At 38.5% G+C, this 65,285-nt stretch overlaps 3 protein-coding genes across 3 annotated transcripts in view; 1 reads left to right on the top strand and 2 right to left on the bottom strand.

Moving 5' to 3' along the window:
- Positions 1-1,515, top strand: part of tasp1 (taspase, threonine aspartase, 1) — a 25,057-nt gene extending 23,542 nt beyond the window's left edge. The window contains exon 14 of the mRNA XM_055030203.1: positions 291-1,515. Within this exon, the coding sequence (XP_054886178.1) occupies positions 291-383 (93 nt within the window). The 3' untranslated portion in view covers positions 384-1,515. The remainder of the gene's footprint in view (positions 1-290) is intronic.
- A 5,887-nt stretch (positions 1,516-7,402) lies between these two features.
- On the bottom strand, positions 7,403-23,782 carry ism1 (isthmin 1). The gene is made up of 6 exons (XM_055030204.1): positions 22,981-23,782; positions 14,969-15,187; positions 11,121-11,361; positions 8,878-9,021; positions 8,700-8,789; positions 7,403-8,417 (listed from the first exon to the last, which is right to left on the bottom strand). The coding sequence occupies exons 1-6, from the start codon at positions 23,116-23,118 to the stop codon at positions 7,900-7,902; spliced, it is 1,350 nt and encodes a 449-aa protein (XP_054886179.1). The 5' UTR covers positions 23,119-23,782; the 3' UTR covers positions 7,403-7,899.
- Positions 23,783-28,470: 4,688 nt separating this feature from the next.
- On the bottom strand, positions 28,471-58,493 carry sptlc3 (serine palmitoyltransferase, long chain base subunit 3). The gene is made up of 12 exons (XM_055029983.1): positions 58,344-58,493; positions 54,433-54,609; positions 53,634-53,788; positions 51,653-51,801; positions 44,595-44,719; positions 43,183-43,276; positions 40,167-40,272; positions 36,740-36,959; positions 33,424-33,550; positions 29,680-29,815; positions 29,195-29,324; positions 28,471-29,101 (listed from the first exon to the last, which is right to left on the bottom strand). Exons 1-12 carry the CDS (start codon positions 58,437-58,439, stop codon positions 28,988-28,990), a joined length of 1,629 nt encoding a protein of 542 aa, XP_054885958.1. The 5' UTR covers positions 58,440-58,493; the 3' UTR covers positions 28,471-28,987.
- Positions 58,494-65,285: the final 6,792 nt, after the last annotated feature.

Here is a 65,285-nt window from a genome sequence, read left to right as displayed (position 1 = left end):
TTAGAGACTTCACCCTTCCACCTCACTTGAACCAAATGACTGAATTCTCTCATCAGCAGCTCATTCGGCTCTGCAGAGTGTTGCTAATGAGCCATTCATTTGGTTCAGGTGTGTTGGAGAAAGGAGGCATCTAAAGTCACTCGCGTTGGCTGGAGTTTGGCTCCTTTATATTCAGCCAAATTAGAATTGAAGCCTGGTGTGAGTCACTCTGTTTTAATGTTTTTTTTTTCCCTTGTACTTAAAATATACAGAGACTTTTAAAAGTGTTTTGTGTTTGTTGTTGTCTGCAGACTCACATATCCAGATTGCCTCCCGGAACGGTTCCTGGCCAGTCTTTGGCCATCGAGGGAGGAGTGTGTCGGCTGATGGGCATAGTGGATTGAACCGCTTTCCCTCTTCCCTCTCTCTTCTTCGGGGCTTCCTTAGCAATACTCCTATACATACTCAGACAATGCACATACATGCACTCACACATATGAACAGCACCCCCAACTTCCCACAACCTTTGCGATGCCAGAGATAATAAGCTTTCATTGTTTGAACAGGTGTTCAGGAAGAAGTGATGAGCGATAGCTATTACTTAGTGCACTTATAGGACTTCCCTTTGCCGTTGCCGGCCTCCAGTATGCATTCTATGCCAGTTTACCCTCCAAGCTCTCCAGTGTCACCTGGAATAAACTTGATGCATTGTTATATTCATGCACCATCACTTTTCTTTGATAACCCTCCCCAGCTAATTAATACTTCTCTGCATTTTGTACATAAGCTACAATCTAGGAAAACAGGGTGGATGTTATATTGTGTTGCAGAAGAGATGTGACTATTTTCACATTTTTATAAATTAGAAATCCAGAATATTTTTTGTTTGTTTTCAAACAACAATAAATTAAATATGTAAAAGTGCACCTTTTCAACTCTCTGCTACTCAAGATTTTTGCTTGCAGTAATTTAGAGCCTTGGGGATTTAACAATAATAAAAAATGCATTAGTTGTTATGTAACCACCTGTACTGTTAAAACTCCAGCATTATTTAAAATATAGCATAAGGCTTATTTTCTGTCATTTCAGGCATTGAATGTTTTGCTTCTTTTATAAAATGTTCATATATACATACTGCATGTTTCTCTTACCCTGTAATTAGAGAGTTGATCTGTAAGGAGGAAGCCAAGCACTTCCAGAGTGACGACTGTTTCTTGTCATTTATAAATCACATTTTATTTTTCCACAGCCCCACAGTTGTATTTTCCTGCTGGAAGAATCCAGCTTAAACAAATGTTTATGTCAGGTCCATGAAATGGGGCTGTTGAATTGTACTTGAAAAAGGTGACTGTCTGAACTAACTATATTGGGAAAATGGGACGAGCTGATGTGCTGATATTACTTTATTACTTAGTAACATGAAAAAACTCCTGTTGATTTCTACATAGAAATTATATTGAATTGTATAAACTTTGCAAACCATATATGTGCAACACTGCAGTGCTGAGAAACTGAATAAAATCTACCTTGCTACACTTTTTCTTGTGTTTCACACCCCAGTATGAAATGGGCTTTTCCAACATCCATCCATCAAACAATCAATCATGTCCTGCTTAATGAATGGTACAGGGTAAATGTCACTTTATTTGGGAGAAACAGATCTAGTGTTTAACATATAACGGGGCTCTTTATTTCTGAGAGCCAAAGTGTATCCCAGATGAGAGCTGAACATTGAAGTAGGTGAGGTGTTTGTGATGTAAAAGCAGTGAAGAAGCAGCTCTCTTTCTGTTTAAAATCAATGTAATATTCCAGTGCTTTCTCCTGTCCTGTTTTCTTCTCATTGTTCTGAAACTTTTTACAGGCTGGGAAGTCTTTCTAGCAACACTTTGTCCAGCTGCTGCTGACTGGATTGTGGCCATTGTGGTGTCTTGAGTGGAATTTGCAGCAGAGCTGTGAAAAGATTCATATTCACCGTTTGAAAGTAGAAATGCGTTAGTGTCACTGTCTCATGCCAGATTGTGAGATCAGCCAACATAGTGATGATATGCAGTCAGTCTGCCCCTAAAGTGTAACATGTCACAGTTGTTTGGTGTCACTAAGGTGCAAAGTGAATTTGGGAGGTCATAAGTGTTGCATGTTAGCTAAAAGTGTGCTGTGTGTTGTTCTGCAGCCACCTGTCCTCAGTATGATGTTAAAGGTCCATCTAAAGGGAGACTGACGTAACTGCTGACAATAACCCTCCCATACACTCACAACTTTCCACTGACATGATTAGCTGTGTGTTATTAGAGAGCAAGCGATTTTCATCAGGGCTAATCTGTGCCACTGGGGAACCTTCCTCTCTACTCACCGTGGATTTTTTGTCTTCTCTCTGGATCCCCTCAGCTTTGAAAAAAGATCCCGGCTCTTTAAAACGTGGGCCGATCCTCCTGAGCCATTTTTCCTGTGTCCAATGCCTTACGTTCAGCAAAGCTCTTAAATGCAAAACAGACATGAAGCAAATAAAGATCAAAGGAAGCAGCCTTGCCTGTCTGCCCTGCTGTCCTCAACATGCCAAACGGTGCTGTCACCGCGGAGTCACGGCCACGCAGCTTTTTGTTCCTCATGTTCGCTACCCCTCACCACCTCCAAGACACCATTCCGCCTCAGCATTGTCATACCAGCCACCCTTTGTGATACCCTGGTTAGTCAGTCAAAATCAAGATTTAAAATCAAACCATGTTTTGTTTTATGCTTATACATATGTCTGCAGCCAACATGGCATAGTGTAGAAGACATATGGGTTATTACTGATGATATTGACTCAAACAAAAAACGTCTGGAAACGATGCATTTTCCTTTGAGCCCGAGAAAGTTAATCTATACCCTGCAAAATTATATGCAATGTCTTGCAAAAGTATTCTTGTGCCTAGTTTATTTTATATTTGTCATATTACAATCATAAAATTTTCTTTTTGAGTTTTTATGCTATAGAACAAAATTGAGCCTCGAAATTTTTCACGTATAAAAGTAGATAGTAGAGGAATAGTGGAAGCAGAAAAGTGTGTTATGTATTTGCATTTAACACACATTTTCTCTGAAACCACTAAATAAAATGCAACCATTTGCCTTCAGAAGCCGCTTGGCATATTTAAGAGTAAGACTGAGAAAGACAGTTGAACATTTGCATCAAAAGGTGGTGCCAAATATTCATCACCAGTGTGAAGCACATAAAACTTCCCAGATTTTTCTATTAGTGAAGTCCCCTCCCACTTCACAATTAGGAACTACTTTGTATTGGTATATAAGATGGAAATCTTAGATTGAGAGAGAATTTCTGCAAGGACCTGTAAGTGAAAGCAGGTGCATGCTTTTATACGGGACCTGCCAGCAGCAGGTGCCTGTAAAACCAACCCAAACATCGAACAAGTCAAAGTAATTTGATTTGCCATTTTCTATGTTTCATTGTGGAGCAGCAGAGCTGTTTCGCGTTTCGTGCCCTCTCAGGTCCTACACTTGTACTTGTCCCGTTTGCTCAGCTGTATGCCCATATTTGCTCCCCTAACCCCCACAGCTTACTCCTCCCCTGTGTTGCCGTGCCAAAGATGCGAGCCGATGGCACGGTGCCTGCTTTTTTTTTTGTTTTTTTTGCCAGTAAAGTGTCGGGGTTTGACGACTGGGGGTGGGCGGATGAAAGATAAGCAAGGTCCGGGTCCAGGACAGCCCTTTCAGATTAGAAGCCGAAAGAAAAACCTTTTAATTAGGTTTGCCGTGGAGTTAGGGCCCTGCGGTATTGCGGCCCAGACACTTCCTGCATTGTGCCACGCCACCCATAAAGCAGCAGTGTAAGAGAGCGAGTGAAAGAAAGTGAGACTAAAAATGGCTCAGCCACATCTGCAGCACACCCAAAACAAAGAGATGTCTCTGCCCCTTTACCTACAGAAGCCTTGAGACTGAGAGCCTAAAACAAACATTTGCTTTTCTGCTTGTACAATGATGAAACAGAGCTTTAAGAATACTCCATGTTGAATTTATTACACCAATTTAGAATTATGCTTAAGTTTGAAGAGAATCTAAGTTAAAGAGTATTAAATCTACAGGGGGATTTTAACATATGCTTTGATCTCAACTAATCCATTGTTCCTCTGGCTGTATGAGTATGGTCGCACCCTTTACATTTTTGTGTAAGCTAATGTCAAAATCCATTTATTTAAGCTGGTTGTTGAAGTTAGTTGACTGTCTCACTGTGGCTCTGGGGTGTAGATCTTTTGAGAAATCCCAGGGGATTCTCTGACGAGCTCAATCTAAAGCTGTGTCTGCACATTGGACATAATTCCTTTCTCATAACAAAAATAGAGGCAAAATACCAAAACCCATATCATAGTGATGCCTAATGAGCCCTTTCAGGTCCTTGACAATACACCACTAATGTGCAGCCTTTGAAACATACCAGAACGTCGTGCTGGAAATAGCAACACAGCAGCAAGGCCTCACAAACAGTCCAAGCAGCGAGGTTTCTTTCCTCTGGCGGGCGTAGACGTTTTCTGCCCTCCTCTACAATTTCACATCAGTTACCCTCTCCAGCCTTCTATCTGTAGTCCTTCTTCTTATTGAGTTTATTGGTGGTTGGCAACAAACTTCTAGCAGCATTACCGCCACTTACTGGTATGAAGTGTGGTTCATATTGGTCTAACTCTCTCTCTCTCTCTCTTTCTCTGTCTCTCTCTCTCTCTCTCTCTCTCTCTATATATATATATATCTATATATATAGATAGATAGATAGATAGATATAGATAGATAGATAGATATATAGATAGATATATATATAGATACATTGACCAACATACCTACTATAATCAAATTCTACTAAATAACTTAGTTTTCTTTAAAAATCGAATAACTATTTGTCTACGTTTACTTTTAAAATTCTTCCTCAAAATATCTTCCAAATTAATTTTTTCCTTAATACTTTCAAACTCTTTCCTCATATAACTTCTCTCTCTTTCATATTTATTACATTCTAATATAACATGTTCTATTGTTTCATATTTTCCACAATACTCACATTTACCAGTTGCATGCTTTTGTATTCTAAAAAGTGTGTAGTTAAGTCTTGTATGCCCAAATCTTATCCTTGTTGTCACTCTTTCCTCTTTCCTATTTCTTCTTCCCTTTCTTCTTTCTCCTACCATCTTCTGAATTTTATAAAACCATCTTCCTGTTATTTCTTCATCCCACCTTTTTTGCCATTTTTCCATCAGTTTTTCCTTAATCATACTCTTTCCTTCAGCTTTACTTGTTTTAACTATTTTGAATTGCCCCCTTTGCTACTTTATCTGCCCTCTCGTTTCCTTCTACTCCAATATGTGCTGAAACCCAAACAAAATGAACTATCAAACCCATATTTTGTAATGTATGAAATATTTCTAATAAAATGTCCATCCTACTATCCGATTGCTTATTTTTTACACTTATTAATGCAGAGCTTGAATCTGAACAAATTATTGTTTTTATCTGTGTTCCTATCGGTTCCTTTGCACAATAATCACAGCAGCAGTCGCAGGGGTGTGCGGCGTGCATACGAGTAACTGCCTGCTCTGGAGCCACAAGGAGAGAGGCTGCCTGGAGGGGAGAATCTGAGTGGGGGTGGGAGAGACGTGGTGGAGTGGAAGGTATGCCGTCAATTTGAACTTGGCGCTAATGTTACAAAATAAAAGGTGAACACCTCGCTTTGATCTCTAAACCTGCTCTGCAGACGCCACGCCAAGATAACGATCCACGCTGCTCTCTTTAATCTCTGCAATAAACCACGCTTTAACTCGGGGGACTGACAGAAGATTAAGCAAACTTCTTGTTCAATTTTTTTTCAGTGAACACGTTGAGAAAAAGCAGAGACGCGGATAAATGGGTCGGACGATGCCCGTGGAGTTTTCCATGAACAGAGAAACAACTAGGTGGTTGCAAAGAGAGCGCCTCGGGGTGTGTAACGTGCCGGGGCCTGCTGCTTTATGAAGACAAGCCCCTGCACCCGGCCAGCTGTGCAGCACACGAGACTGCAGGAATGAGGGCATCATGAATGGCTTTCTCTGTGTGACAATGACTGCAGCACTCAGCGGAGAGGGAACGGTCAGAGGTCCTCCGCCCCCTGCTACGGACAAGCAGCAGTGAATGTGTATGTGTGGGAGTGTGTGTACACTGAGAAATTACTCAGGAATGTGAGGATACATGCCAAAGAAAGAATCTGAGTCGCATTCAAAGGAACCTTACTCTCCTCACCCTCTGAAGAAATATCACAGCCCCATCAAAAGGCCTGGCCTGACAGCCACTCTGGATGGAACTAATGGAAGTCTTGTGCACTGGCTTAACTCTGTGGAGGAGTGTAATTGATTAGATGAGATTTTTTTTTTTTTTTTCTGTTCCTGGAGATGATTTTTTTTTTGTTTGGCAGCAGGACAGAAATTTAGGGGCAACTGATGAAGATGTGGGAAAATGACAGTACACTTTGCACATTTGCTTTTTTTTTAGACATTTCTTACTCAAATGTTTCTCTGAACGTTTATTTCTTGCGTCCTCCACGTTCTGTTGGTGACGGTGAGGTATGAACTAGAGACAAAGCTCCGGTTTAGTTTTTGTCAGTGTCTCAATGTATTCAAACCACTTGAACTTTTTTACATTTTGTCACTTTGGAACCACAAACCTCAGTGTGTTTTATTGGGATTTTATGTGGCAGAACAACACAAATTAGTGAATAATTAGGGGAAAATGTCAGGAAAAGGATCAACAGTTTCTTTTTTTTCATCACATAAACACCTAGAAAGTGTCCACATTTACGTCCTTCTATTCTAATACCACTTAATAAAATCCCCTGGGGCTCCACATGTCTGAGTGGTAGAGCTGGCACACAACCCCGATTCGATTCAGTTGATACATTTACATCATATCTTCCCCCTCTCAGACTCCTTTTTTTCCTGGCCAGCTATTAATGAATAAAGGCCACTATTTGCATTCAGAAGTCACTTAACAGAGTCCACTTGTGTCTAATTAAACACTGCACAAAATCATGTTGTGAACCTCTTTTCTTCAGGAGGAGTGAAAGCGGAGTCAGAATTAACAGAAAGCTGAATGGAACAAAAACATGGGAAACGCCAAGAAAACCTTTTAGAGGTTGCAAAATAAAAGTTCACATTTCAGCAGGATAAGCAAGCAGGATACTGCTCATTGAGGTTGAACCCAATGTTCACCATTGGGTTGGAGCAATGCATATTCATTTGATGGAGTGTACTAGTCAAAGTCCAGACCTAAATCCAAATAAGAATCTATGATTGCAGGCTGCCTATATTTAATCTGCACTGAAGCCGTGTTTTGCCCTTAATATTACATCCCAATATAATAGTTTGAAGTTTGGGCTTGTCAGAGTAGAAGAAGTGTAATGCACAGACACCCATCACAATCACAGCTACACTTTAATAAATACTTTACAAAACTAATGCAGGCTTTTTACAATGAACTGCCTCACAGACAGAATATTACAGAGGTAAATTAACAAAAAAGAAATGTGCATGCTAAATATTCATACCCACAAGCTTACATGGATAAAACCTGCACAGAAAATTATTAAAATTGAGCCGCTCTGTTCCTTGGCCCCCTTCTGACCAACACATTCCTGGGAGAGGGCGTCTCATTACTCTATCACTGCAACATCGACAGAGACAAACTTGGACACGGTCTAACCTGACACTTCTTTAATGGTAACTTTCCCTTTTTAAAAAATAAAGACATTTTTCCCTTTTTGTGACCACATTTTGCAGCAATATTGTATAAGAGTATCTTTTAAAAATGGAACTTGTCACCAAAGCAGAAAAATGGATGACAGGTTTATGACAAGTGTGCTTCTTGTGAGGATGCATGAGTCTCTGAGTCTAGTTTGAACTGCACAGTGGGCTAGAACTCCCTTGCTTCTTCAAACTGTTTGTAATAATCCTCATCCTGAGGATTTTCTGGACACTTCTGGCCATTGTTTGGCGGCCTGGCCTGGTTGTAGCGGCTCCAGTCTCCTTTGCAGATGATCCAGGGCAGGATGTCCACCTTGTAGTGCAGGTCTGCGGAAAACTCTGTGCTGATGAGGTTGGGCGTGCCGGCCCCTTTGCCGCGGGTGATGAGCTTCATGCTGTCGTCGTAGCAACAGTGCTGCGCGGCCAGCGTGGTCGACTCCAGGGTCAGCATGGAGCGGATGCAGTAACGGGCCGTAGGCTTGTAGATCTCCAGCTTCTCTTTCGGCCCGCTGGCGTCTTTCCAGCGGAAATCGCGCCGTGTGAGGGGGTCGTGCACGTCCGCCGTGCTGTACGCCACCTCAGTCGGGTAAGAGCAGGGGCAGCTGGGAAGGTCGTTAGCCACTTTCGTCATGTACTTCTTCAAGAACTCACTCTTGCAGTTCATCCATCGCTCACAGCTGTCTGTGTCTGGAAGAAATAATGTTTGGTGGCCAACATTAAAGTTGAAATTCAGAAGTGTGAGCAGGAGTAGCTTTTTCCATAAGCGTGTGGTTTTACTGAAGACTTTAGGAACATTGGGATAAAAAGTGGAAAGATGAAAGCTGTGACATTCATGCCCTGCAGCACTTTCACAGTAATGGTGTTAAATGGAAGCATAATAAATGTGTACAGGAGAATTATCTGCCTTAAAGCAGTCGCATCTATAAGTAGGATGGGATGGAGAAGAAAAGTAAACGGACAAAATCTTACCAACACCAAAGAGCTCTGTGGCATTGAATTCATTTTTCCCAGCCAGCAGGCTCACTTCAGTAGCTGCTGTCTTGAAGGCATCTTCAAAACCTTAAGGGACAAGGATGGAATGAAGAATGAGCGACTATGAATAAGTGGGTTTTGTTTTGCTCCTTACAAGAATAAAAACAGAGATTACCTGGACAATTGGGCATATCGCAAGTCCGGGACTCTGTGGCCGTACAGGCATAACCACAGGACCTGGTTCTCTTCTGGTTGCCGTTTCCACAGGTGACACTGCATGCTGACCAGCTGCTCCAGTCTCCTTCACCATCCATGTAGTCTTGGATCAGAGAAAGGAAAGACAGTAAGATTTTTAGCTCAAATGGAGACAAAATCCTAGAATTACAGTGCACTTCAACAATGTTCATGTATGTATTTTTCACAATTTATAGTATTATAAAAGCATACTTCAATGTATTTTGCACAAAGTAGCAGAAGGACAGTAATACATGTGGCATTCATTTTACTGCTTCCTTTTTAACCTCACTATTCTTTTATCAAATCTAGTGTAAAACCTTCCTTCATCACTACATTACTAAATAGACTACATTACTAACAAAGGTTAGAGATAATGTGGAGAAACCTAAAGCTGGGTTGAGCCATAAAAACAATATTCCAAACTTTAGACATCTCAAAAAGCTCTTGTCAATTGGAAAAAATGCAAACTTATCATGACATGGCTGCCTGAACTTGGGCTGGTGTAGGTAGAAGTCGGAGGTCAATGGTAACTTTGTACAACTTGTACACTAGTCATGTATTCCACAAAACTGACCCTTATTCAAGAATAGCAAGAAGGAATCATTGTTGGAGGAAAGTCAGAAGTAGTATCATTTATAGTTTGCCGCATGAACTCAACAAATGTGCAGAAGGTTCTCTTGGCAAATGAGACCAAACAAAACTTTTTTAATCTACATGCCAAATGCTATGTGCGGTGGAAAACCAACATTTGGGAATGCTTTTTTCACCAGGGACAGTTAAATTGGTCAAAATTCATGGGAAGAGTAAAAGAGATAAAAAATCAGAGCTGTCCTCAAAGAAAATCTGTTAGGAGCTTTAAACTAGAAAACTAGGGAAGTTCTACTGTTTCTGCCAAGTTCCGTTTTTAAAAGATACTCTTTCATAATATTGCTGCAAAATGTTATTCAGAGTTCGTCACAGGCAAAGGATAGTAACAATACAGCCAGCTAAATAAGTTTAAATCAGATCCTATTCAATTATTCAAATGGATAGTTACATTATTGATAATTTCCATCCAAACATATGCAAAACTTTTCAGATGTCCTGTATGTTTTTTATACAGAATCCCAATAAAATATATTTGTATGTATGGGTTTAGTATGAGAAAATGCACAAAAGCTTTCTAACAAAGGTTTGTTGACAAATTTTAGCTTTCAAATTGAACATCTGTATGTTTGACTCCTTAATTTCAAAATTCAAAGTGAAATAACAGCAAATGCAAGCAGAGAAGCAGTAACATGAGGGTCACCTCGTCCCACCATCTCTGTCAATCTGCCACACACACTGATCCACGTTTGAAAAGCCATTCAGAGAGAAGCATTAATGTGGCCATTTTGGGATGCAAGTATTTCTGGCAGGCGCTCAAACCACGCTATATATCCTCCATCTGCCCTTCAGCATGCGCATTCAAACCACATTAGCCATATTAGGTTAAGACAAAAATCTGAATTCAGGAAGAAAACAAAAATTCTCAGGCCACACATCAGTTGAATAATTGTTCCATCGGTGGATCATTAACTTTAAGACTGTCAGTAATGCAGATAAAATATTTCATGTCCATTACTGTGGTGTGAAATACAGGAAGAATGATGGAGATGACCGCAGCGATAGTCCCAATTATCTTCCTAGAGGCATTTAACAGGGGTTATGGTTTCCTAAATATCAAACATCTTTTCACCAAACACCCCAGTGCAAGTGAATAAAACGACACAGAAATTCCTCTTTGACTGCCTTGGTTCGGGCATGCTTCAACACGGGCCGCACTGTATGACAGTAAGCATAAATTCTTTCACGGCAGATTTATCTGTGGGGTTTGCTTTTGGAGAGCGTGGTTCAAGTCCCTAAGAGGCCCTAATGGTGCTTCCAGCTCCTTGACTGTGTCTGAACTTTGATGCAACGACGCAGCTCGCTTTGCACCACAGCGGAATCTGTCCCATAAAAATGCGTTAGGGCTTCAATCAAGGCTTGCCTAGGATGACTGCCCTTATTATTCTGACAGCTTAAATCAGTAAATCTGCAAATTACAGATTCCACATCAGACTGCAGCCATATGGGAAGCAGTGCTCAAATAAGAGCCCCGTTGGAGCCGATGACATATCATGCAAACACAAACAAATACCCACACCCTGCTGTCAGTCTCACCATATTCAGTTTGAGCTTTGCTTCCTCTCCTGTCCCAGTCTGATGGTGGCCTGAGAAAGTTGCTGTCCTCCGTTTTTCTCCCATAGGAGCGATCATGCTCTTCCGTTTGATGAGAGGATGAAGAGGAGGTGTGAGGCCACCAGTTTCTCCAGTTGGGGGAGGCCCAGTTGGGCTTGCTTTCCTTGCGAAGTCCCCTCTCAGGTTCATGGCCTTCTAGTCCATCCACCACTTCAATGGTCACCTGTAGAGATAAATGATAGCTCATGATAGTCATATTCATTGTCATGTCATGAACTTGAAAGATTAGATTAAATACAAGTGAGCACAGGGAAGCCAAAAGTTGATAAGTGATGACAATGTGTATAGCTATCAAAACATTTCCAAGGACACTATTTCTCACACAACTTACCCTTGACTTTCTTAAAACAAGTTGTTTGTCCCTGAAAAGTCAATTGAAATTAATGCTACACCTGCAGTGGTTGCAAGTGAAGTCAAAACAGTGAAAGAGCATCTGCTGTCAAATGTTCTCATTCATTTGGCTCACACACTGAGAAAGAAAACAAGCACAGGTCCCAATTATCTTCCTAGAGGAATAGTGTGCCCCCATCCACAATTTCAGTTGTTTCATACGCATAAGGTAAAAAAAAACACGTTTCCAGCAGACATTTATCCCTCCCTGTGTTTACTTCTTCAGATTCAGTCACCTTTTCTTTTGCTGATGATTTTGGCTAAAGCACTCGTCGAATCCTTTTTACTGTCACCATTAAGCATTCGTCTTACATATTCCAGTCAAAGCTGTTTTTTATGCAAACAATTTGTTTTTTGTCTCCAGCCATACAGTGGCATACTTCAAGAAGGTACTATTATTCTCACATATGGGGGTGTTTTCTTGTTTTGGTGGCCATGAACTAAATGGTTCTTTCAGTTTCAGTAAAAAGAGTTTCAGAATGATGCCAAAAACTACCAGAAAAGCCAACTAATTTTTGCTTAACATTTAAGATTTTTATGTTTTTTGTCTAAAATTGATATATATTCCTCTTAAAGATACAAATGATAATATCGGATGCAATAGGGGGGCCGTTTCTGTCGCCCCAGCACACAACATCACTCCCTCCCCCTTTCTGTCCTAACACATGTGCCTCCCATATGAAGAGGGGGGGGGACACCACCCCTGCCCTCCCACCTCTCTGGCTCTCTCCACCTAAACACAGAGTTCAAAGGGCTACTCGGCCTCCTCCAGACCATGAAAGCCAGATGAATCCCAGGATCAAAGACACCCCCTCCTCCTCCTGCCTTGCTCCCACAGCCTCACGCCCTTGCTCAATTGGTTGCTTTCTCTCTTCCCACATCTTGAGATGTTAATACACTTTGTTCATGCTCATATTTAGCAATGATGCCCTCAGAAATGCAAAGAGCCCCCTTTGGTGGATTAGACAGGAGAATGATTTAAACATGGCAGCCGTTATTCAACCATCTGCTTCACTGAGGGATTTATGACCAAGGGCCTGCCACACATTTACATAAGGCTACCATCCATCTTCCGGCACATGGGTTAGTGCAGCAGTGACGCTCTGTTGGTTAGTCTCTGCCTTTCAGCTGTCAGCATGATTGACGTGGAGTCTCTCCTACGCTTTACTGGGATCCAGGAAGTGTGAAAAGGGGCAAGGGTAGAAGAGAAGGATGGAGAAGGAAGAAGAAAAGGGTGCAACAATGTGCACCAAACTGTTCTCCTTCCTGTTACCTCTTTTCCTTCATTGTTCCATTGCCATAGTTTAGAGGGGCACTTTTAAATTCAAAGGTTATAAAGAGTTAACATCTTACCTGCAGTAGATAATCTTCTTGTTACTTTAATTCATATCATAAATCCAAATTAGCTGGACCTGGTACCTAAAGCTAATGTGTAATCCAAGAGGGCTCAAGACTAAAAAGGACTAATGCTGTTTTAAGGCACCATCTGCAACACAGAGCTCATGAGATGATCTGATACACAATGCGTCTCAGGTGTATCGCCTATATTTGCAGTTCAGCATTCACAAATTTTTTTCCAGTGGAACGCAGCTTCAAATTATTTATGGAAGATCAACATATTCATTAATGCTTTACATAGAGCAAATAAAAAAAATATTTAAAAGCTCAGATGCCTATGTTACTTTACATGCAAAGCAGCCAACCTATGAGCATGATTCTTGTCCTCTGGTACTGATTTGCACCCCCCAGCAAATCAGGGTTTGGGGGGGTACTTATTTGTTGTACACTCCTGTTTAAAAAACCCAACACGGTATGTGGGCTGTTGTATTATTTGCATTAATCCAGTGATTATTTACAGAGAAAATGTACACCAGAGTTGAGAGACTGCTACAATATTTTTTGTTTTACTTTTGTTTAGATACTTTCTCTGATCTCAAGATCTGTACATGATTGTTAGTGTTTGTTTCACACAGGAAGATCATTAGTGGCGCACCACATCCTAGCTCACTTCCCTGTGTAAACAATCAATCCTCTGTGTAAATACCTGCCCAATGCAAACATGATGACAGTTTAGAAGTTTTCACCAAGATAAAGTAAATTCTAAAAATATAAAAGTGGTTTGAGTAAATACTGTTATATTGACCTTTACACAACCTCACTTTAAATTGGAATGGTCATTGGCGGTGCACCACATCTACCACAGAGTAAATAATTTAAAGATTATGTGTTAATAACAACTTGGGGTCAACATAGCCATGGTTTTAAGGCTCCTTAAACAGGATACCCAAGTTATTTAGCATTTTAGAGATGAAGAAAATCTGCTAGGACAATCTGTTAGCTTTGGCCTCTGGGAATAAAGTGAATTTGTAGCAGTTAAAGTGAAATTTATTGATTTTTACCCTTCTTTAATTTTTTACAAGGTAGATACTTTGACTAGAATACAGGTTATGTTCCATGCTTAGAATGCATTTCACAATTTGGTGATGCTTTTTCTCCTACAATCATCACTTTTCGTGGAAAAAAAACATCCAATGCAGTCATGATAGCTGAAAGGGATAAAAAACAAAAAAAATCTGCACTCCAATACATCACCATGAGGTTTTTGACTGTAATAGTTTTAATGTCTCTGAAATCCATTTTGATTTCAGACCATATAAAAGGGGCGTAAGGCTCCAAGACCACCTCACAAAAATATTAGTGGTTAGTGAAAACTTTTGTCTCACTGACCCAAAATGGTTTATATGCTACATCCGCAGTTCATGTTTCAAACAAGATGATCATTGTGGAGGGCAACCTCCGGCCATTGTAAATGTAAATTGTAGTAAAGTGTTAGTAATCACCTAACGCCTATGTGAAAATACATTGAAGTTGCATAAACTGCTATTAAGGTATTTTGGTATAGCCATTTGCTTTAGTTTTCCACAAAAAACTAATCAGAGCAGTCTGGATATAAAAATACACAAATGTCAAGTAAAATCTGATTGAGGGACGTTCTATTCTCATTACGTTTGACATTGGAAAATTATTGGTGCTGCACCACCTTCTCACAATTTCCTGTGTACATATTGAACAGTTTCTATGTAAATATGCAATAGATGCAAATTGTTTTAAAAATGTATTTTGATTTATGACATTTTTTAGATTAGAGTTGTAGAAGTCTAGTTTTTTCTTGGTTGCTCTTAAACTAGCTGCTGATTTAAAACTCTGGGATCAATGCTTCTGCTTTTATTGCTGAATGAACACGTTCAAGAGAGTTATCTACTGCAGGCAGGACATTAACTGCTCATTAAGAGCCTCACTACAAAAATCCTAGCGTGCCCCTTGAAGTGAAGAAAAGCATCAAAGTGCATCAAACACTTTGCACAGACACACATGTTCACCTGGATATTGGGGTTCTGTCCATTGATATCAGCTTTGGAGAGGTCCGGAAAGTTATGCAGATCCAGGAGGAAAGCCCCAGGACCATCCTTGTGTACATTGCTGCCCTGCACCCAGGGTAGCGTTGCAGGCTGATGGGCTGGCCGGTGCTCTGAACCAGTCCTCCGGTCTTCAGGAGCCAGCTGGGCGAATGACCTACTTCTTGCATTTAAGGTGTTTGGCTGAAGAAAAGAAAGAAACAAAAATATGTATACAATTGAAATATATTTGAATACATGTAGAATATATTTAATTCCTTATTTTTGTCATTTAAGAACAAAGACCGCCACATTTTTCTTTTACACAGCAACATTGGATGAATATTTGATTTTATGTGAGTTTGACTCTCAACCCAGACAGATGAACTGTCTGCTTCAATCAAAATCAAATCTATTCTGATCATGCATTTAGGTACTATGTACTTCCTTACTATGTATTTTTCCTTTTTCTATCCTGACTAAATATGCTGCAATTTTACCATAGTAATATGTTGTGTACATAGAAAGCATGTACAGCTGTATTACTGTCTAAAAAAAGAGCTATGTAAGAGTGATGGTTTTCCTTCTCTGCTATACAGAAAAACCTAAGCAAACATTGCAAAATAATTACATCTGCCTTCTTGAAGACAGAAAAACATTTGGTCTTCTGACAGGGTGTTGTAAATCCATCCCATAATGACAGCTGAGGCATATGTCCTCGATCAGGTATGCACAGAAGGAACAATTATTCCTAAATTGGACAGACAGCCATAAGTAGTCTGCAATCATCCATTCTGGGGTGGCAGAAAATAAGATCAAAGCAAGGCATCAATCATGTTTCTTGTTTTTCTTTTTTCCTTTTCTTCCCTTCCCAGTGTTTTTGTGGCCAGACCAAGGCCTGAGAATATGGAAGCGGTGCTGCACGGTTGCGGTGGCCTGTCACAGACAAAGTGTCAGCCCAGCCACATTGTGGTGGGCATAAAAGCCCCCACTGGAGCTGTTTGTGTGGAGCCAAGGTGCACTCTGGGGCAAAACGGACGCTGTAAATGGAGCTGCACAGCAAGGGAGCTGGGATTATAAATGTACATTTAACTTCTGTTGAGGAGAAAGCAGCTGCATTGCTTTTTTTAGATTAACTTAAATGTGACAAATCGTTAAAGAATTCCTGCTGCGTGTTCTTAGAATGATTCATTTAAAGAAAGAAACATGGATTTTTCTGTAACCTCTTAGTAAAGAATTTAGCTTTTTTCTGGATAATGGAATGATTTACGTATGAGGATCGATGCACAAAATTATAATATTTGTGGGAAAAGAAATAATAAAACTGAATCCAGTTAAAACCCTAGCAGTGTTGTTTCCAAAACCAGACACTTATGGCTATGGGCTCTGTAAAAGAAAATAAAACGATTTTGGGAGCCCAATTTATGGTTCAGCAATCTGCTCTTTACGTGAACATTACAGAGCTCTCCCTGCTTCAAACAAAAGTACTTGGACTTTGAGATGCCCATGTGATAACCCTGCCTTTCATGTTCCCAGTCTTCAGATTTCACTCGCTGGCTGTAACTGAGCTCCGCTGAGGGAGCAACCGAGACGGAGCATTCACAGGTTTAATCACAACGTAAATGCAAACATACAGCGGTGTAATACAAAAGCAGGTGTAGTTTGTTTCAGCAGGGGCCACTATCAATATTTAACAGCATAATGAATGGATATTTATTTTAACAGAGCAGATTATTAATACCTGCTATGACAAATATCAGGAGTCTTAGACTCATGTTTTAGCAAATATGAGTCTAAGAAATTAATGTTTTTTTGGGTTGTTTTTTAGCAGATTATTCACCTGTCCTCCAAAGTTGTTTTCAGAGGAATTTGAAACACGTTCATAAAAAACAAACCTTTTATCATTTTGCTCTCAAACACAACCTTATCTATAAAAACAAGCAGAGGAGAAACCCATTTAAATGTTAAATATCAAGCAGCTTTGACAGCATGCTACTTTATTGTTCCTATTGCTCATCTGTTGAGGAGCATCCTTTCATTTGGAGATCAAAAGTGGCACACCAACCGTCCGCTCATCTGGGGCCTCCCAGGATGTCTCAGTCCCCCCCAAACCCCAACTCCCAAAAGGCGTGAATGAACACTTGTTGTACACAAGCCACCTTCTTTCTTCCCTCACAGTATCTCTTCTTCTTCTTTTTTCAATTGGGAGTCACTCAGATCTTCCCCCCTCCCCCAGGGAACTGGCAGGAAATTAAGGCAGTCTACATGGTACTACCACATGGTTTTCAGCAGTGGTGGAGAGAGAGAGAGACAGAGAGAAAAAAAAAAATCTTCCTTCCCGTCTCACACGTCTAAAACGTGGATGCAAATGAAACTAAAGTTTAAAGTAGTTTAAAGTAACCTTTGACAAGAGAGGACATCAATAAGCTAAAGTAAATTATTTCTTACCGCACTTTTATTAATTTGACACCTGAGCTGTGACAAGCATGGCTGCAGAATGACATCACTTCTTTTCATTAGGAATCAGTGAAACTAATCTATACTTTATGTGCAAAAAAAAGAATAAAGAAATTCAAAGTTTGTTTCATTTTTTCACTGCTGAAGGAATATCTAGGATAATTGAAATGTGGGGTGATGAACTTGGGATGAAGAGTTCAGAATCCCTCCTTTGATTTCTCAGAATATACTCCCCGCTGCTCCTCTTCCTGCTCATCCAATTCAACATTTGGCTGGACGACAAATATTCAATAAATTCCTGGAATACCTCCTCAGCTTTGTATGGCCTAACATCCAGGAAAACACAGACTTGAAAATGTGCACCTCAGTCATTAGCTGTAAAAATGAAAAAAAAAAAAAAAAAAAAAAAGAAAAAAACATACCTGACATGTTTTAATTTTTATTTGAGCAGAAACTCTTCCAAGAAGGATACATAATTATCTGCTACATGGGATGAACATTTGAAATACTTTGGCAATTGAAGGATGTTTAAGACTTACAAACAATATTGTTTGTAAGCTTTGGTAAAATTCAAAGCTTTAACAAGAGGGAAGGGGAAGCCGTGCAAACCAACAACTGAACCCAGGGCAGCCGCATTGAAGACTCAGTGTCTGAACATGGGGGCCATGCAGCGCCTCGAGCACTGTGACTGTACGTCTGCATGATGCTCTTGTTAAAATGGGCAGCTAAGGCATTAGACATGTCTCAAGTGGTGTCATGCTGACAAGTGTTTTCCTGTTGAGGCACGCCCTCACCTGAATCATAGAGGAAGCACTGAAAACAGCAGTTTGAACAAGCAGACATACTTTTAGTTTACCATAAAGAGAACGGATGTTATCACACTGAAAACATACAACACATGGTACAGAAACTGTAAAAGTTTAAATTAAGTGAACATTTTAAAATATATAATATCTAGAAAAACTATTTTGTTTTGTCTGGATTGTAGTTATGCGTTTGACCCAGTTGATCATGTAATAATATTTAATGGGTGGTAAAATAAGGTGAGATAGTATTAAGATAAAATAATTTGACTTAATCAACGATCTGCGACTTTTACAACCCTAAGAGACATTTTTGCCCATTATTCTGCTAAATAAAACTCATTTAGAGCCAAAAATGTTACATGCTATTTTTAATCATTCAAAATAAAACACATATGCCCTTTGAAAAGACGATGATTCATTTTCTTTTTAAAAAGAACAAGCAAAACATACTATTGTATTTTTAGAATTACTTTATCACTGTAATTACTTGCATGAAAAACTAAGAAAGCTGCTAAAACATTTGTGCATTAAAACAAACTGCTTGGTTCTTTAAAAGTTTATATCCAAAGTGCTGTCTTAAAAATATTCCAAACTCAAGAGGATCACAGCAGTTTTAAAGCAATGCCATTTTATAAACTCCTGTCACATTTGCATTGAATTTTATGACTACATGGGAATTGTAGTTAGGAGACAAGGAGCCACCAGAAATTATCTTGTGTGAAACATGCATGAAGAACAGAACATGTAAAGCATGTCAGGCACCGCTAACGGATGGTCAGGAGGGAGCATGGCTGGAATGCCATTCGACTCCAGAGAAAATACTGATATTTTGATTTTAACTACTTTGAGATAACAGTTAATCTAACTGGAAATAATTTAACAATAATTATTGGCTACTAATATAGATTTTTACAAATAAAACACCAACAGTATTATCTGTTACAAGTAAAGTGGGAGCTGCTTATGAGCCTTTAACACACCCTCACTTTAAAATTCTTGAACTATACCTTTTGACACTTTCTAAAGAAGCCTGTTGATCCCAAACCCCTCATAAGTCTTTGGTGTGGATTTATGGCTTTGTTGAAGTATGTCTGCTTGATGTTGCTGTTAAAATGGGCTGCTAAGCCATTAGACATGTTTCAAGTGGTGTCATGCTGACAAATGTCTCCCTTCTGAATTTTGTTATGGCATGTTTTGACCTGGGTCACAGGGGAGTAAAAAACATCAATTTGATCAGATGTGTGATAACAACTGATGTTATCACACCAAGGAAAAATTAACCTGATTGATTGTGTAAAAGTTTATGTTGAACTTCTGATTCAGTAAATCCTGGACTTCAGTGTTGATTTCATTCTTGTCTTTTTGGCACATCAGGGAAGACCAGGATTATTTTGTGTCATTTGACAATAATGAACCTGTGTTAACAAAGATCACATGTGAGGTTCCTCAAGGTTCTATTCTCAGGTCACTTTCATTTACTATCTAGGCTCCTACTTGCTCAGAATATGGAGTGCAGCAACACCTCTTAATATCGGTAATATATGACATAACCTATGTGAGTGAATGTTCCAGAAGTTCCTCTTGCTCAAGGGCAACCAAATAGCCAGAGGGCATTTGTGGCCCTGAAATGATTTTGTTCAGCCTCTGCACCACAATTAGAGAATGGCACAGTACTGGTTGAACAGCCCAAGTGGTTGACACAGAGACACTTAAAAAAAAAAAAGGTTATATTTCACATTTTGAAAAGGATGTAAAATACAGTATTCATAAAAAAAACTGCTCCTCATTTTTTACCCACATTTTTTGCTTTTAATGCATCTTTGTAGTAAATGGTTTTTGCTCAACAGCAAAGGTGGACGTGCCAGTTTTTGAAAAACAAGTCGCATATCCTGTTCTTTACACTAACACCACACATGAAGAATTTTTTTCATTTTAAAATCAAATATTACACCCCTTTAATTGTTTTGTTGAAATATTTTCCATTTAGTTAATTGTTGACTCATTGCTAAGTTTTTTGTCTTTTTAATATATATTAAGAAAGCAACTTTGTGGCCCTCTGCTGCTTTGAAATTGACAGTTTTGGCTTTTGTAGCAGATGGTTTGAACACCTCTGCCGTAGTTTAATACAGAAATGTTAGAGACCATTGTTTTGGTCCCAAAAATGCTACAGATCAGCACTCAGAATCAGTGAGGTAAAAAAGCAAAAATAAACACAACACCTCTTGGTAGTAACTCAGCTGTTTGACTCAAATGGAAATTTTAACATCCAAATAAAAACCATGACTAAATGATCCCACTACCTTCTCATAAACATTGCCAGAACAGGGGGTTTCCTGTCGAAACAGGACACAGAAAATATTTTGCATGCTTATATAACCAGGTAGAGTGTTGTAATGTTGTTTTTAGGTTTTGACATTATTTCCCTGCAACACTGAGTGATCTGTGTTCTAAATATATTTCAGGGGTGCATATAAGGAAATTTATTTATTTAAATTTTTATAAATTCATCTAATTAAATGTTCTTGTTAATCATTTAACAATTGCTTGTGATGACATTTTCTTTACCTATGTTCCAATATTTTTCAGCATGGCATGTTAATTGTTTTTTGTATAAATAGCAAACACAACAAACGCAATTTTCCTTGCCTGAAATCCAAACAAGGTGGAGGTTTGGTTTATGACAAAGTGCTGTCCAAACACACATCAGGGAATCTTAACAGGAAATGGGGCACCATCAGGGGCTCAGGCCTGATCCTCTGCCTTATCAAGTAAGGGTTTGGATGACAGTGATGAGCCCTTGATGACAGAAGTGCCTGCAGCTAGCATTTAACTGCCTGACAATAGGAGGTGTGTCTGTTGTGGGGCAAGGGTGCTGATCTCTGACCCCGGATCATTTTCTACCCCTCTCCTGGTACGCCATCGTTCCTAGGGGTCCCTTTTGGGAGAATGCACCAATCCCCAGGGACTCCAAGAGCCTTCCTCAGTATGCAAAGGCTTTAATTATCCTAACAGAGCCAGCCAGAAGCATAAGCAACCTAAGTGGCTCCTCAAAGTCACCAGGCCCAGACTCTCTTGTTTGGCAAGGATTCTCTTGAAACAAAGTTTTTGATCTGATTGGGATTTTCTTGGTGGAGTCAAGCATAATAAATAAAAATAAATAAAAGCCACCGGAGGGCCGCAAAGAGCACTTAGATTCTGATTCAAATGAAAACTCAAAACGTCTGATGTCTTTAAAAATAATGACTATTATTAAATTGCCTCAGAGAGTTTTGGAGTAGTGAATAACAGGTTTCTTATTAATTTGTCAGATTAATTAATCTGACAAATGTATCAGTTGTAAACATTAAGAGAAGTCTTTGAAGTTTAATGAGTCATAATTTTTCATATTGTTGTATATGATAAATTTGTTTTTTTTAATCAGAGAAATGTTTCCAGAGTTAAAGATGTAGTTTTTTGAGTAATTATTTAAGATAAGAAAAAAAACCTAAGCAAAATAACTTGGACCTGAAATGTAGCAGTAAAGAAATAATAAAGTCATTATTTGACAATGAATTTATTGTGACTAACTGCATTTTTTTTGTAACAGAGTTTAATTTTACTAGCCATTCTATAGCAGTTTTACTACCAAACTTGTACAACCAAGAAATCACCTCAATAGAACTTGTCCAACAACAGGAAGTAGACTAAAAAAACCAAAATGTCAGCCTGATGAAAACTAACTAAATAAATAAATCAAGTACAGGTAAGAATGAAAAGAATTGATTTGATCAGTCTGTAAAAGCTTACAAAATCATTTTTGAAGGATTTGGGTTTCAAGTGAACACCAGAGGGGAGTCAATATCCCCCCGTAGATAAATCATGGAAGTGTGGTGAACCTTCCCTGAAGTAACAGCACAATCCCCAAATCCCTCCAGAAATAAATCAAGAACCCAAAACAACACTTTAAAAACATCATATTGACAACAAAACACAGTAGTGGAAGTGTGATGGTGTGGGGCAACTTTGCAGCTGTCAGAATCTGGATGATCCTTACAGTAATATTATTATTACCTTTAACTAGGTAAACCCTGTTGAGATCTGGATCTCATTTCCAAGAGGGGCCTGGGCAGAAGACTGCAATACACAGTAGTTATTAATATTGCATTCATTCATCAATTTGTGATGTAAAAACTCAAGCTAAAGTGGGTTATGCATCTGGACAATTGTCCAAACCACACCAACAAGTCCAGGAAAAAAACAAAAAAACAAATAGAAGAAACAAATTTTGGAGTGGGCTCATTAAAGTCAGTTATGTAAGAGGTTGTAGCATGGAACTGAAATCATCCAAACTGGCTGAATCAAATCTGTTCCTCCAGTGATGTCAAACATTCACTGGCAGGTGTCACAAAGGCTTCATAACAGATGTTGCAGTCAAGGGTGCCATAACAACTAGTTTCATCATTTGAAAACTGAATCCTTACTAACTGCTGACAATCTAAATCCTTTAAAACCAGAGTGCAGAAAACGCAAAAGAAAACTTTTCATGGTCCTGCATTTAGAGGACGTGCTCCACTGAAAACTGGCATACAGAAATAAAGATCAAGCATGGTTCAAGAGTTGCAAGTGGCTTTGTGGTGAGAAACCACCAAATCAAGTCCTAGTCAAAGCCCCCTGAAGACTTGGCTCGGCTGTTACCTGTACAACACCGACATTACATCGAGTTTGTCCTTCGTGGCAGCAGATTTCCTTACTCACCCCTGTAAGTGTTGTATCCTGCTCCAGGCTCACAGTAGCATTTCCTTGAGGCAGCGGGTTGCTCCGCAGCACCGTGATGTGTAAGGTAAGGAGGAGAAGTCCCAGCAGCAGCAGGAGCTCTGCCGCCAGCCGCACCATCCTCTTGACGCGGCCGCTCTTTGGAGCCCGCGGTGTGGCCGGAGCTCCAGCTCCGCCTCCGACTCCCACCGGTGCAGAGACTCCAATCTCCGGATCCGCCGGGGACGAGGAGCCGCAACACCACTTCGGAGCCACTTCGGGAATCAGAGGTGCAAAAGGGAAAAAAAAGGAAAAAAACCGGGGAGGAAACCGATCGAAAAGGTGGACAAACAGTCAGAGAATGCGAGGAACTGGAGATGAAATTGTTTCCAGGTTTTTTTTTGAACCAATTCTCCGTGGCTTTCTAATCATATAATCTTATTTAGACTTGGCTGAGTTCAGAGACTACTCCAGCCTGTAGTGAATGGCTGTGGTGCTGATCCAGCATGAAGCATTAGTACTTTCCGCTCTTGTCAGATCCCCAAACTCAGAAAACTCGCAGCTGCGTTTCCTCGCCGCATTTTCAACCTCATGCCACAGGTTTTCCTCGCTTCCTCACTTCATCCGCTTTGCGCAACTTTCTACACAGTCCGCATTCTGCGCGGCATAGTCCAGCGAGAATACCTTTGGAGTAACGGCACAGGTAGAACCGAGGAAAAACGACAGATCTCCCGAGTCAGGGTCAGCATTAACCTCACAGAGTTGAAGAAACCTGCGGGAAGAAATAGGGCAGACGCACGCTGATGTTGTGCGATGTGGAGCTGGTTTTATACCAAGGCACCCTCCCGACACACACACACATACACACACACACCTCCCTCCATGTGCCCGCGCCCTCCCCTCTGATTAACTCTTTCATCCCTTTGAACCCTCCTCATCAAACTGAGGTGCAGCTGGCTTTAATTTCCACTTATTCTGGTGAAAGATCAAGAGGAGCGCTCGCCCACTTCGATTTGCTTTTCAGTCCTAGAATTAAAATGACCAAAATGCGCTTTTAAACGCCACTTTCTGTAAATTTGCATGGTGAAATATTATTCCCTATTCACCTTAACTGAAATTTATTGGGCCAAATCAAAGGACCTGTAGGCGCATCTAAGATCGCACCAGGAGGTCTACGCCTCAGCTTAACGCGTGCGCAGCTGCAGCGGAAAACAGTGGTGACACTTCGCTTAAGCAAGACAAATGGTGCGTAATGTGATTTCAGCCAGTTATTGTCCTCTTGAAAGGACAGCCCACGGTGTTAAAGCATGCACCTCGCAGGGATGCTGCTGCCTCAGTTCACTGATCCTGCACGGAGAGGAAGACGCACTTTTAACAGTTTCCATGAACTTATTCAGCATGAGATGCGAGAGGGAGAACAAAACTCCTGGTAGCAAACATGCAGGGGCGGTCCTACACAAAAAAACTGCCCCGGATGGATGAATAGAATGACAGATAAATAAACACGAATGGACAAATATGAGGATGGACGCATGGATTGACAAAATAAGAAATAGACAGAGACAAACACAAATAAATGATAGAAGGAAGTCTAAACTGTGGATGTGGAGGATGACATTATTAGATGGATGGATAGATGAAATAAAAAATAAGTTGTTGAATAGATAGACAGATGGATAGGTGGGCAAGTACGTAAATGGATGGAATATCAAATGCAGTGAGGATGTTTGAATGTATATACTTTTGTTATACTGTGGGATAGGCAATACAGTACAGTAACATAATTATTTTTCCTTTTTCCATATTTATTCAAAACACTTTTCCAGAATGAATGGGGACCTGTAAACATATTAATATGAGAATAAATACACATACATTTTCAAGATTTGAATAACTTACTCTTTATTATCTGTCATGTTTTGAACTATTGAATAGAGAACAAGAACAACAAATCATGATAATACTCAGAAATAGCTTCTTGTTTTGAAAAATAAAAACAATAAAATCACACCATCTATTAAATCCATATCTTAGTTTAAAGTTTCCAGGTTTAGATCTTTAATACAACCTTCTGTCTTTCGTTCTCAAAGCAGAACAGATGTCCAAAACATGCAAATGAGTCCTTTTGTCTGCTTCACTTCAAAACTCCTCTCCCAAAGTAGAAAAATATCACACTAAATGGAAAACAGAGAGCAGGTTCGCCTGCCTTGAATACAGTGGTGGACATCAAAGGCGCAGCAGAGGATCCCGCTTCAGAGCTGCAGCTACATGCCATTACAATAAGTGCAGTGAATTTGGATGTGAAGTTCAAAAGAGGCTGGTGCAGGCAGGCCTTGACACCAGTAGTGTGGCTTCGCTGATGTTTCAATGTCAGGACAAACCATGTGCCACTCTTCTGCTGATGCTGAAACTTGTTGCCTTGACATTACCTGCCACTTTGGTTGAGTACCTGCTTGGAGCTAATTCCTCAGAGGCAAAAAAAATAAATAAATGTAATTGTGACAATTTTAAATCTTGATGAACTTATAAAAAAAAAAAGGGAAAGCGAAACCAGTGATGCAATGTAAAATAGTGTTTTAGGTAGTTGTGTTATCACATAAAAAGTCAGAATTTTCTTCTAATGATAAATAATTTGAGCTGAGAGTCTCCAATTGTACTACATGTTATAGTTTATACTTTTGCAAAACTGTAAAGTGGCTTTCCTTGAACTTGAAGATTACTTTTTAAAACTTTTAGTGTCTTGGAAATGTTATTAGACTTTACTGGATTAATTCCTGGAAAACTTAAAAGCCTTTTTTTAACTTATCAGGTACGTTCCTGTAGCTTTGTGGATATTTTCCAAGAACTCAGATGTTTCTTTCAGGCGTTCATCAATACTTTCATGGATATTACTGATTACTTTCACAGAGCCAACCCGATGCTTTTCTCGAACTTACAATGTATTTTAAAATGAATTTCCTGAAACTCATTGATTACTAAAGTTCTGGGAAGTACTATATACAATTCAAGAAAATACCTGGTCATTTCTGGTAAAGTAATCAGTAAACTGAATAAACGTACATGACGAATAACCTCCAAGTTTGAGAGAAGTATCTGGTCGGTTCCAGGACAGTGATAAGTCTTCTGAAAATGTCAAGTTCTGAAAGTGAGTTTTGAAATGTATCAAGTATGTTCCCTAAACATTTTCTGGAATGGAAACCTCCAAGTTCAGGGAAAGAACAGGGTGTATTATGTAATGCTATCCTTTTTTTATTTTAAGTTCAAGATTATATGTGCAACGTGCAAACATTTTGAGCTGTCTGACAAGCGCCTAAAACAAAAATTCACAAATATAATATTCCCTTTGAGCTTAAATTCTTATATTTCCACTTCGAATACAAAACTTTGAGACGGTTAATGGCACCCATCCGGAAGACATTAGTGCATCCTAAAGCTTCATGTCAGGCCACCTTTCAGCTTCTCCCACAGATCTCAATGGATCGGTGCATTACCCTGGCGTCACAGATTTGATGATTAAAGAAGCTGTTCCTTATTGTTTCTGGCTGCAGGAGCCAGATGTGAAGTATTGACTTACAGAACAAAGTGATCGAGCAAAGAGCAAAGTTTCTTTCCTCCCTGTTTTTTTTTTCATTCCTTCCATGTTTATAGTGTATATCTTGAGAGCTCTGCATCGTATCTTTATGTGAAATTGTTAAACATTATTATGTTGTTTATGGAGATAAGAGCACAGTGTCTCGTTCTGAAGAAAAAACAAGCGCAAACTAGACCCAGCTTGACACATTTCAAAAACACACATATATCATCCATTTATAATCCTTTCTGTCTTAATCAAATGATTACCCCATGCCACGAGAATTCAGGGTTCAGCACTAATTGGTAGGTTAGGTTTCTGTTGGCCCAGGTGCTGCATACTCTGCATGCTTACCTTCGCAACTGTTGAGCAGCCTGCGTGTGCATGAGCACAGTGGTCTTTAAAACACTGACAATTAAACTGTTTGGATTCGGCGAATATATGCAGTCTCACCACAAAACATGCCGCAACACCTTTTTTATTCAGTGGGATTCGATTATATGTCAAAGAGGTAATTGCAACCTGATATATTATTTGCAGCAGGACTATCATTTAAAGTGGAGATGAAAGTTGTGTCATGCTGAGACTTTTTAAAACAACATTTTAGTATGGTTGTGAGCACTGAAAATAATCATGGATTAGGGTGTTTTGAAAGCTACTGCATGGAGGCTCAGGGCTTCAACTCACATGTCAGGTGGATAATCAATCAACTTTATGATTCACCAAGCCTTCAACGGCTACTTTTGTTTTTCAAAAATAAAGAAATCGGGAGGGAAAATAACTTAGCGGTCAAATAGTAACAATATATAGCCTAATATTCACATTTAGAGCGAGAAAACCTTCAAACTTTGAAAGTATAAAACAACTATAAATTGCAATTAACACCTGGTTCTGAACAGAACATTTGAAGTCATGCCCATCTAAATCAGAAACACATTATGGAAAATGGCATATTGTCTGAAACTGCAATATTCATTTCAATTAATAAACACACTCTTCAAATGTTCTTTTTTTCATGTGTACCAGTGAAAGTTAACAGCAACAGCAACATGTTTTATCTTAGTTTCTAAAGGGAAGTGAGCCCAAGGAATGAGGGGGCATTTGACTGCAGCTGCTGAAGTTTCTTAACTCGCCTGAATCCACCACATGTGTAGCCCTGAAGTTACTTTTTACGGCCAGAAGACATACTGTTGAGAGAAAACTAACTGTAGTTTTCTAACTTTAAATGATGAGACATGTTCAAAAATAATCTTTCTACAGCATCAAAGCTGTAGTGAAGCAAAAGCTCATCAATAAAAACATGGACAGCTAGGTGGAAAGCAGACTTTTAGCTGCTTCTATCCACTACTATTATGTTATACACAGTCATTGCATAGTTTGCTTTTACAAAGTATTCTGGTGTGCTCAAAGCAACAGGTATGTCAGAGAAATAATTCTGGTCACAACTGGTGCAGAAACTCCAACACCTGTCAAGATTTTAAAATTACAATGTACAATTTTAAAATGTTGTCACAAAAGTGACAAAAATGCCACAAGGTACTTTTAGGAATAAGGTACTACCTACCTTAGAAAATGGGTAGTGTTCCCATTGATCAAGTTTTTAATCCACAAATGAACATTTAAAACAATTGTCTCTTTCTCACAAGATAAATTAATATAAATCGTCACCTTCTGAACTTAAATTAGAGCTGCATACTTTGTTTTCACTACTTTCTTCTTGGGTAGCTGTTGTGTTATGTGCTAATACCTATGTTTGATGTTTCAAACTAAACATATTTAAACCAACTTTACTTGTTTTTTTCTTTTCATACTTTTTTGACATGTGACTGTTGAAGACATGGATCATAGTGAATATACCAGCATCAGCTATGATCCCTTTTTTAAAGAAAAACATTGTGTTGCTTAAAATAATACAAAATAAATAGTATGTAAAATAGTTTATTCTTGAATAATTATCTGTGAAAGCATTTTTAAAATTGACAATGTATAAGGAACAAAATATATTTAATAAAAAATACACCAAGAGAAAAAGTTCCAAACATTAAATTAAAATATATTGACAGAGTTGTTTAAATATGTTTTAAAACTTTTCTAATTCTCTAAACAAACTAGTCTGAGAGCCTTTTATGTGGACAAACACTAACACCGAATATTTTCCACATTCCTTTAGGCTAAAGTGGTCCCTGCCGTGCATCTGCAGTGATTTTCTGCAAGTGTTCCAAAATAAACGTGCTAACAAATAAATTTAATTCAAAGGAGCAAAAACTGCTCTTCTGTTGAATCAGTGGCTTGCAACAACCTCTGAAAAACAGCTGCCAAACATTTGTCCCCTCTTCCATGCATAGATTATGGGCGTTGCCCTAAAATATGTGTTAATGAGTTTGCACCAGGAGCGACACTTTGTTTCGACACTGTGAAGTCAAGGTGCGATGCGTCACATCAGCTGTCCGCCTCGGTGTTTTCCTCTTTGCAGGCGTCAGGAAAAGCAGAGCGTTTCCTCCGTGAAAACTTCAGACAGAGAAGGTCTCCCACTTCGTTCATCTGTTGCAGCACCTGAAGAAAACAAGGTTTCAGAACCTTTTCTGAACCTTTATTCACAGTTTAAAATGAAACAGCCACTGTTGGTGGATTGCTCTGTGTGTTTACCTCGTCCAGTATCTCTCTGGTGTGCGAAGCAGACAAACAGAAACGAGCTCGGGCCTCTGTGATCGGGGTAGCGGGAAATCCAACCACTACAACTCCTATTTTCCTCTTTAGCATTTCACGAGCAAAGGCCCTAGGTAGCAATAAAAAGAGTGGTAACCATTTAGGTATTAATATAAATTATACCAGTCTCGTAATATACTGGTATGTAGCGATGCATCATATAGAAGAAATGCATGTGGCATTTCAGTTTTGCAAAGAGCAGTTTCACATTCACGGCATGATAGAGCTGCACAATGATTCCAGATCGTTACTGAATTGAACCTAATGTGAAGATCACAAAGAACTGTCTGTATATCAAAAAGTGTTCAGTAATTGTTGAAGTAGCAGACAGTTTTCAAGTTTCATCTTTGCTTTAGATTAAATGTTGAACTCTGTGAATAACTAGATTATGTTACATGTGTAGGTGAGAGTTTAGGTGTACTTACACCACTTTGCCTGGCATGTAGAGCAGCACTGGAACCACAGGGGAGTCATCATTGCCATAGATGATGAAGCCCATATCCTTCAGCTTGGCCCTGAAGTATCTGGTGTTTTCTGCCAACTGGCGGATCCGTCTGATGCCTCCAATTAAAACAAGGACATCACCAGATGTACATGAGTAATGCAACAACTCACTGACTTTTTCCCTGAATACTTCCAATTTCCCCAGTGGGGAACAGCGTCATCTGCCCCAAAGTTCTGCAGCTCCAAGGAAAAACACAAGGAAGAAAGAAACAAACACGGAAATCAAGTTGAACACAAAGAAGCAACAAACACAGAGGGAGTGGAACATGAGGACAGAAGGAAACAAGGCAGGAAGAAACGAGACAAAACTCAAAAGGAAGGAAAAAAACAAGAGACAAATGAAGGAACCTTGCAACAAAGTACAGTAAGGAAGGACTGAGGATTGATGGTAAAGGAAATATGTGAAGTACATAAAAAAGAAATGAAAGAAAGAATGACCTGGGGAAAAAAGAAAGTGGCACAAGGAATAAGACAAGAGGAAGGAAGGAGGAACTTGAGGGTTAGAGGGGGTGAAGACACGATGAAGTATCACAGAAAAGGAAAATAAAGATGTAAGGAACGACACAGTTAGTAGGATTGTGAAGAATTTATATATATATTTTTTCATATTTATCCAGACCTGGAAAACACTTAAATTGAGTTCCACACTGTTTTAGACTGTTTGTGAACCATCTACCCTTCCCCATAAATTTGCCATGATCACAACTGGGCTGCAGCAACAGCAGATGGTTCAGTTTTGTCTGCTTGACAGCAGGGTTTACACAAATGCTTGTTGCTAGAATGAGGGCTCACAAATTAGTTGAGATGGATTTTGCACAAAATTATTGACTGCCAGTGGAGCTTAGCCATGACTGATACTGAATATAAACAATGCGTAAGTATCACATGCACTGGATTTCAAGATGACTATATTAGAAATCACATCAAAGGAAGCAGAGGCGGTCTGCTCTGCTGACCCCCTCCCTGTGTTCCTGAACAATGCGAATCGCTGGGGAGCCTTCTGCTCTGTGGCTGTAGCATGGCTTGGCATGAGCCGGCCTTGGATCCCAGCTCTGTTTCCCTCTGATTACCTGGGAACAGATTGGCAGTTCTTTCAAAGAGATGTAAGAGAGCACTTTAAATCCCCTTATCTCAGCAAAACAAGAGAGAAAGAGAGAGGGGCGGAGAGGAGAGAAAACATAGCGTTCGGACATCTGCCAAAAAGCACGGGGCCCATTTTGTAAATTGCTCCTCTCTGGTAAGATAGAGGCAGGGGAGGTCAAAAGCCTGCTGCAAGACACAGAAATCATATAAGAACATGTGACTAAAGCAAAATCTCATAGGAAAAGGAAAGATGAAGAAGGAGTAGGAGGAACTATTGGAGGTGTTTTATTGTATGTTGTACCAGGCTTGGCGGCATGGATGGGCTTTTCTCACCCACAAAGTCAGCTGTGTGCCCCCTGGACTGGAAGCTGTTTTTTGTTTTTACCTCAGAGTGGCCAACTTTCTGTTCCTCCTATGTCAATTTGATACAGTAGGGGCTTCCACACTTCCCATATATGTTATATGGGAAGTGTATGATAGAGCCGTTATCCATTGCTAACAAGTTGTTAGCTCTGCACGCTCTAAGATGCTCGGCTTGGGTTTACACCTGTGCAGCATTGACAGAAACATGCTGTGCAGAGCTTTACAGGTTTGTGTTACAATCATGGAAGCAAATCAGAAAAACACAAATTACTTTGCACAGTTCCAGTTGAGTTAAATAATGCTGTTGGATGCAGGTAATGTTAGCTAAAAGATAACTAGCTAACATCAATATAGTATGTTAAGCTGGTTAACATGTATCCTATAGGCTACCGATGTTATCTATGTTCAAAAGTGTGTATTACTGGTTACTGCACTGTACCCTTCTATTTTACATGAGTAATACTATTATTGATATGCAGATTCATTTAGTCTCTATCCCCAAATAAGCCAATGCTGGCTTGCTTACTAAACTGGTCTGGAGTCGGGGTTGTGTTGGACGCTGGAGCTGCAGTGCTGCGCTCCCTCCCCTCAATAAGACAGGTCAAGACTGATTTCTCCACAACAGCTACGTCAGAGGCAAGGCATGTCTGATTCAGAGCCAGATAAAAGTTGCTCATCTTTGTATGAACCCGCATTATGCCTCAACCACAGCTTACTCGGCTTTTGTTGCTAAAGCAATTAACCCATTACAGCACTCTATCTTCTTTGTTTTTATGTCCCACACAGTTTACGTCACGACTGCCTGTTTTCCCTCCAAGAGACATGCTTAAGGCCCTTTAAATGTCACTCATTTACAATTACTGTCAGTATTCCTTCCTTTTAATGCCTCTTCAGGAGAACATCTACACAGAAGGTACTTACTTTAACTAGTCTCTTCCCTGTTCTTGTGCCTATTGCAATTGAGGCAGCAACTTTTCAGAATTCATCACAACACTTAAATGAAAATGCTCATGGACTGCATTCCCTGCCACGGCAGACCCGTGTAATTGCTTCCACATTTTCTGACAAAGCAGCTGTTAGTGTTTTCCTGCAGGTCCAACTCCTAATGCAAACGCTGATAGTGACCTCCAGATCTGGCTTGCTGTTTTTTGCACAGAAAAACACATAATTGCAAATGAGAAGAAGTGAGATCTATGTGGACAGCTTCGAGGGCCCCAAAAAGCTTTACTAATATACTTTTCTTTCAGTGATATGCAAATTAACAACTAAATTACACAATCCTATAAATTTAGACTCTTCTTTCCCTCTAACATTTGCTGAATAAATATCAAGCAATATTGATGAAAGGTTTACATTTACAGTTCCTTGCAAAAAAATTACTCATTCTCCATGTTACAGCCAAAAAACTTCAATGTTTTTTATTAGGATTGTCAACCACAAACCAACAAAAAATAATGCATTATTGACAAATGGAAGGAAAAGTGTGGCTTTAAAATGTTTTTTAAAGCCACACTTTAAAAAAGACGAAAACCTATAAAGTGTGTAATGCATGTGTGGTCACTATTCTTAAATCCAGCTGCTCTGTGAAGGTCTTAGAGGATTGTTTGAGAACATTAGATAATAAACAGAATCATTAAGAACAGGGAACACAGCAGACAGAAAGCTGAGGAGATGTTTAAACCATGGCCAGATTACAAAACAATATCTCCAAGCCTTGAGCATCTCATGGAGCATGAAAAAGAAACAGCAAAGCACAACTGAAAACTTGTTTAAGTGTGATAACCTCCTGACAGGCCAACTATTAATTGTGCACACCATATTTTTCGCCCTCATTGCATTGTGACAAAAACAAAGTTACATTTGAAGGGAAGCCAAACAAGTATTGTAGTTTTTATATGAAAGGGAAAGAGCCAGGATGTAGAAGTCTAATACCACAAAACTCTTAACAACTAATTCACATAGTAAAACACAGTGATGGCAGCATCATCTAGTGGGGATGCTACTTTTCAGAAACGACAGGAAGGCCGATTAAGGGAATGTGGATGGAGCTAAATCCATAGTGATCCTGGAAGAAAACTTGCAAGAGTCTCAACATTACAAATGTGAAAAATAAAAAAATAATGTGAATGCTTTTTTGTTGTTGTAAAGAACTGATTCTTCCTTCTGGGGGTCTTTGGGTATGACTTGTAAAGAAAGCTCTAATACTCTCATATTCTTACCTTCTGTGGTTCCGTCTTTTCCCATGATGCACTTCATGGCACGCATTACCTGCTCTGTTATTGGAGGGGACATGGCTGAGGCGTATACTGCACTGTGAGAATGGCTGCGCAGATACTCCACCAGTTCCTGTAATGGCACACAAACAATCACATTTTAGCACTAGGAAAAATGTGTATTTTAGTCCCAAATACCTACATAAACTTTCAATTTTGGAGTCAGATTACTGGTAGTTCTACCTTTTAGCCACTAGAGAGAGCTCAAATCTACTCAACATCTGGAAAGTAATTAAAATACCTCAGATCCTTCATTTGTCACTAGGAGGAACTTGGCACCAACTCTAACACGGCTCTGGAACCTTTCCCCCTCTCCAGCTCCTAAACTGAGAAGGAACCGATGACAAAATGAGCCTGAATGAGGATCGTCAGGCTCATTATTCTGAAATGTCAGCAGGAGATTAATTCTGCCAGTGGCTGACAGGGGAAGAAGCAGAATTTCAGGGAACTGATTCGGTTGAGGCTCCTGGAGCGAGAAGAGGTTGGGTTGGGCCTGCAGCCGTGACAGGCCCCTGCTCAGCGGTTGCAAGGTGATGACAAACAGCCGGAGATGATGTCTGGCCACCATTTCCACTCACTGCCATCTGTCCCCACTGGGCGGCAGCGGCGGTGGTGGCTGAGGTTTCCTCACACGCATGGAGGGAAGGAGGATTTCAGTGGAAATGTTCAAACGAAAGATAGGAGCTCTGGAACAACCTGACATCTGTTTTTGTTTAAGGCAGGAGATTTTCACAGCTTTGTGGTCTCACAGGATTTCAGCGCAACCAAGATAAGCCAGTTAGGAGAACATGTCTGAAATCCATCTCATGCCTGGGGGCACAAGTGACAACTCAGGGTGTTTCCGAAGCCATACAGCGGTCACAGTAATGGTGTGGCATACTTATTCATAAAACCACAGAATGGGAACATTGCCAGAGCTCCTTGTGCACGTGCAGCAACTTTTCAGCCACTTTAAACCACTTTAATGTCCATAACCGAACCAGCCTCATTGGTTATCACAGTCATGCTAATTCTATCACTTATTAATAAAATAAATGTAATCTGAAGAAGGAATTGCACCTTTCTAGAATGTTTTAAACTCCATCATGATAAAATAAAAGACAATTTATTTTAATATTTGTGATTAATATTTCTAGAAAATTTTAAATGTCAGTATTTACCAGTTCAGTTCACTAATGGTTATGGAAGAAAATCACATCTAAAAGGAGTCAATGATTGCTCAGTATTAGTATTAGTTATCATAGACCTTCATAAATTACATCCATTGCTTTTCTATACTTGCTTGTCTTTGTAGGATCCTGGGTGCCTATTCATTTGTTTTGTTTATGTATTAGTGCCCTCATTAGCTTCTACCAAAGTGGTTACTAATCTTTCTGGAGTACAATTGATAAAATACAAAAACATTCATACAAAATAAACATTAACATATGATATGCACAAAATTAGTCACACATCACATTTTGCAAATTACATAGAGGAACCTGGGTTAAATAAATACAATTTTAGTTTGCTAGAATTCTAGAATCTAATTCTAGAATTAAATTCAATTCTAGTGTGCACACAAGAATGTGTGCTTTTTAAATCAGTTGTTTTTAGAAAATGTATTAATTTCTGAATTACTCTATAGATAACAGATTTTTTAAACAAGTTTTTCTCAGAACACTTTACAGTCAATTTAGGCTCACAGGAGTATCTGGTAAAATGATTATATATCTGGCTTGAATAAATACACTTTTCACAAAACAATTTGTCTCTAGCAGTGATTGAATGAGGGTCCAGGTAAACCTTGGAATGGTTGCCAGTGTATCACGAAGATAAAAAGGACAAATATGCACACATTCACTTCGACCTAAGGACAATTTAGAAAATCAATTGCTCTAATATTTATTTTTTGGACTGCAGGAGGACGGCAGAGGACGCACAAGGAGAATCTGGGATTCAAACCCAGGCAGCAGTGCTACCAACGGCATCATCATTCAGCTTTACATAAATAACTCTCAGCCATGCAGTATTTGCTAAATGAGAATTTGAATGGAAATGAAAAATATTATGTATTTCCGAAAAAAACTGAGTTACAGGATTGTTTTGGATAACTTTTCCCATAGAAACTTCATGCAGTGTTATATTTGTCTCATATTAAAATTAATTAATTCTAAAACATTTCAATGTGACAAAAAAGCCCTGTGTATTTCGCGACTTATCCTTTTTGAGTATGAATAAGGTTTTGCCTAAAGGGTAATTGAACAATGCTTTGCAAACACACTGTTGAAGTGAATTATAAGGAGCTTGGGGTGTATTTATTTTTGGTTCTCTCATAAAACAGCTAAAAGATGACTGTTTTCCAGAACACATGTGCAGAGCCTTTTCTTGGTCAACCCGTATCCACTTAACACAGGATTTGGGGCACTTCACCACAACAACAAATATGCTTTCTCTCTCTTTTCCTGCCTTTTTCCCTTTCAAGAGTTTACAACAGCCAGCTGTCAAACCAGGCAGTACGTTCATACTTCAAACATCATCATGCTTGTTAAAAATCATCCTGTTAAATCTGGAGCGCAGTTCCGATGCGTGCCACAAGAAGGGGCTGGCCCTCAGCCAGCTTTACCTTCTTATTAAGGCAGAGCAGGACTGAGCTAACATAAGGCAGGGAAAGGAAGTGTCCATTTTTAAGAGCTTAATTCCAACAACAAGCCTGTTTCCTTGCTTTCTAATCAACATCCTTGAAACCACTGTGGTTATGTACTAAAGTGTACTTTTTAATAGAGTAAAAGCAGATTAAAAAGGCCCTGAGTTGCAGCTTATTGAACATTTGTTGAACACATGAGGCCTACAAAAGTCCTTGTTATGGAGTTTGTATTATTCACTCCCATCTGTTTTGAATACCTGTTGCAAATAATTCTTAAAAATCCTAAATAATTTACATGACTTACTTCATCACTTTATTAGGCTTTGAAGCCAGATTAGTGGTGTTAAATAAATTCAAGAAATTGTCGGCTAAGCTATCTGATTCTCTGTAATGAGAACCAATGGCTATTGGAATTGTTTCAGTGTGATTAATCTCATCTACATCGTAAAATCTATCCTGACCCTATTTGCGTCCAAATGGATTAGCAACCAGACTAATTTCTGCTTGAGTGAATAATAGCATGTTTACTGCACTGTTTCCAAGCTCTCTCTTTTTCATAGGTGGGCCATAAACAGCTGAAATGGTGAGAATGGATGAAATGAGCTGGGAGAAGGTGGAACAGAGCTCAACAGTAACCTTTCTTCCTGCGATGTAGCCTCCAGCTGCCCCGAAGCTCTTCGTGAAAGTCCCCATCATCACGTCCACATCAGCCGGGTTCACATTAAAGAGCTCGGTGACTCCCCTCCCCGAAGGCCCCACCGCGCCAATACTGTGGGCTTCATCCAGGTACAAATAGGCTTTATACTTCTTCTTCAGGGTGATGATTTCAGGCAGTCGCACAACTGAGCCCTCCATGCTGATAGGAGAGATTCACAGAAAGAGGAAACAAAAATTCATCCAGGTGTAAGCTTTAGAAACCAAATAATTAGTGTTGGAAATAAAAATCCAACTGGATTCTTAAGACTTATATTAGAGTTCAGATGAAATGTTTGCATACACTCATTGTTCTGAATGCATTAGACTGCTGTCTGATGCAGCTGTATGATGCCTTCAAGGTGCATTGGAAATATCCCCAAGGATGCATTCAGACCATTTATTATTCTGTGTGAAGTTTTAAATTACTTTTTAGATTTTTTTAAAAATATTATGTATTGACTGGTTTATTCATTGTCCATTTTGTAGTCATAGCAGCACCTATATTCTTTGGATCAATACATTTTTATTTTTAACTCTCACTGGCTAAAGCAGGGGCATTTAGTGCCATGCCCTCTAGCTGAATAATAATTGTTAGTGTGTTGTTTTTGTTGCTCTTGATGAGACTTGCTGTACAATCAATTGCTGATTGGGACATGAATAAAGATTCATATGTCTATCTATCGTACAACAAGTAACTCCAATGAATTTAAAAAACAAAGACTTTTAATTTATTGTGGATTTTCTGTAATTCACACATAAATACTTCAAAATCAGAATATGAACCCCAGGGGCAATTCATGTTTTGCGACTGCACTCATTACATGAGCATGAAAAGAATATAATATAAAAATAAGAGCAAAACCGATACAGTATACATTATGATAATATACATAAGTCAGCATTATAATTCATATATGTTAATTATGCAGAGATTATTTAAAAACACAAGTTAAGTGTTACAAATTTGCACAGATTCCCCATAGAAAGTGTCAAGCATTTACAGAGGAGCTGAAAAGTTCTCCATACCACATGTAGGAATGACTTCCTATGGCGTTCTGTAGCAAATTTTGGTGGAATCAGTCTTCCACTAAATGTGCTCCTGTGATTCACCAGTGTGTTGTGGAGTGGGTAGAGGACATTGTCCAAAATGGCACGCAGCTTGGACAGCATCCTCCTCTGTGTCACTGCCATCAGAGAGTCCAATTCCACTCCCACCACATCACTGGTCTTTTTGACCAGTGAGTTGAGCCTGTTGGCATCTGCTGCCCTTAGCTTGTTGCCCCAGCAGGCCACAGCAAAAAGTCATAGCAGCCCCATAACAAAAAAAAAAAAAATAATAATAATAATCTGAGCCTCAGAAAATAGAGATATTTCACACATAAGTCCTCAAAAGTATTTGGTGAAATCTCCCATCATCAAGGTTCTGCTTGTTTTTGGATGATTGTTTGGCTACTCTATTGTCAGATAAAATTGGTAAAATTGCTGGTGTCCATGGCACCAGCTCTGATTTTTGATGACAGTCTTTGGATTTCCAACAGGCTTGAGGCTGACTGTTTAGAAATGCCATATGAGAAAGCTGATTATTTCAAACCTATTATGGATGTGTGTTTTCTTTGTCCTGATGGAACATGGATGTGTCTCTGAGTATATAAGTCTGACCCGAAATGTCATCCTCAGATGACAGGAAAATGGGTCAGATGTTCAAGAACAACACCGAAATGTCCAGAACTCAAGCCAAATATAACTTGGAAGCAACTGGAACAATTTTACTATCCATGGTAAAAACAGTTTTGTGATTTATCAGCACATCACCGTCCACTGAGAAGGTGCCGGGCGAGAAAAGGTCTCCTGCTCCAAAATGGATAAAAACTTTTATTACTGTTATCTCAATAAATTCTACCAAATATGGGATTGGCCATCCTTGACTTGGACAAAAGTTGATCTTTCAAGAGTTCAATGATCTTCAAAAGCCATCATAACTGGTTTTGTCCTGAAAGTTCCTGGAATAGCCTCAATTTCAAGCCCACCGACAGTTTATGGTGGACTATGCTTAAATTTCAGGTTCAAACCATGCACTAAACCAAACAATTGAAATGAACTACACCATTTATAAAGAGAAGAATCGTAAAACATTCAACCAGAACTAAACCAGAAGCTTATTGTTGGCAGCTGTCATTTCCTTTTACTTTTATTTAAGTATTTGACAGGGGTGTATATATAATTAAGAATGTTACTATAATCTGACCAGTTGGGGATTAGAATAAATGTTGTGAATTGTATAATAATGCCATCTGGGAAAAAGAACGGCTCAAATAAGTCCTTAAAATATCCAACCTCATAAGATGCTCATCCCCATGATGAGTGTATGGAAACATTTGAGCAGAAGTACATAGCTTGACTTTCCACAGTTTCTCAAGAATCTTTCTCCTGGCATTTTTACTCTTTCCTATCATCTTTTTCTTCACTTCTTCCTCCCCTCTGATGGAAACCTTTTAAAGCTACAAATAGACAGAATAAGTAATTATATAGCTGGGGAATTGTAAAAATCCTTGACCTGCCATACTTTCTTTGGCTGAGCCTGCAGTCCAAATGATAGAAGACAGAGCTGAACCAGGAGCGTTGTGGACATCAAAGGCGAGACAGAGATAGAGCTAAAGTCTCCTTATCCAGGCCTTTTGATGTTCCAGGGAGGTGAAAGATGGAGCTCTAGTTCTTTCGGAGCTGTACGAAGGACAGCATTTTGCTCTCGTGTGACTCACACTGTGCACATTGATCAAGGCAGCATAATAAAGTGAAAATAAATCACGTTTTTTTTTGGAATGGACTGCTTCCTTGTTTTAGGCTTTTTGTCTGCAAAAAATGTGAAGGATGCTGACAGATAAGGTAGAAATGAGAAAATACTGTCAGTAATAAACAGCTGGAGCTGGGGGCTTAGCCAAGTCAATCTCAGTGGCTCCATTTGGCCTTGAATTGGAGGTAATGAGCAGACAGAGAGGGTCACAAAGACTCGGGATAGCTCACCGCCAGGAGAGACACACAATACCTTTTCCCTTTTTCCCGGTAATCACACCCTACCCAGCCACACACACACTCCCATCCACCTGCCAGCACACACACAATCAATTATTCAAACAGCAGGAAGGGAGGCAACAGAGAAAGAGAGCATTCAGGGGCATCTAAGCACAGGCTCACCTCAGGTTACAAATAAAGATCTTTACCAAATCCTGGGAGAGGAAAACTCTCGCTTAAAAATATTAAAATTAGAAACCATCGCACTCAAGAAATGTCTTTTTGTTGTAAAATATTGAAATAATACACCACAACAATATCCTATGGAAAACCTGAAGGCGGTGTAGTCGGAGCTGACCTGTAGATGCCCTCCACCATAATGAGGATCTTCTTCCAGGGTCTGTGGGTCCGAGGCTGCCCTGAGCAAACAGCCTCTCTTAGAAGCTTCTCCAGACTGTGCATGTCTAAAACCAAAAGTGCACACACACACAGGCAAAGAACAATTAAGACAAGGTAAATACAAAAAAAAAACATATAATAATATTACAAAATCTGCCCAATAAAGTATACAGTATTAGGATGTTCATACAGTGCATAGAAACAGTATTCATACCATTCTGGAGGGGGTGTGAATACTCATCAGCTTTGATGAGATCAAAACTGAACTTTTTACTCTGAAACTCTAAAAACTCACATTGTGACAGAAAACTAACACTGCACATCCTGTAAACACCACTCCCACTGTTAAACCTGTTAAAAAGCTCATAGCTGTAATTGTGGTTAAAGGTTGTTTTTTAGAAGCTTCTACGCGCTCCATCTATGTGAAGCCATTTAAAACCATGCATGATTCCTTCTAGCGCAACGTGATGTGTCACTTTATGTTTTTCTATCACATAAAATCTTTATAAATTTACATTCTGTTTGTGATTGTAAACTGTAGATTAGTTGTGGGGTAATACTCTTGCAAGACATGTACCAGAAAATTAAAATCAAGCAATAATAGGATTGTACATTGCTGTCAAGACCATTTCTAGTTTTAAGAATACAAAGCGCATTACTGTATGACAGAAACACATTCAACAAACCATCCGTCTATTATCCATGCGGGGTCACAGTGGGGCTGGCCCCTATTTTCATGGAACAAGATTTGGGGTACACACCGAAACATTCCTATCAACTAATACAACTACTGACACTCTTCCAGAAGTGAGATATCTGTGATAATTACACACATATAAAAGTATACTTGGAACAATATTTCTTTGAGTTAATATAAATCGTGACAGAAATCTTTGCTCATCATGGGAGTGATTTCCCAAAATTTTCTCTTTCCATATGGGGATGTTTTAGCAATCTCCTGTGACAATCCACCAGATGGCAGTATTGACCAGCTGTAATTCTCCTGAATTTTTTTATATTTAAAATCTAACTTCAGTCCAGCCATGAGCTGCAGAAAAAAACCCATGCCACAGCCAACAGTCTGTCTCGATGATCGATATTACTGCCTCCACGCAGACAGGTTCATTTAGGAGACAGCAGATGCTCTGCTGCTGCTAATATCCCCTCCTGAAGCTCAACAGGACAGAATGCATCCGGCGCAACTCAAAATCTACGTAGAGGAGACCAGACAAGAAATTATTTTACAGTATCACTCTGATTCAGGATAAGCTCTGATCTGATATGTGACATTGTGTGACTAGATCTTCTTCTTTACAAAACATGTAAACAAACAAGCAAAAATCTGTAAATTGCTACAATAATACTTTACAGTAATTAGTTTTACTAAAGCTTACTTTTAATAAGCAAAGATAAATACATGCAGCAAGTCATTAAGAAAAATAACAAAAAAATAATATGGAGAAATGTCATCATGCCTTCTGACATGCAAACCTGGACTGTGCAAACCAGTTTTTCTCTATTGTTGGAAATCCGGCTCTGCTAAGATACAAATCATAAACATTTCAGCTGCTGTGAACATGCCATTGCACATTGCCGGGACTTGAACCAACAACTAACATTGGAAAACCATGGCTATATTTTTGTTACTTTATAGCCATTTTAGAAGTAATTCGGCTAAATGAGGGCTTGAGTGCGGTCTACTGTTCAAGTGCCTGAGGCTTCTTTGCCTTTAGACAGGCCTCGGGGGTCTGATTGGTGGAACTATAACTCAGAGCTTGCACCTGTCAGGATGCATTTGCTGCTAAAGGACTAGCCCATTTGAGGTGTTCTGTTGGTGGTGTTCCTGAGGTAGATGGGATTCCAATATACAGTTTATTTTTTTCTAAAACAAACTTTACATAAAACAGCATAACTAAACAGATACAATGTCTTGCCAAATATTCAAACCCCATGAATCATTATGTATTTTGTCATGCTTAACTAAAAATGTTAAATGTATTTTACCTGGCAGACAAACACAAAGTAGCAGCTCAGTGCAAAGTGGGAAAAAAATGATGTGCGGTGAAAACATCAAAAGTGTGTGGTGTATTTTGTATTCCGCTCATTTTACTCCTAACGAGCTTGCCCTCAGAGGTCACCTAATTAGTGATTAAGAGTCCACCTGTGTGCACGTTAATATTGGTATCAGTGCAGCTGGTCTGTGAAAGCCTCAGAGGTTCATGAGACAATCCAAGTGAACAAACAATAGAGGAAAGTCGGGCAGAACCTTAAAGCAGAATTTCCAAAGCTTTGGACATCTAATAGAGCATTGTTGAATCTATAATGTGAAAATGGAAAAAGCACAGAACAGCTGGAACCCTACCAAGATGTCACCATGCAGTTACAGTAACAAGCGGTTAGCTAGATCCAGGTTTGATCTTAAAAAGAGGGAAAGTGGGATGGCTATGGAGACTGTGAGGGAAGTTGAGACACACAGAGGTGGGACTGATGATGGACAGAATGCTTCCAGGCGCTACGTGCAATGTAGGGGAAACAGCAAAAGTCTGGAGAAAGGTTTCCTGGTTGAGTCCAAAACATAAAAATTTCATCTGCATCCAACATGGGAACGTTTTTCTTTAGCAGGGACAGAGATGCTGCTCAAACCTAATAGGAGGAAGGATGGAGCTTCTATCAATCCTAAAAAAAACTCTTCATAACTCCAAACATACTAATATAAAATGCAAATATAATACTACTCCTTAAATCTGCAAATCCTGTGAAAAAAATTAGGAAACAGCAAAAAATAACCAAGAAGATGCCGTTTGCAGTGCTGCAAGGAGAAGCTCAAGCTTTAGTCTGACGTAAAAATGGTTCAAGTCAAAGTAAATTTGCTCTCAGTGATAAACATGCAAGGTACAATGTGTCTTATATTGCAATTTGGATCTCACCTCTTATGAAATGTGCAATATGTAAAAAGAGACAGCTGATGAACTTACTGTTGTGTTTGAACACCCGGATTGTAGCTCCTGACAGTCTGGCTCCCAAGATTAGAGACGTGTGGTTGAGCTCATCGCTTACTATCAAACATCCCTGGAAACCAGCAAAAAGTTACAACTTACACAAAAAAATACTTCAGTTCTAGTTAAATTTTCACAATATGAAGCCTGGAATAAAATGTGTAATAAAATTTCATTGTAAACCTGATTTCAATTGATAAGAGCAGGATGAGTTGCTCATTTAGTTGCATACAACAAACAACAGTTAACAGCCAACTATTTATGGGTGACAATTCCAACTATGTGAATGACGCAATGCATCTGTTCCTTAAGAGATTTCTTGGTTTTATGTGTTTTAGCATAAAAAAGCAATCCCGTTATGCAAATGTGCTTTTTTGAATAAAAGGGATTCATATGGCCAATTACTCATCAACTCATTCCTTTTCTCCTTTCCCCATTTATGTCTTAATCACAATCTTTTTATGTCCTGACACAGAAGGGATAGAAATCGTCTACAAATGTCCCCTCCTTTTCAAGTCTGATAAAATTTTTACCAGCTCATCTGTTATAATCTTTACTTGGACAGTGTGATGCTTCATTTGCTATAAAAATCAGCATGCAAATGAATACAGTTGTCCCATGACGTTCTCTCCAGAGCATTAGCATATATAGCACTGAAGCTCTGAGCAATTGACTGCATTAATCGGAATAATCTTGTATGGGGTGGGGGTTGTGTTGACACCAGCACGATGACAGATACGCTCAGCATGGCCTGGGGTCAGGCTGGTCCACCAACAGCTGTCACTCTAATGTGGCTCCGCCTGCACGGAGAGGCCTGTCCGAGCTCACCCTGTCCCTGTAGGATGGAGCTGGCAGTGAGGGCTGACCCCCAGACGTTACCGGGTTAGCCTCAGCGCTGCAGCCTAAAGGGGCTGCTGCACCTCTTCAGCTGCATAAAACGAGCCTGCTCTCATCTCTTAAACTGTCAACCCTACTTTTCTTCCTGTCCTGTTGAATCGCAGCTACTCCTGCTTCATGTTGCCGCTGGTTTCTGTCAGCTCCACTTGAAGCAGGCGGGTGTGCCAAGAGGCCAGATTATGGGTAGTAAGACCCTTAAGTAGTGCTCATAAAAACTGCCCTTGCTTGTCTGCTTGCCTGGAAGCAGTCATGTATGCCCAGAACCTTCTTATTCTGGATACTGCAAGATTTAATTAAAACTTTAATTAAGTGAGGTGGTCAGAAATATTTAGCGGTTGATTTAGGTTTTCTTTTAATAATTTAGGGAATATGCAAGAAGGAAACAAAAGCTCAACTAATTCTGTTAATATCTACTGTGTTTTGCAAATTACATCTTTATTGCTATCGGATTTCCTTCATTCAACGAGTGGGGAAAAATATGGAGAATCGTGTACCTTCCCCACAAGTGCTGGGATGTTCATTGAATTTGTTGCAAAGCCCATCCCGAAAATCATGGCGGATTCGACCCCAATGAAATCGGCCACAAGTTGTTCCAGCTCCTCATGAATCTTCAGGTTACCTGCAAGATGGAAATCGTAAATAAAAACAGTCTTCCACTTGGATGAGGTCTGCATCTCAGAAAATTATGCAATGTTCAGATTATTGTTAAATATTGCAACTGCGGTCTCAGTTGATATCAGTCAACCTTTGTCATCTGTTGCTACATTCATGATTGATAGGGAGAATGGCTTGGTGTTTGTGTTGCTACAATTAACTATGGTCATGACCTCTGGGTAGTGACCAAAAGGAAAAGATCATGGCTACAAGAAGATCTGTTTGCGCATGTTGGTATCATCAGCAAGTGGTTTATTCCTTTAGGTTCTTGTTGATCTTTTTTCTAGTCATCCAATCTAACATTCTGACAGACAGGAATGGTCTCCCCATAAAAAGCATAAGACACAAACCTCTGGATCAGCACTCACACTCTAGAGATTAAATTCAATTCTTATATGATGTGAAAAACTTGGAATTTAGTTCCCCTGATCTTTTTTTTTTCCACCCAAGGTAATATCAGAGCAGGTCCCACAAGGTCTAAAATGATTCTGTTGCACAATATGAGGCTGAAACAGTTGGTGATAAACCAATATGGCAGGTGGGGACCAGAATTAATTTTTGTGCTAATGTGCCATCTGACATTGTGTTTCTTTCATTTTGTGAACAAAATAAGATTTTTTTTGTTTTGGTATCTGTCTTTGTGGCCATCTGTTAAACAGAACAATTAAAGTTTCAGTGTCAAGATGCACCACTCTCTATTAACTGGACTTTAATTGTGTTACAGTGCCTAACAAAAGTATTCATACCCCTTGAACTATTTTTTATTTTGCTTCTATACAACCATAAACTTCAATGGATTTTAATCAGATTTTATGTGAGAGACCAACACAAAATAGTGAATAATTAAGCAGCTGAAAGAAAATTTAAAATCTAAAAATTGCACTGTGCGCAAGTATACAAACCCCTTTACTAATAACCACAAATAAAACCCAGTGCCACTGCCTGCAAATGTTACTTAATTCATAAATTAAAATGTGTATTATTTCCTCTTTGTATACATCCAGCATGTATGTGAAGGTCTTATAGGTTTGTTAGACAACATCAGGCAAGAAACAGCATCATGAAGACCAAGGAACACAGCAGTTGGTTATAAAACAATATCCCAAGCTTTTTAATAAAATGCATCAATAACTTTTTATTGATGCTGTGGAAATGGCAAACCTGCAAAGCTCCCATTGCATGGTCATTCACCAAAATCAGGGGTCTACAGCTCCGGTCCTTGAGGACTACTATCCTCCAACAACATATCTTCTCCAATCTTGAATCAAATGACTGAACTCCTTCATCAGCATGTCTTTCTTGCTCTGCAGAGAGCTGATAACAAGCCATTTATTTCATTCAGGTGTGTTGGAGCAGAAATGCTCTTAAAAGTTGCAGAATAGCAGCTCTTGAGGATTTGAGTTGGAGATGGATGACCTGATAGAGAAGCAGTCAAGAAGCCTAAGGAAACTCTGGAGGAGCTGCAGGGGTTTAGAGATCAGGTGGGAGAATCTGCTGACAAGACCAATTTTAGTTGCGAACTCCACAAACCTGGTCTTTATGAAAGAGAGGAGAGAAGAAGAAAGTCAAACGCATCTGCAGTTTGCCCCTAGCCATGTAGATATAACAGTAGACATGTGAAAGTGTAATCTCTGACCAGATGAGACCAGAATATAACCTTTCGGAAGATGGATGGTGCTAAATACAGGGCCTAACAGGAGGAAAACCTGCTAGAGGCTGCAGACGACCCAAACCTGTGTTGCAGGTTTGAATTCCAGCAGAACAACAAGTATAAAAATCTAAATCTACAGCAAGAGCTGCATCCTTTTCTTTCCACTCCATAATTTTGAAGCCCTTTGTATTGGTCTGCATGGAAACGCCAATAAAATAAGCTTGTACTAGTAATGTGCTAAAACATGAATAAATCTAAGGAAATGTAAATGCTTCCGCAGAGCACCTCATATTCTGCATGCATGATATAAATCTCCAAAGCATGAAATCCATTCTATTGCACGCAGCATGTATTGTTACATTTGCATTAACAAGTAATAACACAGCTGACTTTCTGCAGAGGGAATATAAAATCTAATGAATAGTAATAACACAAAATTTCCCGACATGACCTTTCGTATGAAAACGAAGCCTTCATTGCATATACATTGCATACTAATCATTACAGTCAAAGTCAATATGGGTCATTACAACAGAGGGCGGGCATTAAGTACTTAAGCAGACAGATGTTTTAGGTTGGCCAGGAAAATGGAAAACTGGATGATGGGCATAAAACTGTAATGAAGTGAACCAGCTCTGTCTTTATAGTGACTCCCGTTCAGTGCTTTCTATCAGGACGATGAATTAGCTAGATCGATTCTTACATTTCCTCCACTGCATGAGCACACAGGCCCTGCTGGCACGTGTAGCGTTTTTAATCAGACTGCACTGGCATTTGCGCTCTTTAAAGAACATTTCCCCTGGCAGTATCTTCATAGGTGTGCCCAGCCTTCTTATTGATATTTTAACCTTCAGAAGCTGCCTTTAGATCTAGATACTCTTCAGGTAAAAGAGCGTGATTAGATGTAGCTCATCCTGATTAGGTTAAATGAAAAATTAAATCACGCCTACATCGTTTTTAAGTCTTCCTTTGCCTGTGTTAGCAGAGTCATCATCATATTTAGTGAAAACAATATAAATAAATATTGGAACTCTAGATATAAATCTGTTTTCTTCATTACTTATATAGAACCCAAGCTTTCTCTAAACATTATTTAAATGTAAATTGTTTCAATAGGGTATTCAATGATATGCTGCTCTATTGCATTGTTACACTTTTTGTATATTTCTCAAATACAATGCCTGGCTCATCAATTGGCACATTAAGAGTAAAAAATCTAAACATCTAAACATCATCTCTAACTAAAAAAGGAGAAAAATACAACTTTTAATTTAACTAAAATTATTTAATGTGGGTTAAAATTCCCATGTTAAGAAATAATATGTTTACAAAATCACAGATTACTCAAACGTTGACAATCTAATTTACTCACTTGCCAATAAGAGAGCACTTAGTCTTCTCCTAAATCTTTCAGATGAGTGAACAAAATACACAGCTTTTTTCAAATGTACCTGATTTGTTTTAGAAATTGGCACAGTTTCAAAAAAGATCAATTCAAAATGCCTAAGTTGAATGTACTTCAAAAGGCACATTACTACTAAGCGTATAGCCAGAATTTCTCAACATTGAATGAATGTACTTCGGGCTACACATTGATATTGCAATTTTATTTGATTGTGAAGCTATAAATGTGCAATAGTTGATTTTTTTTTTCTGTGTGAGATTATGCCCCTGTACAGAAAGATTAATTAATTTTACTTGTTTTTTTTTTGTACCAATTGTGCCAAAAATATCTGTGTTTGAAACCTAATAAATCCCTTGTTAGTAATAAGTGATTAATTCAAATGGTAAGTTAATGATTGCAAAAAAAAGACCAACCCAGTAATGTCAGCCTATGAATGTTTTGTTTGCCATTATTGAACTTTGTGTCCAACTTTATTCTTCACAGATACTCCCTGTACAAGCACACATTAGAATGTTCTGTTATTTCATTAAAATTTAGTTGAGTGAATATCACATTTTGTGCCAATAATTACAGGTTGACCAAGTCTTCAAGTTAAACTGCAATTAATCACAAGACAGGAAATAATTAAAAAAAAACATGTTGAATCTGAATGTTAAATGGAAATTAGATCATCAGAGTGAATGGTGCTTATTTTAAAATGTATACCCTTGTAAGTTGTTTATTAGCCTCTAAAAGAGCTCAGATTTTCAGTCTGTTACAAATTGCTATAACTGTGATGGCATCATGACAGCTCTTAAAGAGACACCAGGGTTTTTAAATATTTACTTCATATATGGTCTCATGAGACAAATGCATGTTTTTGCATAACCCGCTCACTCAAGACAGCTGAAGTGCCCATTGGAAACCCAGACTAAAACAGTCCAATTTGGAAGGAGAAATAAGCATATAAATAAATCAAGGAAATGAATAATGGATTGTTTGGGGGTTGAGGGGATAAGGGAACGGTGAACTGACAAACATTGCTTGTTGTTTTTCACTGTCAAACTGCTGATATCACGAAACACACTCCCACATACAGTCTTCTCTTGTGTGCCCGCCCCACTTTGTAAGCCCGCTCTCAGCAGATACAAGACTACCTGGCAGCAGAGGTTTCATACTCTAAAAACATCAATAACGAGAGAGGAAAAGGTGCTTTTCTGAAGAAAACTTCACCAATGAGATCCATGATGTTCACTCATCGAATGTTTTGACAGAAACACACAGCTGATTGCTAGTCATTAGAGTTCCAAGCTGCAAGACAGATATGTCTGAAATGAGCTTCATGCTGCCACTTGCATCTGATCAGAAGATGGGCTCAAGATCAAAAGATAAGACACCATTTAAAATTCATTAGATCCCACTTTCTGATCCTTGTTATTATAACATGTCTGTGTATGTATATAGTATTTGCATCCTGTTTAAAGTCCTGAGGGTTTTTAATTATGACAGCTCATCCACAATAACATGTCTTCCATGGCTCCTCTGTGGACCAAAACGTATCTCTGCTGATTATCACTCCACATAAATGAACAAAAGCTGAATAATTCATACAACAATACAGTTACTGACACATAATTAAACATGCTGACAGTGCAACTCAGGGGAAATATACAGGTGCTTCTAAGTAAATTAAAATATCAACAAAAAGATCATTTTAGTATCCCATTTTAAAAAGTGAAACTCATATGGGGTATATCAATAGCACACAGCGTGATACAGTCAAGCATTTATTTTTGTTAATTTTGACTATTTGACATAAAAACATCAGCCCACTGAAAAGTATCTATGTACTGTAAAGTATATGTACTCCATACTTGGTTGGGCCTTCTTTGGATCTTGAAACATTCGTACATGTTAATTTGCAGGAATTACTGCATTAATGCGGTGTGGCATGGAGCTTGTGCCTCTGATGAGGAATAAAAGAGACTCAGGTTGCTTTGAAAGCGGCCTTGTCATCTGAATAGTTGAGTCTGGTGTCTCAAGATCTTCTCGGCTTAGATTAAGTAGGTTTATAGGCTAATTGAGGGTGTGAATGTTAAGCTCAGCATTGTGACAAATTCTCCTCTTCTTGCTTAGCTATTTAGCCGTTCATGGTGGTCTCTGATAGATCATTTGTAAATGAAGCTCATTAAGCACAAGAGAACAAATGCTTATTCTGTCAGCATTGATTGGCAATTCTACTCCCCTCTTGCATCACCTTTATGCTGGGCTTCCCTTTTTTCAGCAATACAATCCCTCATGTCTGTACTGGGACAGAGTTACCACAAGCCCAGCATGCTTCACTTCCTTTAGTATTCCTTTGAAATTTTATTACACACCTTCAGCCAAACCTGACGGACCTGTCAAGTGCGGCCACTGCTCTTCCTAGGACACCTTCTGGACTTCCACTCAGATCATTACTTTATGCTGTAAAATAAGCTTTTATGACTCGAACTTTGTTGCTCCTAAGAGCGATTTTTGTCATTGGGTCTAAACAAGCGTGCACACACATCGACAGGCGTTTGGAGTCAGGTGTTTACAGATACACTTCACATTGGGGTATGGTTACAGGTATTTCATATGAATATTTAGTGATGCATTATAGTGAGAACTATAATGCTCCACTTATGAAACTAAATCTTGTACTTCTGTGGGTACAATTCTGAATGCTACCCTGCCAGATGGGACACAAAAAAACTGACTAAGCTAAAACAGGAAGTGGTACATCAAGTATGGGAAGGTGTTGGGTCATGCTGGAAAATTAAATAAACATCTTCATTCAGCTGGTCACCAGAAGGAAGCACAAAGTGCTTTAATAAATCCTGGTAAATGGCTGTATTGGTTTTAAATCTGATAAACACAATCAGCATTGCCAGGAAAACAGCTCACTGTGACATAATTGCTGAAGTTAGAGACGGTAATATTGATGATTAACCCACATTTTTCTGACATCTTTCTTTCTTTTCCTTCTTCACAATGTCCCCACCACTCTTCATGAGCTTCAGTATCTCAGCCAATAAAACGCTATCTATGAGGCCAGATAGGTGATTAGCATGTAGGGTTCATATGCATGACACACGAAATTTATTGTTCTATCAATGCATCTAACAGTGCTTTGTGATTGCAGTATTGCATGCATAGATATTTTTTCATAACACATTCAATAACTGTGATTTGATATGTTATACATCAAGTAGCTCAAGCAACTTGGATTTTTTTGCCTCTCTATTCTTCCTCAATACTTGATTCCCAAATGAATGGTAAAATTTACTTTCATCTGAAAAGGGGACAGAGCAGCAGCATGAAGTGCTATAGAAATTTCCTGGCAGACTGCTGTGCTGACTTGAGAGTTAATGGAAGTCCCCTTAGCAACAGTCATGCCATTTTTCACTTTAGTCCAGGTGAAAAGATTCTGACATTGTCTCTCGCCCAGGAGTGCATAATCTAGCACACCTTTTCCCAATCTAACATTTCTGTATTAATATTTCTGTATTATTATTGGATGTGGCATAATTTTATGCCACATTATTGGCATGATGTGGCAATAATAATTATTGGTATAATTATTTTTATGCCAATAATTATTGCCACATAGTTATTGTGACAATAACTATGTGGCAATAATTTTATGCCACATAAAATTATGTTACAACAGAAAATGCACAAAAGTCAATTCCCTCATCAGATAGAAATAAACATCTTTCCTACTATGATTCATACAGTGGACATTGCTTCAAATCGAATTAAAAGCTTTGTGAAACTGAGCCCAAAGCGACAAGTGGAAAACAATTTTTTTATCTGTTCAACATTGACAACAAACTTACCAATTTCCTGTCTTGTGCTGCAGACACCAGCCCCGTACTGACGCAACTTATCTGCCACAGTTTTCAGGAAATCTTCGTTGTTCTCTGCGAAGCCGAGGTAGTTGTATGAGCCCATGTTGATGACGTTATGTATTGTCCTCCCAGTAAACCTGTGAAGATTTATGTTTGTCTCAGCTAGTGTGTCATTGTTTTTACTGGTAGGCGCCCCCCGGACTCCCACACACGCACACACGCATATGCAAACATAAACAACCTCCCAATAAACTGTACAATAAGTAAACATTAGCTATTCAGTCGCAAGAAATGGAATCCAAACAATTATACTTTAAACTAAAAGGCAGTGAATTTATATATTACTGCATTATGATGCATTTTATGTATGTGAATACAATGAGAAAGTGGTAGGAAACATAGCCTAAGTTCACCTGTAGTTAAAGTTCTTCTTTCAAAGAACAGAAGGAGTTTATCAGCCGACCTACTTTTTCCACTCTGCTTCATACCATTCTACCAATTCACCACACTTCTCCACAAAAGTCGAGCAGGCTTCCCCATATCTTCTTCTTACAGTCACATTAAACCTCTTTAAACATGTAATCCACGCTTACCTCTTCACAGATTCATAATATCACTTTCCTTCCCTGTGGCTCTGCTCATTTTCTTTTTCATAACACATTCCCTGACCCTGCTGCGCAGTGCCAAGGAATATTAATAGTGGTCCAGAAACTCAAAACCCATATCTGCATATGGTATATTTGCTGATATCCTTGGTGTGACACATTTGGAGCAAAAATCTACATGTAAGTCAATTTAGGCAAACTTACAAAATAATGAAGACATGGATGCACATTTAACTTTAAGTCTATACACTGACAAGCAAAGAAAGAACACCTGACATGATGGCAGTTATATGTAGTCAAAAAATAAATAAATAAATAAATAAAAGACATGTGCCAGTGTCCTAAAAGTACTTTGTGACAGCTGGTTTCAGAAAACAGAATATCCCTTAGGTTAGGCCTAGAAAATGATCTGTTGATTCTCCCCACAAATCTTGTTGGTTTGGAGATGCTCCCACGCTCTGAAGTCATCTGGGTATGAATCACAATGTTTCTATGCACAACATAATCCTGCATACAAAGTGTTGTATGAAGGAACATATTGTTTACCTACTGCCTGTCATTCAGGTTTGATGCATACATCTGTGCAGAGATTGCCTCATATTTAATAAGTTATCCTTTCATTACATCAGATAAAGCCTCCAGAATATTTAAGAATTTTGTAACTTCCCTGGATTTTGGCATAATTTATAGAGCAATTCAAAAGGGCAATAATGAGCTATCAGTGAAAACTTAACCAGAAACTGAAGAAAAATCAGAAAGCAAAGGTTGATCGCGCATTAATGCTTCTGAAAATCCATAGCACTCACATTGGTTTTTAAGAAAGGTGTCACACTGCAAGTAGCATTGCTTTAAAATTTTTGTTCTCTATCGTAATCTAAGTTTAATATACATCCTACTGATGTTTTCTTCACCTGCTGTGTCCATGACCATAATATCGCAGCGAGTCCAGGAAAGGTGTTACATTTGTCTCATTATGTTTCTTCACATTATGCAGACTTCACCTCTAAAAGTGAGAGATTTTTGCACCATCAGCTTCAGCCTTGCTTTTTAGGGGGAAGTGGGATTCATGTTTTTACCAGAAGTAAGACAAGGTTCCTTGTGGGGGATTTCTGTACAGATGCAGTGCATTGCGAAGCATTCATTTTACTGCAGCACTTTAAAATTTGATACAAAAATTATATTACAAGCGTTGACAGTGTGATGAATAAATTTCAAAGCCGGAAGAACCCAAATTTCCTCAGTCTCATAGAAACCTCAATATGTCCATTTTAGAGTTGGGTGCTCTTTTCTGCAGCTTTCCTACTCCACATGCAACACAGGTGAGGTGCTAAAAGTTACAATTAGAAATGGTTGGGTTACAATACCTGAATGTCCAGTTGTAGTCATCAGACACCCTTTCCATCAAGTCGAAGATAGGGCCTGGGAGACTGCATATGGGACGGTTCCAGTTGTCCCGTACTCGCATGTATAGGTTTCGAGTGTAAAAATTTTCAAAATCTTGGTAAAGGGGAGTGAAATCCTGTCAATAAAAACAAATAAATTTTTGTTCAGAATGAGTCAGCACCAGGTTTTTTGGGGTTTCTTTTTGTCAAGGCAAATTGTAAGTTTTGCTTTTTACAAGTTCTTGTACTTGTGTGATAATCAGAGCCTAAATAATGTTATTCATTTTGAACAATTACTCACATTAATCCAATGACCAAGGTAAGTTCATCAAGATTATTCAAGAATATCCTCAACATGCTTAATAAAGTAAAATTATGACTTTTTTTAGCTGACTATTCTATCAAGATAATACTTTAATATGCCAGCCAAACCATAAAACACAAACCATGTTGAAGACAAAGTATTTTCTGATTTAACCTTCACTGAAGAGACATAGCATGAAATCTGAAATAAAGTAACAAAGAGCTTGAATCCTGTGAGATTTAATTAGATCTTCAACACATATTCTCTTTGGTGTTCCATTTCACCCATGGCAACGTTATACAGAAGTGCAGAGAAACACAAGGGAAGAAAGAAGAGGCACTGCTTAAGGAAAAATGGAAATAATTGGGGAAAACAAAACGTATTGATGGTGTCTGCAAGGTTGGGTGTGTGGTATGTGTCTAATCACACAAAATGCCTAGGAGTGTGCTGACTGCATGTTTTTTATGTTGCACCTACCTTCTGTTCCTCTCTTTCCTGAGCAACATGGCACTTCTCCAGGCCCACGGCTCTGAGGAAGTCTCTGAGGTAACCAAACAGGGTGACAATCCCATAACCCAGGTACGTCATCACCGCCACATACATGGGTGGCTGTTCAAACGTGTCATAGCTGAGCTGCCTGGAGCCGACGCCAGCCTGAGGGACATTTTTCCATTTAACAAGAGAGCAACATCAGTGCTTTTGCATTCCAGATGGGGACATAACAAAACGTAATAACATGTGTAGTAACAAATACAGTTCAAAATAATTGTGATTAGCATTTCAATTAACCTGGATGAAACTAATTTTGCAAGATCCAGCATTGGGGATTTCTCTGTGCCAACAGTTAGAAATGTTTTCTAATCTTTCATGTGATGATTCAGTTCAACATGAGTAGTTTTAGAAAACTCTCCCCTATGAATGACTTTTCAAGAAAAACCTGAAACTATTGACCAGTATCATATTGCAGGAAACTATTCACGTGACTAACCTTTATTATCTACACATTAACATACAATCAGATTATTTGTACAGGAAAGGGAGCCACACCCTTTGTCCATTTGAAGGAATGCAAATGCAGGACAGAATGGCAATGACACTCAGATAATTTATACAGTCTCAGGTTGCTGTTGTATTCGTCTCATCAGACTACTTTGCAGTCTCTTGTCTTACATGCCCTACATGCTTTTTACAAGCTCCTAAAATGCACAATGCAAAAAATAATCATGGCTAAGGTAAAGTTTCTGCAAAAATAACTATACTGCAGGGACATTTTTCTATTGGTAATACTTCAAAATGGGAAAGCATACACAAGATGACATTGGCAACATGCGTTTGATCTAAAAGAGGTAAGAAAAAAAAAAAAAAGAAAAATATCCACACAAACATACATACATTTTTTAAAGGCCGGAGAGTAAACTTAAAACCATGACATTAAATGCATCTCTGTCAGTAAACACATGCTTTCATCTCCATTGCATCACGAGTATATGTAAAGAAACACAAAGAAGGAATAGTTTAACAACATCAATTACAATGTTTTCCCAGTATGCTGTTCCAGCTGAGATCTTTATAACACCAACTAATGTCTGCTCAGGATCCACAGGCAGTTCAAGACAAATGTAACTATTTTTTTAACGTGGTATTTATTAATGTTGAATGGTGGTATAAGATCTGCAGTGATTCAGAACTGAATTAAAAGATGAATTTTATAGATTCAGTGGAAAACAATGGCTCTGAAGGGCAGTTCTATGTGTTGCAATGACCTACTTCAATTGACTGACGGGTGATCTCAAACTAAGCAATAAAAAGATAAGTGATAGCCAACTAATACTAATCTCAACCCTTATTCATGCTAACATTTGTGTTTCATTCTGCTGAACTTTTCACTAGGAAGGTTAAATGCAGAAATAACTCAAGAATATTAGAATAAGATAAAATGTAGCTACATTTTATTTAAATCTATGATGAGGACAGTTCTTCACCCTGAGCAGTACCATTGCTCTTCCCAAATGCATAACACATTGTGCATACGGCGCGAAGTGGCCAGGAGGGCATCCAAAATAATCTGCCTCAGTTTTTATAATCAATCGTGAGATATTTAACTAAAAATGTGTGAAGAAATAGAGAAGAAACAAATTTGCTCTAGAAAAAAAATTATTTCTTAAAGTCTCCCCCTTGATGCCCCATACCTTCCCATTGTCCATGGGCACCCTCTATTACGCTTCAATCTCAAATTTGGCAGACACATGTGTTTCAAGAGTCAGGGTGGAAAAAATAAAAAAAATATAAGAAAGAAAAAAGAAGTTGAAAAACTGATCTGATGGCATGCCAGCACCGACATGGTTTACGACTGGAACAGGTTTAGTGGAAAAACTCCCCTAAGGAGCTCTATCTTAGAGATGATGGGTTACTGAAAGTCTCTATAACAGCACTGCTAGTTATGTGTTTCTGAAATACTCTCTGGTTTTGTTGTAACTGATCTCTAACGCACCAAAAGAATAGCATTCCAAAATCCAGGCTCCCTAATGACAAGCACCCATGGTCTGACATGCACAGCATGTCACATCCACTTAATGAAATCTTAAAAAATATTGCCCTGACTTTATGAATGGCAACGTTTGGTGTAGCTGTAGCCATTTACTGACTTACAAAGATGAACACGCATCTTCTTTAAAAGATGATAGGTGAATATTTGCTTCATTTCATACTTGTTGTTTTTAATGGTCAAAATATGAAGTAACACAAGGGAACTCATGGCTACATAAAACACCCATTTTGAAGTCATTGGTCTTTGAAATAATGAAGGCAAAATGACATATTCAAGTATTTTCATATGTTCAAACTCATTCACAACCTCTGTGTAAATAATCTTTATTTTGATATGCAATTCTTGACAATGACATCAGCTAAATCACTGTAAAGTTATGCACTCATTTACTATAAAAACAAATTAGTTACTCATCAACTGTTGTAGTCTAACGTCTCTCCTGAGTCTCAATTCAAGCACTGATGACTTTTACATTTAGAGGAAGCTACAAATGGATTGTACAGAGAATAAAGAGGTTTTTTGAGGAAGTCTAAGAACTGTACCCTCTGTAAAAATACAATGCATGTAAGGAAAATGAGGAATCATTTCAGGGTAGAGTATTTTGTTTTTGATTCTTTTGCATATTTTAATGGATTGAGACAGCAATGCTATATCAAAAGCTAGCTATAGAAATGTGGAACAGAGAAGAAAATCCAGCTGTATGGCAACTTACAAGGGAAGACAAGGTTGGTTGTCATTGCTTTTACTACAAACAAAAATGCTATGAATAGTCAGCCCTATATCACTTGGTAGTGGAAACATAAGGCAGGAGAAGCTTCTGTTAAGTATATTTTGTAATACAGTGTTTCAGTTTACAATACTTAGTTTCAATTCTTAATTAAAACAGCATCTTAGAGAAATAATATCAACCTTAATGACATGTTGGTTACTTTCTCAAATCAACAGAATCAAGCAGCCATCTGGTTGTTTTGCTCATTACTAAAAACTAAACTATTTCTAAATTATCCTACAGATAGCAGTATTTGAAACCTCTGATGGACTCTTTTAATAACAATATTTGCCAGTGAAAACATTGATCATAATATGTAAGGATTATATCTTGGACTACAATGTATCTCTGCCTAGCTTTCTAATCGTATGGACAGACAGAAATTTAAAGAGGACAGGCAAAAACATGGCTTCTGTTGCCTCTATATTGGCCTGTTAGCATGTCATGAAAGTAATGAGATTTTCATACAGCAATAGTCAGATGCTTCCTCAGATTTGTTGCAAGACTGACTGCTACTGGAGATCCTTCAGTAGCAGTCAATATGATTCAGAAAGTATTTTACAATTGAATTGACTTATTGATAGACAGAAACAGAAAAAAATGTTCAGTGTTATTTTAACAAGTGCATGTAAATATCTTGATAATAAATAAAAGTGATATGAAAATAAAGTCTTGAAAAATCCCATATCAAATTCATAATTGTTTCACAAGACAGAGACTTGGTGTCGGTTGCATTAAAATATGTAGCTTATTTATAAATAGTTATGTTGAACAGATATAATGGTATAAACTACGAATTAATTATACGTTTTTCTTCATGTAAAGTTGCTTTATTTATTTATTTAAAATTATTTTTAAGTAGAATTGACATAAAGTACGGCACACCGCTGACAACGTCACAAAGTTTATGTCACGTAAGAAGCCCAATCATAACTGGCTGGTCGCGAACTAACCAGCATACGATCAGGTGCAGAACACTGTGCCGCACCTAAGCAGGCGGACCCGCAAGGCAAGGAGAAAAAGTTACTCCATAACAAGCAACTTTCAGCAGTGAAGCATAAACAGACAAACCTCTCTCTTGCTGTGACAGCTGTTTTTCCTCAGATCGTCACATTTCAGTCCGTTCTGGCTGAAAGGAGGCTTTAAGTCTGCGTCAGTTTTTGCCATGTTTAGCTGCGGAATGGGTCTGTTCCGTTGAATGACAAACCAACGTGCTGGTTACTAAACTGCCAAAGGTGACTTCCTCGTTCAGTTGTTTCGGTTCAGCCTCTTTTTTTTTTTTTTTTTTTTTTTTTTTGCTGTCGTCTGAAAGCTTCCACTGAAAATGTCACCCTTGGTTTATCTCAATGTTTTCTCTTTCGATAAAGCGAAACAAGCAACTTCTGGTTATTAAAAACTAAACAGAGCTGCACTTACATCACCCTAATTTATTTTTAAATTATGGAATACAGATTTTTTTTTATTTCTTATGTATTTCACTCAATAATAAAACGTTGACAAAATGGAAATAAAATGTTTTTAGTATAATTAGACCTACTGTTTTGAATGTAATACTTGATAAGAAAAGCTCTTCTATGTTTAGTATTTTTACTCTATGTACTAATATACAAATATTTAAATTAGGCATTCCATTGTAAAAGTATTCATACCCTTTGCACTTGTTTTGCATTTTATCTGGTAATGCCACAAACATTACTAACAACAGAAGTAATAAGTAGTATATAATTAAAAAGAAAAAATAAGAAAAGAAAGAGTAAAAAAAATGCATGGAGAATGTCAGCAGCTCCTCCAGAATTATTATGGCTGCTTCTCTGATTTCTCATAGCATTGATCCTATTTCTATTTCCAAATGATGTTTGAACAGAGCTCTGTGAGATGATCATAACTTTTTCTTAGCCTAATCCTCCTTTACGTTTTTTCACAATGTCATCCTTGACCTGTCTGTTGTGCTTCTTGATCCTCATGATTATTCACTAATGTCCACTTAATAAACCTCTGAGGCTTTCACAGAACAGATAAATTATACACAGTCAGACACTGTTTATTAATTAGGTGATTTTTAAAGACAACTCCTTGCACTGAATTTTAGATAGGAATAAGTGCCCTGAATGTCACTCATTCAAAAAATATATAAAGAAAAACAATAAAACCATACTTTCTTTTTCTTCCTCTTGTAGTATGACAAAATGTGAAGTATGAATTCTTTTGCTTTTAATGTACCTACAATAAAAAAAAATGTTTCAAAGGAAACCGAACAACTTGTAAAATGCATCCCAATACTTTTCTGAATTAACCTACATATGTACAGGAATGTGAAACGGTAAGATTCCTTCAAACCCAATTCATGAGTGCAACTGACTAAATATTTTCACTTGTTATAGTTTCACTTCAGGCATTCAGAGTAGCCTTGCTTGTGATACTGTACTCTACACGTGAATGCCGCTGTTGCTTTAGTGAAAGACAACTAAAAGACATAAACTTGGTGGTAAAAGACACGTGAGAACACTTTCAGCGCAGACCCAAGACACAGGCAAATTAAGCTGATTCCTAAGACTCCTGAATTATCAGTGGCCTCCCATAAAAACTTGAATTTTAACACCAACAATAGATTAAAAAAAGTGTTTGTTTTTTGAGAATGAAATCACTGTTCAGTTTGATTTAAGATTTTAGATCAATTGAAACATGTAGAGTTGTTAAAATTTAAATTTTAAGGAGCAAACGAGTGAGTTTGCTTTGTAAAAGTGCAAAGACTAATCTTCATTGACTGATTATTGTGTTGACATAACTATAATGTCATACTTCAAACTTAATTGTTTTTTGTTTTTAAGTTAGGTTTTTGTTTTGTAAATGATTCTCAGGAAACAATTGCAAACTATAAACTATATACAAGATTCTTTTTTAAGCTCAGCTGATTAAATGTTGCCCCTTTTCCACCAAATGTGTGTTGAAAGTTGTTGTTGTTGTTGTTGTTGGTGATGATGTTCGACAGGAAGTGTGGCCCCAAACCATCTTCTGTTTGCAACATTTGTAAGACCTTGTTTCCTATTTCATGCTTGGGTTTGGTCAAAAAAATTAGACTGTTCACATTTGTTCTGATATAAACCAGCACAATGACATTATCAGAATATAATGGGACGCTTAGAGGTTTGAGGTGCAGATGCTGCTATAGTGCTGGCAGTCATGTTTACTGCGCCAACACCAACTGTTTCTTTGTCAAAGTCCAGCTCAGCCTAATGACAACACTTTTATACCCTTAAAGTGGCTGTTAATGTTTTTGCTGAGCAAAACGTTCTAGTTTTACAGCTGAACCAAGTGTTGCTATTGGTTTCCACAGCAGGAAGGCTTTGTGGTGAATCATATACTTATGTGTCATAAATCAAACCTATTGTTTACTTTTATAAAGTACATAAAAAATAGCCTTATAAAGTCTTATCTGTTTGCTTGGTGACAGTCCATCTGCACTTTGAGTATTTTTCCTTCAGGATAAAGAGAGCAATGTTCATTAGTAAAATGGTGCTAACCGCTCCTGTGGCGTACCTTGTGGCTTTCCAAAGTAAACTAAAACATGTGCATGACTAAACAGGCTGGTGTGGTGAAAATTATGCTGCCGCATTTCTTTTTCAAGCTTCTCAGCTGACTTATTGCATTTGAAGAGCAAGTCAGATTCTCAGAAGCGGACAGACGTGAATATAGAGGAACTTGTTTGGAATACAGCTGCATGTCTGAACTCCATGCTGCATGAATAGGAATGCTCTGATGGCAGTATCTGCCACACAGGCTCTGCTAACTTTCCTTTGAGCAACTCTGTTGGGTCTCTGTTTAATATCTCCCATCTCCATATATTTTCAACACAATTCTTTTATCACTGTTGTGTTGGTAAAAAGCTAATTTAATCACAGCTATTTACCATTTGAGAAACATAACTTCCTTCTTTATCCCACCTCTGCTTTCCCTAAACATTTGAAAGCTAATAGAATCAGAATATCATTTAACATCACTGTATTATGTTCTGTGTGAAAATTTTACTGTACTGGGATTGTATGGATTGCCTTGGAAAACTATGTTTGCACATTTTGCTATATTAAAAATTATTAAAGAAAAATGATTAATTCATGCCCTTACTTGTGTGGTATACATTTCAATTTGGCTCCTGTCACTCCTATATTCCCCTCAGTAAAATAAAGTGCACTTTAGAAGTCAAATAATTTTGCAAACAATATGCCTGTCCATCAGAGGACTACATGTTTGCCGAGTCTCCGACACCTGTCCACCTGAACTGATAAGGACAGAATCAATCAGAGAAGCAGCCAAGAGGCCCATGGTTACTTTAGAGGTGGGAGACACTGTTGATCTATAACTAATAGTTGGCATTTTGGAAACCTGGTCTTTATAAAACAAATGAAAAAATAAAGTCATTGTTGACAGAAAGCCTTAAGAAATTACAGTTAAAATTTGGTGTAAGTTCTTTAAGAGACACCAACATGTGGAGAAGCTGCTGTGGTAATTCAAGACTCATTTCTAATTTAGCAAATAACAGATATGTTAGCTTTACTAGGTTGTGCAACTTTACTGATATAACAATTATATCAGTAGATCGGTTGGTCTGGATTAAGTGTTACAAACTGCAGATATATTAGTCATATCTGAAGCTTTTAACCATTGTTAGCTTAGTTTGGAGTCTTGATCAGACCCCACAGCAGCAGCAGGAGCAGCTGGTTCTTGCTTTCCTTCGTTACACAATTGCTTCCCTCTCATGGGACCAGATGTAGCCTACATCTGTCAGCCTTCATTAACTGCTACAATCTGGACAGCACTCTTCATTATGGATGTTTTCTTTAATCCTAAGGTTCATTTAAAGCAACAGAAGTAACTTTAACTTACAATTTCAATGTTGCATGACTGAAACATAAGTTTAAGTATTTTGTCTGACAGCTACAAGTCCTGTTATTTTCAGTTGATTGATCTTAGCAAAGAAACTGCATATTAAACAGACTAAATCAGTTTGCTTTTGTTTTTTTATATTCTCTATATTTACGATTATTTTATGATTTATAGTGTGATAGTCCATCTTGAAAACTCAGTAAGAGAGTTAGCGAAGTACAGCAGGTACAGATTATTCCAGTGTGGAGTTTCCATTTTTCAGAGTATTATGTAAAACAATTAATATTCCCTATTTGATGACGATAAATGTTTTAATAGACCCAAACTCCCTGACCTACACCCTTTGCATATTTTGTATAAAGGAAATCTATCTGGAGGTTGGAAAGAAAAAGTAATGATTCTTTACTGACAACCGAATGCCTCACCCATTTGATAAGTAGACTTTGACAGACAGAAGGCTGTCCTGCCATCTTGTGGCAGTGCAGAGGACATCAAAGTCAGACACAACTCTTCTCACACCAACATACATAAGCTCTACTGCCTATTAAAAAAATAAAAGAGCAAATATTGCATATTTATATTATGTGAATGACCATTTTTTACAGCATCTAAGTTGCTGGTTCATCAGAGATGTGAGAAGTTGTGCATGAATGAACTCTTGCTATGCCATGAAAGCAAGTTGTGCTGCTGAGCTATATTTAAACTTTCCCTGGAGTGCCATTAAATCATGTAATTTCTTCATCAGGCCCAACTGACCTCATTTTAATATCCTGGTTGCTACTGTTCTATATAGGATTTAAAGAGTACTTTGTGTATGTGACCTTAGTATAGAATAACCTTAAATATGCAGATAGATCTTAGTAAAAACCAAAAAAGAAAACAAATCTAGTTTGGTGGAATTTTGACAGATTCCTCTTTACAGAACTACTGTAACTGAGTGAGGTTTGTAGGCCATCTAGATGGTTGAATTTGGAATTTTATGATGGCCACAAAGTCAAATCACCGATGTTGTTACTTGAAAGCCACTTTGTTACAAATTTGATGATGCTATGGGCCTTGTCTCTTTTGTGTCCACACTTCAACTTGTCTGGTGATTTCTCTGGTCTTAGAATTCGCTTCAACATTTTCACATAATCTTTTTTGTAAATTGCACCAGTCCCTCCTGCAGTAAAACACCTTCCCAACATAATTCGACCACCACCATACATCAGAGTTAGTATTAGATTCTAAGAATTACATGTGTCCCCCTTTTTGCTCCAAATGTGACAATGGTCATTTTGATCAAAAAGATGTGTAATAGAAAAATATCTAAAGAAATATTTTTATTATTTTGTCATGCCTTTTGCCCAATTAGCTAGAAGTCACCCACCAGGGTGCAAAGACAAGAGGATATAGATGGGATTGATCACATGGAAATATTTTGGTAATTTTAACTGACCTAAAACAGAAAAGTTTGGTTGCATTTATTGTCATACAGAAGAAAGAGGTTCTGAATGTGTGGTGTGTGTGTGTTTTTTTTTAATAGAAGTATTTTGATAAAGAATAAAAAAGCAAGAGTCAAAGGAATTGAAATCCGAAGATATTCATGGTGAAGGACTGGTTTGTTGGTTTGAATTGGGATGACGTGGAAGCTAACTGCAAGTTTAACCTGGGAAGCACAAAGCGCATAAGGAGTAAATATGGCAGCAAGATAAGCATAAACACAAATTTAATAAACTGAGATAAAGTAACTCAAAGAAAAGGAGTTGGCTTGACGACCAGTAAAGGGTGATCACTTGCAGGCAGACAGGTATGGAATCTGCAGCAGGTCTGCCACACCCTACAGCTGAGATCCTTTGTTCAGAAAATCCTTTTACATGCACATCAAAGCCCAGACAAACACCAAGATCTCAACACAGATGTAATCTTTGTTTACTAAAGTTTATAAATGTCAAATACAACATTCTGTTCTGGTAAATAAGATCAGAAACAATCTAGCAGAATGCTAGACAATCCCACCCACTATTACATTCTTGAACACATTGGAACATTTCACAATGTTTTCTTCTGATTTTTGTAAGGTTTTATTTACACAGTTAGCAGTGTAGACTGTAAACAAAACAAGGATGTGTTTTGTATACCAATAAAAATGCTATTTTGGTCCAACACCTCCAGCACTCAGCCTTTGGAATATGTTCAGATGCATTGGGGAATTGAGGATCGAAACCGAATTGGGCAAAGATATTTATACTGAGTGCAGTAGAGAGGTGATAGTGGTAGTGTTGCAGACATGACTGGCGGCTATATGGACTAAGCTGTAATTTTCAGTGTTTTTGTCGGTCAGCTTAGCTCTTTTATGTCTGCTGATCCCAATTTATCCAGCAGGCACTGTGACTCACTAAACGGCAAGAAGAAGTTTTCTTTCAGGATGTGTTAAATACATTTTGAAAAATTGTTCTCTTTCGTATACAGTCAACATTGTATGAACATTATTTTATTGCAAATAACCCAACCTCAGATGATAAAAACCACTGCAAATTTTAAATTATTAATATACTTCAGTAACTGTCTGAGGCCCAGACTTTATTCTAATAGTCAGATGAAATGAAGTGGGATTTCATCCTGAATAACTCAGGACATATTTATAAAGGTCAGAATGTGAATTTAGTCTTAAGAGATTTGTCACTAAAAAGACAATTGAGCTAATAAATTGCCTCCTCTAAGTCAAATCTGCCTTGTGCTATTGCATTTTTCTGCTCTGACAAGTGAGGCAACTATTTGTTACAGGCACCCAGGAATCTATTGGCCTTATGACACTGAATCTCTGCAAGGCTCCAGACTCCCTGGGCGCCTCCCCCCTCAGCAGTAATTACTGTTTCCCATCTACCGAGAATGTGCCAACCCCCCCACCCCCCCACAGACACTGCACTAAATCCCCTTGATGTTGTCAGTTATTCTGGTAGTTGGACAGGCAAAAAGAATAAGAAAAAACAGAGGGCCTCCCAGAAGTGAGCGAGCTTCCCTCCTGGGTAATTGATGTGTGGATGATCGGTGGATTTTGAAGGATGGCTTCTCTTCCCATACTGGTCCATTCTGAAATCATTGTCAGACTGAGCAAATGTGTCCAGGAGGATAGATGAGAGCTTGCCATGT

The sequence above is a fragment of the Poeciliopsis prolifica genome, unplaced genomic scaffold (genome assembly GCF_027474105.1).
Source record: "Poeciliopsis prolifica strain line A6 unplaced genomic scaffold, Auburn_PproV2 SCAFFOLD005, whole genome shotgun sequence".
Taxonomy (NCBI): Eukaryota; Metazoa; Chordata; class Actinopteri; order Cyprinodontiformes; family Poeciliidae; genus Poeciliopsis; species Poeciliopsis prolifica.
This window is presented reverse-complemented; position numbering and strand designations above follow the sequence as displayed.

Coding starts and splice junctions, on each gene's coding strand:
- ism1 (XM_055030204.1), bottom strand. CDS start 23,118: ATGGTGCGGCTGGCGGCAGAGCTCCTGCTGCTGCTGGGACTTCTCCTC. Junction 9,022..11,120: donor CAAAGCTCAAACTGAATATG/GTGAGACTGACA, acceptor CTCTGATCCAAG/ACTACATGGATGGTGAAGGA. Junction 8,790..8,877: donor CGATATGCCCAATTGTCCAG/GTAATCTCTGTT, acceptor TTGTCCCTTAAG/GTTTTGAAGATGCCTTCAAG.
- sptlc3 (XM_055029983.1), bottom strand. CDS start 58,439: ATGGCAAAAACTGACGCAGACTTAAAGCCTCCTTTCAGCCAGAACGGA. Junction 54,610..58,343: donor GCTGTCACAGCAAGAGAGAG/GTTTGTCTGTTT, acceptor AATGTCCCTCAG/GCTGGCGTCGGCTCCAGGCA. Junction 29,102..29,194: donor CCAGAGAGATACTGGACGAG/GTAAACACACAG, acceptor TGTTTTCTTCAG/GTGCTGCAACAGATGAACGA.